Genomic DNA, 71,866 nt, shown 5'->3' with positions numbered 1-71,866 from the left:
GAACGCATCTAGCAAGCTAGAACTCTGAAGCCTCGTGAAAAAGAAAACAAGAAGTTTTACTAGGGTCAGGGCATCAAGTGATGATCCCTTTCTATCACAAAATGCATCTGAGTCAGGATGCTCCCCCAAGCTCAGTGCTGCTGTGACTGGGTAAGCCTTATGAGTCTAAGATGGGAGAAATGTGCCGTGCTCTCAGCTGAGGATGTGTTTCTCATAGTAGGCAAAGGATTTTTCTCCCTCTCCCGCTCTGTCTGCACATTGTCCCTCAGCAGTGACAAATGCAACCACCAGCCCTTCCCAAGCGAGTCCTGTGTGCCAGCACAGGGATATGTTTATTTGCCTGCAGAGTAACAAATCTGAGACTTAATCAGGCTTCTATATCTTTCATTGCCCGAGGAAACCTGCAAACCTTAAATAGCTTTTCTGGTCTCGTTCTTTATATTCTAGAGGGGATTTTTACAAATCACTAAGCATTTTGCTTTGGTGGGCAGGTTAGTTCATGCTGCAGGATTACCAGCTATTGCTGTTATGGCAAAGGATCAATAGCATTTTCCACTGTGAACGTGCCTCCCCTCTTCCTTCCCTGCCCCCTCCAGGCTTTTCGACTTCATGGACTTTGGCTGCTAGGCAAGCAGTTTCCGTCACTTTGGGAAGCTGAATCTTCTCCCACATAGAAAATTAGTTTAGCTTGGGATTTTTAGTGCAGCCTAAGATGTGTAGGTGCACAAACCCCCAAATTAGATTAATCTAAATCCCAAAGCAGCTTTGAAAAATCTCTGTCAAGGTCTCTTTTATCACTAGGGACTTAGAAGCAAACGTAAGTTGGGGATGACTTCAGATGCCTGATTCAATGTCTGGAATATTTTAGTTCCTTGGTTTTTTATGTATTTTGGTGGAGTAGATCAATGCAACAGTAATGACTGGGTTAGCCATTCAGCTGCCAAGACTGATGACAACAGAGGTCAGAGCTATGCTGGTATTCGGACAATAGTGTGATAATTTGTGGGAAATGAAGTTGATTCTAAGGACGGATTTTGAAGAAAGCAAAACTTGGAGAGCAGGCAAAGTGTATCACTTGGTTCTCTTTTGCATCACCATGTTTACAGAGGGCAGGAGATACATCAGAAACTGTCACTGTCCCTTTTCTGCTGGACACAGACATGAGTGGGTCAGACCTCTGCTGGGCTGGAGCAGAGCGGAGCATGTTTGTGGACAGCTGGCTCTGATGCAGAAATGCAAAGCATCAGATATTCTAGGCAAGGACTAAGGCATAAAAGCTTATCACGTGGGTACAGCCAGAGGCAGGTAAGAAAGAGCATTACTTTCCCTGGCAGAAGTGTTCTGACAGCTGTGGGAGCTGAGAACTGGAAAAGCAGGTAGAGCTGTGTAGGAGCTCAGGGCTGGTGCGCTGGTACCTCAGCAGTGCTGAGCCAGTCCCTGTTGTCTGTTCTGTTTCACTACCCAAAACTTCCTACCCAACTGCCTGTCCTCACCCCACATCTTCTGTCTTTTCCGTAAACACTGCACGTGAAGGGCATGGATGTGAGGGCATAATCAATAAGAGGACGTGGAGCAACAGGGGGAACAATGTGAATGGCTTTGACCAAGTAGTGTTGGCAGCATTGTGGCAGAAATGAGAAGTTTCCTACAGCCGAGTCACAAGGTGATTTGTGTTTGGGTTAATTTTCTCAGTGTGACAATAGAGGGAAGGCTAAAATTGAACATACAGCAGAAGAAATGACAAACTTTTGACATAATGTTGAGTTAGAGGAGAAGAGGAAGCCAAGGCTCAGAGTGGTAGAGAAGGGACAGTAGTATTTTCTGAAAAAAGAAAATGCGAGGAGAAGGGAAGGTTTGGGGGAAAAGATCGAGCACATACATGGTTGCATGGTGTATCGGAGGAGAGTTGTCCTGTGCTGTGACTGTGTGTCAGCCAGTGAAGTGAGCCCTGGTCTGTCTCAGGTTGAGGCACATGATGTTGTTGAGAAAAACCACCACAACCTTCACATGGAGCCCAAGGGTCAAAAGAGAGAGAGGCAAAACCAGTATTTCACCACCAAACACCTCCAAACTCAGTCACTCAAAGCAAGCTTTCCAAGTGGCTCAGAACATTATTCCCAGAGGCAATATTACCCAGGGGATGTCACAAGATACACTCACTCACTCACTGAATCCACTTGCACGTAACAGCAGTGCACAGAGTAGTGTATTTTTCTGAAAATAACTGAAAAAAGTTGAATTGTTTGAGTGGGGATCTGCATTTTTTTTCACCCATATGAACAAACCCAACAGTAGGACCTAAATCAGGGCTGTCTTGTTTTGAAAGATGGGCTCTACAACAGGAACAGGTACAACAACGAACTGGAAATCATTACATTGCAGGCTTGCATGTGTATGGCTTAAAGAAGGCGTTCAGGTCAGTCTCCACCCAGGAGAGATCCAAGCACACTCTGTACTGAGAAGGGAAAAGTCTGAGCCAACTATGTAATCATTCTCCACCTTATCATTGCCCCAACATGACTAATGAGCTAGGGACAGTCTGGAGGGAATGAGGAACGTGGAAGCAGCAGCACAAACAAAGTAGGTATTCGCAATGCCTCTTGTTCTGCACAAGCACACTTGGGCTATGCAACAATCCCTCCTGCAAAGCAGAGGAAATGGCATTAGATTATATTTTAATTTCTTCCCCAAATGAGCAGTTGTTTTTTTCTAATTGGTGGAGGGGTGTTTAAGGGTGGAGAAGTTGTTATTTTATATTTCAACTTTGGTCTGATCTTCTTGTCTTAAGACTTCATTTCAAATTTGTGTAGCAGGCCCCAGAAGTCAAAACAAAATTAGTTTTGCTGGTTATGTACATCACGTGCTTACTACACACACGTGGCCCTGTTGCTAACTGCTTTGAAGACCAGGTCTGAACTAGGTGGATTTGTGTGAGCAATCTGCACGGCAGACACATGCTGTGCCTGCCAGGCGTCAGTGCACCACTGCACCTCATCTTTCTTTTCAAGTGGTAGATCCCACAAGTCAGGGGTGAAGATGCTCCTACCCAGTTATTTACAAAGTGGCTTTTGACAGAGCTGTTAGGGGAGGGAGAAATTGGCTATATCGTCAGTGATCAGAGCAAAAAGGCCCTTGCTTTCAGGAACACTAAATTAACTGCAAAATAAATAAATAAAATGAAGAGTTCTTTCTTGTTATTGTGCTGCAGGCATCATTTATTAGATGCTGCTGTACTGCAGAGTCCTTATCTCTCCCTCCAGATAGTGTAAATCAGAACTCCTGTTGCTGACACCCCGAGAGTGTTCTCATCTGTCAGAGATTTAGCTGCTCTTTTCTTGTATGTTTTCCTAGAGAGTGATTTTTTATTTTTACTTTAACCCTCAGCGTACTCATCACTCATAGCTTACACACTCAGGAAATAAAGGGCCAAGGAGGGATGCTCCAAGGTCTTTTGTTGCTGTTGATGAACGTTTCTTTCTGTCCTTAGTGAGAGGATCTCTGTCAAAGGCAGATGCTTTAGCCATGCTAAATACACGTTGCTTTATGCTTTGTACGAGTCAGGGCTCATAGACTGGTCTCCCTGACTTCCCTATCCAACTGCAGTCATCAGACTTCACCCTCTTCGCCCCACTGTGGCTTTCAGTATTATCCTTTTAATGGGCTTAATGGTTTTTCCACTTCTGAAAGATGAATCAAATATACAAAATACTCTTGAAGGTACTCAGACAAAGCAGTGATTTCTTTTTTTTTTTTTTAAACTCCAGGAATTTCTCTCGCTGAGAATCTGTGGTCCTTCAGCTGGAGGCAGGAGAAGCAGATTCCTTGTGGAGGGGTGATCCATAGAATCATAGAATAGTTTGGGTTGGAAGGGACCTCAAAGCCCATCCAATTCCAACCCCCTGCCATGGGCAGGGACACCTCTCAGTAGATCAGGCTGCCCAAGCCCCATCCAGCCTGGCCTTGAACACCTCCGGGGATGGGGCAGGCACAGCTTCCCTGGGCATCCTTCTTGGCAGGTAGTAGATTTGGTGATTCAGTCACTGCTTCACCTTGTTAAATACACTTTCCATTCACCCTAATGACCTAGTGTGGAGATGGGGCCAAGCAATCTCTTTTTAATTAGTTAGTGGCTCTCAGACTACAGTAGGACTCTAGGAAATACTTTACCTTTTCTGGCTGGCGGATCCCTCCCGATAGTACGGGACTTTATGCAAAGAAATCCCTTACTTATAGCGCATGGACATCACGTAGTAACTCTGCTTTTTAGAAACATTATTTAAACACTAGTGTGGGGACGTACTTTGGAGCCATTTCTCATCCTTTTCCCCTTATGTCTCTCTCGTCAGTGGATCTCTTGGTCTTATTAAACTTCATGTCTTTCGCTGAAGTCACTCCAGTGCTCTTCCCTCCCTTAACTATCATGCTGATGTCATTCATAACTTATCTGTAAAAACTGTCAATAAGGAAATAGTTGAGTTTTGAGGAAAAAAAAAATGATAATGCCTTGTCTCCAGTAAGACTGTATGTTGAATTACGTATTCAGGTAAAAAAAAAAACAAACCATGTTTTGTTTGTAACAAAGATGTGATCTTAGTTGGATTCCTTCTTTCAGCAAAGGTCCTGAGTAAACCAAAATGCTCTATGTATTTTTACCTATTTTTAAGCTCTATGTGAAACAGAAATGTCCTCAGGTTCTAGTGCCCAGTCAGGAGAACAGAAAGAAACTTTATAAAGAGCTCAAACAAATTAAAATAAATGTAATATGTTGATAAAAAAAATCAGAGTTGTGGTACAGACATTTAAAAGTGTAAACTGATCATTTGTTTTTGTGTTGGTGTCAAAGACAGTGAAAAATTAAATGCCTTGCTCTATTACACGTGCTATGACAGCTAAACGACATACATGAATGCTAATAGGGGGTCTGTTTGTATGGAAGTGCATATTCTCTGTGAGTGCTATATACACTCTGGGCTGAGATATTCTGCTTCAATTTTAGTGCAAATGAACAGTGTCAAAAATCTGTTTTTCATTCTTGAATCTTTCACAGACAGATTCAAACAGCTGTTCTGTGCCCAGAAAATACGTCTCAGGAAACGGAGGGTCACCAAATCCAATTCCCTTTTATGGTGAGTTTTGATCCCGCTGTATTTAGCTCTCAGTGTTTCTTAAAAATCCAAGCAAAGCACCTTTCATTTTAGGAGAACTTCAGAAAACAGCTCTGAAGCCTCCTAGCAACAACTGCTTAATTGTCTCTGCAGGTTGGTGTTCTTGTTTTAAGCATTGGTAAAGCAATCTGTCACCAACCCAAACACTGAGTGCCATAATTCCTAGGCCAGTTTCTAGTACTCGGTAGGAGCTGACGGTTGCAACACGTTCTGCACAGAGAGTACAGTCTGACTTGAAGATCTGCAGAGCTTTGGATGAATTTCAGCCCACAGCCTACAGTAGTAGTTGACTCTGGGACAAGCCACATGCACCTCAGGAATGCTGCCAGAATTAAGTCAAGGCTGCACTGGAAGAAATACACTGGTAGGTTTTTACTGGCCCGGTAGTTCAAATGTACTACTTTTACTATCTTGAAGAACCATATGGGTCTTTTCCAACCTGGTGATCCTATGATTCTATGATTTATTACCATGCCCAAACATAACAGCAGAAAGATAGCTTATTATTTTGGGTGCTACAGGTTTATTGGGTGAACTGTGTCCAAGTCAAGGTGCTAAAAGATATTTAAATACATGAATACTGTTGATACCAGGGCAAATTAGATTCTCAGTTCTTGTTTAGGTGCCCACCTAGTCTGCCTCCACCCCTACTTGTCAAATGTTTCCTGCTGTTTCCTTGCTCATTTTTCATAGGGTGTCAAGGATAAGAGACTATGATGCACCTGCTTCAGTGGTAAAGAGCCATATATGAGATCTGTATGCTTAGGTCTAAATTGATATAGCTGGAGATCACAAAACCAGAGGTTATAAACTGGGCTGGCTTAGATCAGGATATAGCTACTTTTCCTTATAAATTTTGCCTTGTACTGTAGAGTCTGTTTTGTGGAGTTTGGTTTTTTTTTGTTTTTTTTTGTTTGTTTGTTTTTGTTTAGTTTTAAAATTATGCTTTTAATGCAATGATTAAAAGCTTACTTTCAGAATTCAGATTAATTACACACACTGCAATTGGTCTGGGTATAGCAAGAAGCTGGAAAACATCTGAGAGGGATGCTTATGGAACAGAGAATATATGTGAATATACTTACAAAAAGGTATTGGGACACCAACACTGAGGATGGTGCAACCACACTGCAACAGAAGATCTGCCTTTACTTTAAAAAACTGTATTGACACCGAAGCTCAGCAAAGGTATTTGTAAATCTGTCATCATAGTCTGGCTCATATGATTAATACTAAATATGACTGCAGTGTGTCCTGCTATCACCTCATTAAACATTGGCATTTACTGATAATTATTTATTTCCATATGTTGTTGAATTAGCTGTATTCTGCAGTTAAAAACATGGATAAAAGTGGAGGAATAATTCAGATGCAAGAAGTCAGCAGTCAGCTGTCTGTAATATAACCTGGAAACACCATACAGCTTGGAGATGGGCTTGTGTGGCCTGAAGGATATAGATAGAATCTTTTATCTCTGTCAGATATAGGCCAGAGCAGCAAACTTAAGATCTAGTTTTGGATCACTGAACTAGTTCAACGTTATCCAGCAAGAACCTGACCCCACCAGATATGCCATCTGTTTGGGGGGCTTTGGGGATCTGCTTCTCTTGCACACTTCTACCCACATTAGACCAAGTTACCAGGGTAAAGTGTAGAACTGGGTCTAGATCTACCGTGCACAGAACTAGGGGATGTAATCTAGAAAACCACAGAGAATGTGTTGGTTTAGGAAGTCGAGTTTAAACTGCAGCAATGGAAGACTCTGTTCGGTTTCTGAAACATTTAAATTAGTTATTGTATTTATTTTTATTACTAGTAGCTTTTAGGGAACCAGTGTGTTATGGGGTAGTGTACAAACACAGAGGAAGAAATGGTCTGAAGAAACCAGATCGGAGAGAAGGGGTAGAATGAGCTAAAGAGCACGTAGGATAGATGGGTAGTGTAAGGGTAAGGGAGCAATGCAGGACAGAGGTGGAGGACGCTTGGAATTCCAAACTATAGAACTGCAGCTGCTGGACTTTTCAGTTTTCTGATGTTTGGGCTTTTTTTTACCTCTCCTTTTACATAGCACAGATGCCATTTGTTTTTTAGAATTTCAATTGTAAACTCCAAATTCTCCTCCTCATCCTTCATCTTCTGTACATCCCGGAGATTCTGCAGCTCTCTGAGGGCTCTCTGCCCTGGCTTAAACTGGAGCTGCCCTGAGGATGGTTTTATATTTAGTAGCTCCTTATGAGCTGCTCTCATTTGAAGCAGCCCAGCCTGCCTCATACAACATTTACTGTGGAAGTCTCTCTCCTGCTTCTCCCTATCACAGATAAGGCTGAGCTTGAGAAGGGGCCAGTGCCTCACCCAGAGTGTGTCTGGGTAGCAAAGCCTTGCAGGCACAGTTTTTAGGCCCTTATGCCATCAGAGCAACCCACAAGACTGTGGTGAGGGATTAAATTCTGTCCCACAAAATCTGTCACCAGGACAGCACAGCTATCGGCTTGTACCATTCAGAATATACCTGTATAAAAGGCTTAACCAAGTGCAACCTCTGGTATCACCCCCTCGTGTTGTGGGATTTTTTTTTCTGCATTTACTGCAAGGTTGTCCCCTTCTTAGAGCGTCATATTGATTTGGGGGACTTAAGAGAAAGAGGTCTTCTGTAGGACCGATACAAATGCAAAATTACCTGGCTTCTCCTGGCTTTTTAACAGGGAGCTTTCAGGAATCCATTAGGATAACACAGCTAGGAGCTAGAAGCTTTAATATCCAGTATTCTGATATGGCCATTGCTCCCCATACCGAGTCCTTGTAATAGCAATAAGGTGAAGCTCTGACCTGCAGCTTTCCTCTTTCCAATGGAAAAGTCAGCAGTGAGGGTTCACGGAACTGTGGAAGACCCACAGCTCTCCTTCCAACCACTCGACTGGGCTCTAGTCTGCAGCAGACTGGCCAGTCCCTTTTACAATAGTCCCTATTTCAAGGCTGCGATGCTTTTAAGTATGACAGCGTGGGGGTGGGAATGAGTGTATCAGATGGAACACTGCCTCAGCTCTCAGCATCCTGAGCCCAAAGAATAAAGAAACGACACAATGTTGCCTCTGTGGAGAGCAGCCTTTCCTGGAACATTGGAGCGAAGAGGCGACGTGGTAACACAGACACTGGTTTCTCTAGCTCATGTTCCTGGAAAAGCCATTCAATTATTGATAAGGGTCACACTGACATTACCAAAAGACAACGAGGCTCTTGCTTGCCTTTAATAATATCTTACTCAGCAGATCTTTCACTTACAGCTCAGCAGAATTGGCATTGCAGACACATCAGCTGAAATACAATATGCATGCTGGAAGGACAGACAGGCAACTGCCCAGCTTTTTCATTTGCAAACTGGAAAGGAATATCGAGCCAGCACACCAGCTTGATTCTGCACTGCAAAATGCTGAGTGCTGTTATGGAGTTGGCACTACCAGGTCTTCTTTCCTGCTGATAATGTTTGGTCCTTGTTCATTGTTCAGAACTGCTCTTGAGTTCCTCCTCCCCCACTTATCACATATACTAGAAAGGAGGATTTCCCAATAAAGGCAAAAAGAAGGGACTAATACTAATGCTCCAGATCTAATTCAATTTAACAAGCACTACTCTAGCTCATAAAGCTGCTGCTTTTTTGTTCAAAGCATAGAGCTGACAGCTAATGCAGGGAGGAGCATTAACCCCATCTGTTCCTTGTATGAGGTTTAGTATTCCAAGAGAACATTTTTAATTAGAGAGAAAGCTTTAAGCCTAAATGTCCCTTTGAGACACAGGACTGTCTTGGGTTTGTTTCGATGAATGTGTCCTACAGAATCAGCACAAGTTGAAAGCAGGGGGAAATTCTGGAGGACCCTCATGAGATTCTGGCAATATCGAAGCTGAACCCATAGCGAGTTTAGGCCAAAGCTGAACTGCCACCTAAAATAAATGTATGGGAAGAATCTCTGTTTTAACCTGCTTTATTGCTCATAGACATTGCTGAGTCTTCTGGTGGTGGCTGCCATTCACCTAACTAATGGGATTGCTGGCTGCCCGTGAAGTCAGGAGGCTAATGATTGAGACTCATTAGAAAATGGGAGAGAGAGAGACTCCCATATCAGCAGATCTGAATGTCAGGCAGGGCTTTCCATCTGTCTGAAAATGTGAGACCTGTAACTTCCCAGACATTGCATGCAGTGCTGTGAAATCAAAACTGCACCAGTGGCACATCTAGTCATGGAGCTTCACATCAGTCCTTCCATTTTGTCTGTGGCCTCCAAAGCTGTCAAATCAACTGTTTTTCCACTTTCACAGACTTTTAACAGCAAGAGCTATGTGCGTGTTTATGGAACCTGTTTACTGTTCAAAGGTAAACAAATAGTCAGGTTCCTCTGCCACAATTACTCCTGTGTTACAGGTAGGTGCAAACATTGAGCTGCCAGCACTACTGCGTCACAGATGCAAACAATTTTCATCAGCGTGAGAGCCCGGATGATACCACCATGGCAACCAATTTTAAATAGAAACAACAGGCCAGCTCCGTTGCTGAAATAAAGGCACAGGACCCAAGGATCTGGTTCCATATTTGTAGAACATTCAATACAGTTTTGAGCATTCATGTTTTCTGTATTTTTATTGCTTCTTTCCTCAGAGCATATCAACGTGCTGTTTGCAATTTATATGCAGTAAATATTACTGAATTGAAGCTCTCTCTGTGGGGCTAGCAGCAGTCAAAAACCAGCATGGTGGATTAAGGAACTTCTTGCCAACTTCTTTGTCTTTCCAGTTACAGCATCTTTAAGTCCCATGCAGAGAACTCAGTCTGGTTTTCCCTTGAAAATCTCCAAAAAATAAACAACAAATCATTAATGTGGGAAAGATGAAGTGCTGAATCATGCCTCCCACGCTTTAGAACTTGTGTTCCACTGAGTCTAATTATTTCACACTTGCTACATAAATCTTTGAGCAGCCTTTTCCAACAATATTCATGGTGAGGGCTAAAAAAGAGAGAGTTCTGATGAACAGGCTAACATGGGGGTAGTAGTTCTGGTCAAGCTCACTGGACCTTAATGTTGACTTATCTCATAGGAATGGGATTTTATTTGGCCTCAAAATAACTTCAAGCAAACTTGAAATTGCCGTGAGGACAGTACAGTCAAGGTGCAGCTGACTGAGAATGCAGAAACAGCAAGAAAATGTTGAACATACTTTTAAGCATTTTGAAGTGTCTTTTGGTATCTAAAATGAGGTGAAAATATGTTAAAATCCCACCACATCTCTCTTTCCCTTGTTGCAGCCAGAATGCTCTTAACAGAGTCAGTGAGTATAGAAACAGCTTTTTGCTTTTGCTTGGGTATTGAGGATGGGGAGTTACTATCAGAAAAAAAAAAAAAATTACTAACCTACAGCAAATTCAGGAAGGGCATGTATCAAGGACTCTGCAGCTCTTAATTCTGAGAAGGAACTTCAGTACTCTGGCATTATTTTCCCCTGTGCCATTCTTATCTGACAGGTAGTATCAGTTGCCAGAAATGATGTGGGTTTATTCTGTACTTTGTATTCTAATATAAATGGAGCTGAATACTTGTCATAGTCCTTTGGGCAGGGCTCCTTGCTGCTGCCGAGTTTAATATTGAGATTGGCAACACTAAGTTAGCTGATGTAATCCGTTCCATTACAGATATTTACAGCACACCATATTACAATACAAAGGCAAAGGTTTAGAGACTAGAAAGATGTGACAAGCTAAAAAAGCCAACCCATTCAAAACCGAGTTTGACACTTCAGGGGTCTGTTCTCCTCACTGTACATTCACAAAAATGTCTTTGGATGCTATTGGAAGCATACGTGATGCAAAATTCAGATCAGGCATAAAGCAAAATCCACTGATGGCAAACAAAGTCACTGTTGTACACACCACATCGAACAGCAGATCTGTCTTTAACATTAGCCAGTGACTCATTATCACCAGTGCACATTGTCCAAAGTCACTCCTAGGTTTCCCCATTCTTTGGCCAAACATCACAAGCCTTGGCTTATTGTAACGCAGGGGGAAGAAGCAGCATAGAGGAGTGTTTGTTCCTCTTTCTAGCAGCCTCTTTGTACTCCTGCAGTAACCCAGGAGCTGATACAGTGATTTGTGAATTATTACAAGTCAGAAAACTACGTGTAGCTTATTTGTGCTTTCAAAGTCCTGGATGTTTCCTTCTTGAATTTCTCACTTATCTTTAAGTCACATCAAGTCTCATCAAGCAGCTCTTTCAGATTCAAGGGTAGAAGCTGAGTGACTCCCTACCTCTTCAAAAGCCCATTTGTCTCCTAGAGGATCTACAGGTCTGTTTTGCAGAATCAGCACTTTCATTAGTCCTAATGGAGCCTCTTCTTGTGGAAGACACTTGGAGAGGCTTCACAAGTGACTGAGGAACTGCTCTCACAGACTACTGAGGAGATATACACCCTGCACTGCCTGGTGCTTGTGATTTGAACTGAAAAAAGTACTGATAATGTAGTATGAATGTAGTGCTGTGCTTCTGATACAAATGGGCCCAACCCAAGAGCTTGTTTCTCTGAATTTCTTAAAATTCAAGGAAGGCTGGAGTCAAAGTCCTTAACTGAACAGTCTACTTTCATGTTTAGTTTTATTTGTCATACAAGTGGCAAAATTTGCTTTACAAAACCAGTGTAGTTTGCCCTGCCACTAAACCAGTTTCTTGCCCTTTGCAATGGCTTTCCAGTGCTGTTGGTAAAAATAATGTTACTTTTCCAGTGTATCATGTCAAGTGATTTCAGCTGGTTTTTTTTCCATTCCTGACCTCTGCAATGCTTGCATTTTAGACAATTTTATACATTTATTGATTACCTGATGTACTGTTCTAGTTTCTAGGAAGTAAGAACACAGCCCTTAAATCATCCAGACTCTTTGAAATATTTTAATTTCCTCAAGTAAATAGGGCATATTTTGCCAGGAATCTTAAATGTATGATATATGGATCTGAATCCGCCTTCATACAGGTCTTGTACAACTCCCTTCACTTCAGTGAAATTACTTCTGATTAGCATTGAGAATCAGGTCCAGAATATGGGGAGGAGAGTGGGTTAATGCTACTTTTTTCTGACACTGAGTGGTTTAAAAGCACTCTGAGATGTAACCCATTATCATTTCTCAGTAAGTGCCCTCTGAGAGGATTGGGAAGGATCGAGGAGTTTTTAACCAGTAAGTTACTTCAGGTCTTTCACAGAACAGTAGAGATTTTTCCATTTCTAGCTACTGGCTACTTGGTGATTATGTGTGGTCGGTGAGCTGGTGGTCTCAACCACCGGGGTACAAGTGTCCTACCACAGCCACTGCTGTCAAATTAGCTGCCATGCTGGCAATCTGGACAGAGGGTAAACAGAGCATGGGTCTAGTTCTCTTCCCAGGCTCTGCAAGTTTTGCTGTCAACCGGGAAGGAAAGTGGTTTATAGAAATGCTTTACAAAAGCACATTATTTGCCTCATCCAGAACTGTCATGCTCCAGTGCCTAAATACGAAGGCTGATATTCTCTAACAACCCCACCAAACTCCTACACCGTAGATGACTGCCACAAGTTATAAGCATTCCCAAAACAGGGCTGGATTTTCACCGTATTAACTGAGAGCCATAACTTTCCACCAGGGAGACTCTGTAGGCAGAAGTAGAGACAGTAGAGTAGTATCAACAGAGTCAAGGCTTTTTACCAGGATGTTATCTAATTTTATTATAGTATATATGCTATAACCCTATCAATATATAGCCTTTCTTTAGTGGATGTCTTCTGTACACAGTTATGGAGCCATCTTTTGCCAGTGTGAGAAGAACCCTAGGGTAGGTAAGAAAAAGGCTTTGTCCTTACAGCTGCCCTAAGCTCTGGCTCAGGAAAATGTTCATATTCAGAATTGTGCTTAAGCTTTACAGACATTATTGCATTATAATGGCTTCAGTAAACTGATGACTGGAAAAAAAATGTTTATGCAGGGTTTTGTTTTCCTTCAGAAGAACTGAAGATGCTATTTAGTGCTACCACTGCTACAGAAAACCTTAAACCACCAGCAGCCGCTCATTAGTTCAGCTCTGATGTAAATATCAGAATATTTAAATATATGTTAAATAACAAGAAGCTAAACAGAGCAATATTCTCAGACAATGTAAGCAAAAAATTGTTGCTCTTTTATGACTACATGGCCAGAAAGACTGAATCAAAGAACACTTACAGGTCACATTCTTATCTGATATACTGCCACCTCAGTCAAATAACTTCAGAGCCTCATTGCGGCAGTTGCTGTGAAGATCAGAACCTGCACATAGATATTCTGTCTCTGGAGTTCTAGAAGTACTATTCCATTTCAAGTCAAAGAGAAATGAGAGAACAGATAACACAGTTTATTGCTACAGATTATTTTTATGCCTGTGTACTCCATTTAAGAGAATAATCTGTAAACGACTTATTAGCAGAAAAAGTTATTTGTTTGCACTCATCAGGCCTTAAACTTGGAGGCATAATATGGAACTAATTATTTTTAACTAACTAATCAACATGTTTCATTCATAAGTTGGGATTTATCAATACAGCACATGAAAGGAGAGAACATATTATTATTTCAATTTAGATAATATGCAAAAAGCACTGTGTTTGTAATGACCTGCTTTCACTGAATATAATCAAGCTCCAAAGCTCTATTACAGGCTGGAAATAGCAGCAGCTTACTTTAATGAGATTTCTGGCTCTGGGCCCCAGCTGTTCTACGCAAGGCTCTCCCTTTGCTCTATGACCTACCAATATGTGCTGTCACCAGTAATGAGACAGGACCTATTTCCTAACATGGGGAAAAACTGGAAAGCATGAGTTCGTTCTACTCTGTCAGTGGAAACACACCCTTTTTCCCCTGCAAGGCAGAAGGAGGGGAACACTAAATATGCAACGTTCCCCCCCGTCCCTTGCCAGTCGAAACATGACATGAAACCCATAAGGTAGAGAACTGAAAGGTAAGACCAAAACTCTCTTAACTTGTCCCCTTAGCACACAGAAAACCAGTATTCATTAGGCACATACAGAACACGTCTCTCCCCTGTGAAGAACCCCAGCAGAGGACTTTACATTATCTGCAAGGCATGGGGAAGGGGGGACAGCAGCAGTCTTAAGCTGTGAATTTTATGGATTTTGTGGAATTATGCCCATCTCAGAGCCGCATTGGGAATGTGCCAGGAGCCAAAGAGCTGCACTTAATTTGCCTAAAATGGAGCAGATTACCACTGTTCTTCTTTTTTAATAAAGGAGATGCAGCCTGGAGACTACACATTCCATCAAGCAATGCTCCAAATTGAGCCAAGCAGCCCAGGTGCTGGAGATGGAGAATGGCACAGAGGGACCCAGCCCTGAGCACACTGCAGCAAGGGCTGCTGTGACTTCAGGGTAGGGAAAGACCAATCCCATTTTTGGTCACTCTGAATTGGACTCTTAGTATTGTTCTCTTTGCTTTTTTTATTGTTGTATTCCACGCTTTTCAGAAATTCTGTTCTTGAAAGTGTTTGATTAGCTAATATTTGGGATGGGAGGGGTTTGTGCTGGTTTTATCCTTAAGCTGTCACTTGGATTCATTAACACTTTGCACGTGAATCTGTTTTTTTTTTTTTTTTTTTAGGACACGAAGCCAGCGTTTTTTCCCCTGAATAGCATTGTTAAGTATTTCAGGAATCTAAAATCCACAAACTGTTTCTGTGCCCTGAATACAAACCTCATTGGAAAAATCCAATGAACATTTTAGTCTGAAAATTGGAAGGTGTGTGCTTAACGCACTTTGAAATGAAATTATTTGATGCTTTTCAATTCGTCTTTTTGCCCTTCCCAAATACCCAAAGGCACTAGCCCACTTTGTAAATGAATAGGCTATGAAATCTTATTTTGAGAAATGAAGGTGTCACTGAATTGCGGTAAAAATTATACTTAGCAACCTTACGCATCACAAGCCCTCACTAACTGGCCCTTGCAACAGCCCTAATGCACTCCTCCTTTACCAATAAGAATTAAATAACCAGTTATTTTATTTTAAAAATGAAAGGTGTCTGGGGCAGCCCATAGCATACAGTCCAGGCACTAGAGAGGCATCTCCCTTGTGCTTCCCCCATGGATGTCATGCTGTGATGCAGATGTGACCAAAATTTAGGAACTTTCAACTTCAGGAATCCTGTCTTACACAGAGATACATGAGGCTGGCTGCAAAAGGCTGTAGTGGGCAGACAGATACCCCACATGTGCTTTTTTTCCTTCTACAACTTCAAAAATGAAATTATAAAGTTAGCTTTCAAATTTGCATTTTAAAGCTCTGTATCTGTGAGGATTTTTTTTGTCCAGCTTGAGGAAGCGGTGTCCTTAAATGAAAAAAGAAAAACACATTTCCAAAGCCACGCTGCCAGACTTTGAAGTACAGTGGCAAGAACACCACCGCTGTCGCAACACTACCTATTTCCTCATCTAAATTATTTATGTATTTATTGTATTTTACATGAGCCATGGAAGCTAGAGGCATTTTTGCAGTGTCAGGTCATTCTAAAGTACATTCCATACAAAGAACAGGGCTGGAAAATACAGTTGTACGTAATATTGTTCATTAATATTACATAATTACTGCACACAAAATAGTTCTCTGGGCACTGATAAGGCTTTTTTTCATAAAGAGTAAAGACTGCAAGGCCATGTATTCCATTAGGGGGTTGCTTAACGTATGAGGGTATATCAATACGCAGTACCTTCACCCAGTTGCAGAAAAATGATGAAGCCAGCTTAGTCAAATGAAGCCATTAGCATTTTTAATCTGTTTTACATGAGTTAAGTGGTTCACCAGGTTTATAAAATCATACTTTGATACTGCAATGACCAAGCTGAGATATAATCTAGCAAACAGCAGTTGCAGCTGCATCAGCACAAAAATGAACTGTTGGATTTTCTCTGCTGCCTAGAGAACTTTTTCTGCAGTGTTTGAAAATTGCTTTGAAATAAAAAAAAAAATTCTGTATGTAGGTGAATATTAGCTACTGACAGCTTGCCTATAGTTTTTAGCTCAGTCTTCCTGGAGTAATTGTTTATGATAAAATGTTGATGCAATTGTTTATGATAAAATGTTGATGCAGCCTTTACTACCATTGAACATGAGCAAGTCCTGTGTCGTATGTGATATATTGAACATAAAGTAATGCAAAGGAACACCGAAGTGACTAATAATCTCATAAGCGACCCCTTTGAATTTTAGTATAGTCCAGTGCACCCTTCCTAAAATCTTTATGATGCAATTAAGGACTTAATATTTACTTTTAATTTGATTTGCTAAATTGTGTTAATATGCAGTAGACTGTTATGTGGACAACATACAATAACCATTATTAACGTAAAACAGGAGATCTGGACATCCTGATAAGGCTTTTGACATTCAAGATAACATTTGGCTTTGCTACAGTTTTTGATACACAACATTCAGTTGATAATTTTGGTTCTAGAAAAGAGCTGCTTATCCTCTTTCTGCGCCTCTTTTTTTGGCAGAGGATGACTTTAAATACACAGCAGTGAGACCTGAATTCTCAGTTTCCCCACCAACAGTGTTAAATGGGAGCATCAGTCTGATGTTTCTGTACTCAGCAATGTGTGCAGTGTTAGTGTTTGAAGTTCATGTGTTGAGTCACTGAGAGTTCACCTTTATTTCCAGATGACACCATGACAGCTGCAATCAGCAGATGCACGAGAGATGACAGTCCTTTGATTTTTAAAAAAGAGGGTTGCTGGCAAGGCATTTTCCGTAAGGAGTTCCTTAGACGCTCTGTAAGTCATTTCACTTCTTAGCTCAATAGACCTTGATTTGCTAACACAGGGTATATCACAAACTGCACATCTGCTCTCTCACAGGCTTCTAGGAGGAGTGGTGTGATTGATCCAGAGAGGCTTCTTCTGGGGGATTATTTTTTTTTCTTTCTTATATTATAAACTAAACTATTTGTGAGCTCATTCTAGTAAATGATCGTTGATGATTCCATGTCTTATGGTTCATGTGACCTTACTGAGGTCCACCTGACAAAATTTTTCTGGTTTGCCCCTGAAGATTTTTCCCTTTGCCATGTTTCACTGGGTGTGTAGCACTGAAAGGTTGGATGGGTGCTACACCAGATCCGAGGAAGCCACAGATCTCAAGATTTTTTCTGATGGAGTAAAAGTGAACAAACAGATTTCTCTACACCAGTCCTGCCATCCTCAGTTTTCCTTGTAACCCGAGTCACAATTGAGCACTTATTGGATGACGTGTTACGGTGAGACTGTAAGAATAAAAGCAGGCTAAGAAATCTAATCCTCAGAGCAGAACAGTATGTTCCCACTTGTGATTTAGTCTCGCAGTGAAGTGGTTGTCAAGGGGTTTACGATCCTGGAGGCTGATTCAGGGGGAGCTTGCTTAGTGCACGGTGCCATTGGCAGTCATCAGCTAAAGCTGCCTAATGATGCCTGCTCGAGTGGCCAGAGGAATCCTCTCCTGTAAGGTAGTCAGAAGAGTTAAATTGCTTCCAGAAATGAATCCATTAGGTGCTGATAGTGATTAGTGTAAGGTACCATAATGACTAAACCTACTTCAAGTGTAATTCAGTCTGAAACCCCTTTCAGGTGAAGGGGGTTAGACACATCACAACTGAGCTGCAGGTGGATGTGGCAGCAAATCTGGACACTGGATCTCATTGCTGTATGTGAACAAATGCTACTGAGAAAACTCCCCCTCCTTCCTATTAAAAATATTCTTGAATATTTATTGTGGTGGTAAAAGGAAATCTAGGATTAATTTCTAAATCAGTTAGATTCATATAATTTAAATGCCTAAGAGTTGGGGTTTTTCCTATTATTTAGATCTTAAGTTTCAAGCTGACCCAAAAGTTAGGTCATGGTATAAGCTACAGCAAAGTCAGTGTGTCACTTGGTACATGATAAATGGTTGATTTGTTTGTGCAAAGACTTGAGTTTATGGCTTAAGTGATTTAAAAATTCTTCCTTACACTGTTATCTATATGCTGAATTAGAGCAATAAAAAAGTTTTTAGGAATGCTTGTCACTTTTTTAATGTGTCTGCAATGAAAAGCAACAACAATAGTATCTTCATTCCTCCACGGAAGCTCACTTGGTTTTGCAGTGTTAGCTGGGAAAGGAGGAGTCTCTCCTGTAAAATAAGGTGGCAAATGAAATTTTATTGCTATTAAAAGTAATTAATTTACATTTTTTTTTAAGCTAAACACGTACTTGATTTGATGATTATTTTCTGCAGAACTCATGTGCTGGTTAAAAAAAAATCCTGTTGTTTTTCACACATTCCAAATAAAGCTCTGACACATTATCTGAGACTCCCTTTACGTCATCCAGTCACCAAAGCGTCAGCTTCCTCACAGCTTGTTAAATGTGCTTATTTATAGACACTACTTACTTTCTTTAGTGATTTACTCTTCTTTGCAACTAAATGTGGTGACTGCAATCCTTGTATATTGTTCAGGCATTTTTCCTCAAAGAAGTTGAATAAAATGACACAAATCCTGCTAGGCAGCTGATACCATCAAAACATCAGCCATCAGGAAGCCTCCCATGGTTTCAGCAAACCGTGTTTGTCAAGCAAAGTGATTGAAGTCAGATTGTGGAAGTTCTGCTCTCATCACTCTAGCTGATCTGCATCTACTCTAATGTATTGCAAGGGTGTGCCTCAAATTAAATTAAGGCCATCTACTCAGTCTTTCCCAAACTATTCATCTAATAGCAATCTACTGCTGGAGCCAGCTTCATAGCTTCTTGACGAAAGTGCTTGTTAACCCTGAATCTGACGACGACGATAATGATAATAATATCACTATGACATGAAAAACACAGAGGAAAAGAATATTTAATATCAGATAGGTGCACATATGTTGCAAAAAGTAAGCAAAAGGGGAAATTTTATTTCCAGTAATCACACATTCACAAACAATTACGTTTAGTCTGTTTTCACACATGGAAACAAGGTATATAGGATTGCAAAGAAAAAAGTTTATTTAACAAAATTCTTGAGAAATACTGGGTTTGGTAAAAATATCTGTACCAACCAAACTTACAGCCAGGTGACAAAAACGCTGCTGAGGTACTTTTTACAAAACCATGTAATGCTAGGACTAGGGGGAATAGCTTTAAATTGGAGAGGGGCAGATTTAGACTAGACATAAAAGAGGAAATTGTTCACAATAAGGGTGGTGAAGCACTGGCACAGGTTGCCCAGGGAAATTGTGGCTTCCCCATCCCTGGAGGTGTTCAAGGCCAGGTTGGATGGGTCTGGGGCAGCCTGATACAGTGGGATGTATCTCTGCCTGTGGCAGGGGACTGGAATTAGATTATCTTTAAGGTCCCCTCCAACTCAAACATTCTATGATTCTATGAAAGAATACTAGAAACGAGGGCCTTTGTATGGATTACTAGGACAGAATTTCTTGCTGGGGGCATCCCCAGCAAGATTCCTGCAGAGCAAGAAGGAATTCAAAGCTAAGGAGGCAGCGGCACTTGCATCTGATGACAGCTGCACCACTGAAGCTGAGAAGGAGACCCTGGAAAAGGTAAGCATCATCCAGCAGAACTTCCAAAATAACTGCAAGACGGTCACCTCCGAGCTGTTGTTGCTAGTGCCTGGCATCAGACCTGAAATCCATGTGAATTACAGCATCAACAGGTAGTAGTGGAAGAAGGTGTCAGCATACCAGAAATGCTGGTGGGCAGCGCCTGAGCTTCAGGTGGAATGTACAGGTCTCAGCCATACCCTCACTGTTTTTCTTGTAAATGTGTTATTTCAGTGAGTTGCAGGCCATCAATGTCTTATTAGAGTTCTGTTTCTCACTTAGTATGGACTCAGAGCTTATTGACACACTAAATGGCCACGTCTCAAATCTGTGCCAAGTTATTAAATATCTATCTGAGCTGGCACATCAATCACAGAATCACAGGATTGTTTAGGTTAGAAAAGACCTTTAAGATCATTGAATCCTACCATTAACTTAACACTGCCAAGCCTAGCACCAAACCCTGTCCCTCAGCTGTCATCTACCTGCCTGTTAGACCAGGGATGGGGACCCCACTGCTTCCCTGGGCAGCCCAATCCAGTGCTTGACAACCCTTTTTGTGAAGAATTTTTTCCCAATATCCAATCTAAACCTCCCTTAGTGCCTCTTAAGGCCATCCATCATTTACCTGGAATTTCCTTACACAGCAGGAGAAAAAAGAGAAAATTTCCGGGAAGTTCAGTGAAAACGCTCCCTAATTGTATCAGGTTTCCATGTTTCAAGGGCAAAAACCCGAGCAAAAGCGGGGTGTGGTGGCCCTTCTCCACAGAAGCCGAAGGTTTTATCGCGTCATTTTGCCGACTTCCCACCCTACGAGCAGGATCGCTAGGGCACGGCGGCCCAGGCCAGGGCCAGAGGGGCTCAGCCCCGGGGCGCTGGAGGGCGTCACACGCTGGCAGCGTTTCGGGTAGGGTTTGATTCGCAGAGCTCGGCTCGGCGGTGACAGCTGCTCACGGCCGTCAGCGGCCAGGGCCGAGGAGGCCGGCCTTGCCCGGCACAAAGATGGCCGCCGCCGGCGGGTACCGCGCCCCTCCGCCCAAGATGGTTGCCCGGCCGGCATCCACCTGCCCTTTCGCCCTTACCTAAGATGGCTACCGAGCTCTCCGCGGGCGACGCGCCCAAAACAAAGGTGGCCGCCGCAGGCAAGGCTGTTCCCTGCCCGTACCCAAGATGGCGTCGCGAGGCGGCGGGGCGGTGCCCGGTGGGCGGGGCGGGGGCGCGCCCGGCGCCGAACCGGAAGTGCCGCGCTGCCTCCTCCAGCTGGTTGTCATTTCGTGCGGCGGCTCGGTCCTGAGGAGACGGGGCTCGGCGGGCACCGGCTGCGGCACCGAGGCAGGAAGCGGCGGCCGCCGGGGAGGGGGGGGCGGGGGGAAAGGACGCAGAAGAAGAAACAGAGAGAAGCCCCAGGCGTCGGCGGCAGCGGAGGCTCCGCGCCGAGGACCCGTCGCGGCTACCGAAGCGCCTCCGGAGCCGGTGTCGCGGCAGCTCCACCCCATCCCCCCCCCCACCCCCGCTCTCATCGCGGAGTCTCCCGGTGCGCGGCCGGCGTACATGAGGGGGAAGGAAGCCCGCCTGGAGCCGAGCAGACGCGCAGCAGGGGAAGGACTGCTCCGAGGAGCCGCCGCGCCCCGCGCCCCGCTCAGCCCCCCGGGACCCCGTCCCGTCCCATCCGCGCCGCTCGGGAGAACCGGTTAAACGCCTTCCATGGGGGAGAGAGGAGCCCGGCCCCCCGCCGCCTGCGCCTTTCCCTCCGTGCCGGAGGCTGCTCCTCTCCTGAGGTAAAACCCACCCCTCCTGCCTTCCCCGACACCAGGACTCTTGCGAGGGAGGGGGGACGCCGCGGGGCTGCCCACAGAGAACGCGGGGCCTGGCGAGACGAGCCCGCCCCGGCCCCGCTGGATGCCGGGTCCCTGAGGAGGAAAAGCCGCACCCGAGGGCTCCTCCACCTCGTCAGCCGCGGATCTCGGTGGAAAGAGGGGAGCCCCGCACCAGAAACCACCCTCTCGGCAGCAGCAAGACAAATCTCCTTCCCCTTCCTCCTGCACATCTCGCTGTCCCCTCCCTTCCCTTTTCCCGAACGCTGCATGTCGATTTCTGAGATGCAAATATTCCTCTCCGGGCAGCCGAGACTCGTATAAAGGACACGCAAATATCGGATCCTAAATAAGAAGCAAGTCTGGCGAGCTCAGAAACCCAGCCCCAAAGGAGCAGCATCAAGAATCCACCCTTCTCCTGCACAACTCACTCCCCACCCAACGCACACAGAATACTAATTTCCTGAGATAAGATCTTACCCCTTTCAACAACCACACGCGCGCATACACACACACACAGAGTGTAAATTGTAACTAAATACAATAGGTTAAACCCAGCAGCACGAAAAAGCGTCTTCTGCAACTCGCTCCCCCCTTTCACTCTTTTGAACGCTGAGATCCTGAGGTAAATTTTTCCCTTACCCACAGCAAAGACTTTTTTTTTTTGAACAGGACACAAATATATATTAGATTATAGAGATGTATTAAATTATTCCAGATTTAAATCTATTTTTTGCTGCCAAGGGGTTGGGGGACCATACGTCATTGTATATTTTTTTTCTTCCCTCTTAACTCATTTATGGGCGAGTCAAGGCTGCTGAGGAAAGAGAAAACGGGATAGTTAGAATCTTTTTATCCTTATTCCCCAGAAGCTTTTTCTCTCATTGCTGTGCATTTCCTTTAGAAAAAGGAAACCTCTTATTTTGTGAACCAAAGATTTATTTTTCCCTTCCTCTTGGCCAAAGGAAGGAAACGGACACAAATGCACGCATTTAAATAGTTGAAGAGATCTATCTTTTGCAAAAAACCTAAGCTTCTTTATCCAAATCTGAAATACGTAGTGTGGAGGGAGAAACTGGAATATCTTGGTAAAAATAGGATACTTGCTAATCTCGCCTCAGAAAAGGACGAGGTAAACACTAAACATTGACTTGTTCTTACAGGGAGGATTCAAACCCTAAATATAATAAATGGGGGATTACGGGTTTGGAGTGTTAGTGCAAAACAACACTGGAAATAAGTCAGCTTTTCCAGTCAGATTTCATCCACATCTGCAGCCTCCGCACCATCATCAGAATGCAACCCCCAGCCCTGCTGCTTTTATAAATAATAACACAGCTGCCAATGGCAGTAGTGCTGGGTCAGCTTGGCTTTTTCCTGCTCCAGCTGCCCATAATATCCCGGATGAGATTCTGGGGTCAGAAAAATCTAAAACTCAGCAACAGGAAAAGCAAGAGTCCCTAGAAAAACAGCAGCTTTCCCCCGGCCAAAGTCAGGAAGCAGGCATGCTCTCTGAACCCGAGAAAGCTAAAAGTGACGAAAATCAGGGCGATAATTCTTCAGAGAATGGCAATGGAAAAGAGAAAATAAGAATAGAATCGCCGGTGTTAACAGGATTTGATTATCAAGAGGCTTCAGGGCTAGGTACTTCGACGCAGCCCTTGACGTCCACTGCATCTTCTCTGACTGGTTTTAGTAACTGGTCTGCAGCTATAGCTCCTTCTTCTTCTACAATAATCAATGAAGATGCAAGTTTTTTTCACCAGGGAGGGGTCCCTACTGCCTCGGCTAATAATGGTGCTCTGCTGTTTCAGAATTTTCCACATCACGTCAGCCCTGGCTTTGGTGGTAGCTTTTCCCCTCAAATTGGACCCCTCTCTCAACACCACCCTCATCACCCCCATTTTCAGCATCACCACAGTCAGCATCAGCAACAGAGGAGGTCTCCTGCAAGTCCTCATCCACCTCCATTCACACATAGAAATGCTGCTTTTAATCAGTTGCCTCATTTGGCTAATAATCTTAACAAGCCACCTTCTCCATGGAGCAGCTACCAAAGTCCATCGCCTACACCATCTTCATGGAGCCCTGGTGGCGGTGGATACGGTGGGTGGGGTGGGTCACAAGGTCGAGACCACCGTAGGGGACTGAATGGGGGAATAACGCCCCTGAACTCCATCTCGCCCTTAAAGAAGAATTTTGCAAGTAATCATATCCAGTTGCAGAAATACGCTCGACCCAGCTCAGCCTTTGCTCCGAAATCATGGATGGAAGACAGCTTGAATAGAGCTGACAACATTTTTCCTTTTCAGGTGAGCACGCTCTTATATCCATAAGAAAAATAACATTTAAGTGCATTAAATTGGCCTAAATAGGGTTGGGTGTCGGATTGTATGACTTGTGTGCTTACAGCTAACAAAAAAAAGTAACTTGAAATGTCATAGTGTGAATTACACCCGGAGCTGTGAATCATGTTTTTTTTTAATCGTAGTGGTCATATAAATATCTGTGGCCCACCAGACATCTGTATTAGCCAGCTTCCTTCAGCTTAATACTTAGATAGATCCCGAAATAGCTGATGAACAGATTTAGTGGAGTCCCAAGCATATCCACAAAAAGGAGTAGGGAAAAAAAGTGCTGTCCAATGAAGTATTCGAGAATGTACCACATCTGAGAAGTATGGAGGAGTTGTATTTTGCTTTACAGTGTCATACCTACTTGTAGTACAACATTTTTTTATAGCATTTTTTTGAAACTTTGATTTTTTTTTTTTTTTTTTTTTATGGAATCAACACAGTTTGCTTTCTTCCGTAATAGCAGCAAATTTTGGTGATGGGCCATTACATCTTCACCAGAAATAGATCTGGATGAGTTTTAATTGGTGGTCTCCTGTATGTTAATATGGCCTTATCCTGGCAGGAGGCAGGTTGTCTGGCAGTTCAACCTCTCCTTCTAGGCTGATTTTTATGAATTTGAAAAGAACTGTATAATCTTGCGCCTAATTTACAGTAAAAATTAGAATAGAAGTACTCTTCATCTGACCATTGGTCAAACCTCGCTTTTATGTGTGTGTGCCTTTTGTAAACTCCTTTAGGGTGAATCCAAAACCCCGAGAGTTCTTCTACATTTCGTGGGTTGTTTTTCAAGATCTTCAAATGAGGGCAAAAGTAAAAAATTCAAAACGATTGCAGTAATTTCTAGCTGGTGCTGTAAGATCCAGGGTGACCTACTTAAAATAATTCAAAAGATCTGTAGATAAAAACCATGCACCGTCTCTCATGTTATAAACCAACCTAATGATATATAAATGTATTTGATAATGGCTTTGTGGATTCAGATGTAGGAACTGTTCAGTTCTTCTCTGTGAACTATTCAGTTTCTGTTTGGTTAGCAGGGCCTGCCTATGCAGCCTTCTGACAACAGAGCAGCTGCTGGCGATAACTTTCCATTAGAATCCTTTTTTCTACTGCAGAGCTTCTAGCTGGTTCCATATCAGGTAGAGCCCTTGTAAATTTGGAATGCATAGTAGTAATTGATTTTAATGTAAGGATTCGTAATTAATACAGTGAACCTGTGTCCAGCATACCAAATTTATACACTGGAACCATTAGAAAAAGGGACACAGCTGGTGTCGGTCTTTTTTCAGCCTCACTGCAGCAAGGCTTGGCTCACAGTTTAATTCATTCTGTACCCCGACCTATAGCTGATGTTCAGAGTGACAGAATGAGATCAAATGTGTCCTTGCTGCTGTGTATAAGGCCCAAATATATACGCAGGGATAGAAATGTACTTGGTTTGACATCAAGGAAATTTCAGGAAATTGGCAAAGTCAGCCTTGACTTCTGGGTTATGTTCCAAACATAAAATATCAGACACACGTATTTTGATCATGGTAAAGAAATAATTGTTGTGCAACATGTTGGTATATGTTTACATAAACACTAAGATGAAGCTGTACATGTCAAGACCAGGTCTGACACTTCTTCATGCCAAGAAAAGGGAAGTGTTGGAGTGAATTTCTTTCCAGTCTGTTACTGTCGCTTCGGTGAAGAAAAGAGCAGGGCAGCAGAACAGGACTTCAGCACTGTAGACCTAGGAAGATGCTGATTAATTTTGAAGCCATCTTGGACAACAGCTTTTTATAACTTTTTTTTTGTATAAAGTCTTTAGTTCCTTTGGCCACTTAGTAAATTGTGTGTTGAAAGCATGGTGAATTTTTGAATCTCTGGAAACTAATGATGTAAAATTTGGCCTTTGTCTTTTTATTTTTTTCTGATTGTATTCCCATGTCAAAGCTGAAATAAGGAGTTTTGCTTATTGTATATTTGTGTTCATGCATATATATATATGTGAAGTATCCCTGATGATGCAGTCATGTACTGGACAAGGCTATTTTGTTACTGGAATCTTCTTAGATTCCTATTTAGGAAATAATTGAAAGCTGTCTTTGCTGCAGCAACACAATGGAGTAATTTGATACAACTATCCCTTTCATTTAATATTTATGTTTTGCTGCTTAAATCATTAACAAGTGTTGCTGCAATCTAGTGAAAATGAGTTTCTTTAGATGGCAGGAAGCAAACCAGCAATTGCAAACACTTGGGAATCATTTTTTTTTTCTCTCCTCAAAGCTTGCCTCTGCTCCAGTGCTTGGTGAAACACAGAAGTCTCTGTTTTGATGGAAATCTTAGGGTAACAAAGTGTAAGTGCTTGTTTCCTCTTTGGAGGGGACAGCATTGCATAATGTCCCTATAAGCCAGCAACATAGAATCATAGAATCATAGAATAACCAGGTTGGAAGAGACCCACCAGATCATCGAGTCCAAGCATTCCTATCAAACACTAAACCATGCCCCTCAGCACTTCGTCCACCCATCCCTTAAACACCTCCAGGGAAGGTGAATCAACCACCTCTCTGGGCAGCCTGTTACAAACTACTGCTCACTTCAAATACTGCTGCCTAGGTGATGCCAAATGGCACAGATGAAAGGAAAATATTGTGGTGTTCTGTTTGATAATCTTTCAAGATGAAAGGAAAATACTATTGTGATTTATTTGATAATCTTGCAATTGGATGATTGCTTGTTTGGTATTGAGAGCTGCACGCAAAATCTGCTTTTTATTGTGTGTTTTATTTGGAATTTTGTCTCATGATGTCTCAGAAGTAGCACGTTTGTAGGAACCTTGTTGCAGAGATGTAACTGGAAGCAAGGTCAGAGAAGACTGTTACCAGATCTGTTAATGAAATTAAGTTTTGGTATTGTACTTTAGCTGCTGAGCAGGCTTCCCCCTTCAAAGATCTTTTTGAAAAGAGAAAAGCCATTGTTCTTTGTGATTTCATTTGAAAAGGAAATGGTCTCCAAACGAAAAAACGATTCCCGAATAAAAAACAAAAAAATAAAAGGTCTTCTGGATGTAACAGCCTTCCCTGAGAATTAATAAATGAAAATGCTTTGACTGTGATTGCATCTTACAAAGTCACTTATTTTTTTTAAATAATTGTTTCTACTTCTCTCCTAGCAGCAGTGACAAGCTAAGTGTTCAGTAATTGCATTTTACTGCAGCACTTCCCTCAAGATTGTTTTGGCTTTCTTTCTGCTGTGTGCTTGCACTTCCTCATAAAAGTGGAACATCCTGCCTGTTATGCAATGTGTAAATCTTGCTTTGATAGGCATTTCCAGGTTCCCAGATCTCATCTTCAAATGCGTGACGATGTTTGTTAAATTGGTCCTTGAAGGCACAAGCAAGTTAAGCAACAGTGTTCAGCTTTCTGTAAAAATGCTTGAAATAATTTGTGTTTCTTCTTGGAATCAGGCTTGAAAATAACTGCCCGTTTCAAAGAATTTTGTACATGAGAGCAGTTCATTATATCCACTTGTTCAAAATGTTTTTTCCTTTCTTCTGCAGTGGCTGGTTTCCAGGTATATAACCCCTTCCAAATCCATTGAGTGTCTGTGCCAGAGAGACTTTCTCTTCCCCCAGGCAGATATGGAATGTTTGAGAAAACACATACGTGATTACAGAGTGTGTTTTAATTCTGAGCTATACGTCATGATTTGTTTGCCCATAGAAATGGGGTGATTTAATAAGTGCATTAAACAAATACCCTGGGAATTGTAATTAAAAAAATAATCGCTTGAATGCATTTACCAGTATTTTCCTCTTGAAGGAATTTTGCGAATAAATTTCTTTACCATGACTCTTTATTTTAAAACTTTTTCTTTGGTCTTAAGGAACCTTTTCAGAAATTATGATGGTTGCAGAAAATGAGGCTACCTGTCTGGCAGAAAGTTTTGCAGAATTTTATTTTTAATTCTAGCAACAGTAATTACTCCAAGAAATTTAAAGCTATCACTTTAAAAGGGAATAAATACTTGAAGGTGGATTTTTAAATGTCTGTTTACCCATTTTTCTATAGCTGCATCAGCTGTGTAGTAATTAGTGTTTTGTATGCTGTTCCCCACAACTACTGATCTGTGGAATGAGAAGAACTCTAATGTGGTATGACATGCACAAGTGAGGTACTGTGGAAGTTAACACTGTTCTTGTTTTATAAACTTACTGCTGACGTTAATACTTTGGCTTTGGCCCTCCTGTGTGTTTTTGACCTCAGGGTTTCTTTCTAAAGAGAGCTTTTGTTAGAAGCTATTTGAATTATGTTTGTATTTTCCTAAGATTAAAAGGAGTGCTCTTATTAAGCATTTTGCTTTGAAAATTGCATACTTAGCAGCCCAGCACAAAGACTGAGAACACAAGATATTGTGGAAGATAATTTCTAGAATATACATGAAAAACTATGTGGCTAAAATAGAATCAGACATGTTACTGGAAATTTTTGTAAAGGTCTGTAATTTCTAACACTTAAAAAAAAAGAAGGTTCAAGTTTGACTAAACCAGAAGTGCTCTCTCCCCAAAAAGTTTGGATATTATGCGTCACTTAAGTTTTCCAGCTTTTTCTTATTGTTCCCTGGTGAAGCTATAAAAGATGATCAGGGCAGCATACAGAAACATCCTTTCAGGAAAAACCTGTTTATTCAAAGCCTTTAATTCACTGGATACTGGACTGGGAGCTGGAATACAGAATTTGCAGGCTGGTGGGAAGGAGGAAGAGCTTACCCAAAAGCATAATCAAGTCCAAATTTGCTTTGTAATGAAAAGAAAAATGTGGAACTTGTAGTTAGTACCTGCAGTATTCTCTCTCTGCAAACTGTGTTTTGCCTGAGACACAAGGCTTTTTAATAGTGGGAAATATGTACAAGGTTTCAGAAAGTCTCAGGCTTCCTGTCCTATAATGAGGGTAGCAAATATGGTTGTGAGTTTTCTGATTTTCACAAGTAATCTGGTTTGGCAAAGATTTAAATAAATAAGTACCAGTTTTACAACTACGTCTATTCCATAAATACGGATTAATCACCTTCAATAAACTGCTTAATGCAATGGCATACTTTACATTATTATTCATGCCTCAGTCTTCAGAGAAATCATATTTTACAAGATTAGGCACAGCCTTATCCACCAGCAAGTGCTCATACCTTGCCAGGCTTTACAGTTTGTATAGCTTGGGTTTTTAGCACTGGGAGGCCCATTGGGGGAAGTGGTGAAGAGAAGCTCTCAGGTTCTGGAATCTAAATTCAGGTGATGATAATGCTGTGGATGCAGATTTAATATAGTGAATCTGCACCTTAATGTTTAAGATGTACGTTTTTCTGATGTGCAAGAGAATTTAGGTATGGGACTTCTAAGTGCAAAGTATGATCTTCCTGTGCATGAAAAATTCATGTTTAATTTCTTTTGCATAGGAGGATGTCCCAGTAGATAATGTACATGCTTAGTACCAAGTGACTTTCTTTTTGGAATGAAATGGTTTTGGACTTTGAAAAAATGTAATTGGATAGTAATTAGAATTTAGTGATGTCATGTTTGCAAGTGGCTCCATTTTTTACAAGACCTCTAAACATAAAGTAATCTGATTGGGTGCTAGTAGGGAGATTGCTATAGTCACCAAAGTGGTTTGCCCATACTGCACGAATCCAATGACAAAGCTGTGACATAAAAGTCCCAAATTCTACTCGCTATAATTTAACAACGAGATTGCTTTATTATGAGCACTTTACTTACTTATAAATGGTTTCTAGGCAGCAGGACAATCAGAGTAATTTTATTTTTCTGTGTCCAGAGCTGACTGATGTATATTTCAAAATGGTTGGGTTTGTTGTAGAATATTTGCAAGTCTCTCTTAAGCAGATCTTCTCACTGTCACCTCTTATATCTTATTGTAAAAACAGTACTGGTCATTCAAAATTATATTTAATGAATGTCTTTTGAAATGTTGGCTGACATTTTAAACATGATTATGTATTATGACTGACTTTCTTTTTTGTTTGTTTTTGGGTTTGGTTTTTTTTTGTGGCCTTGTGTTTGATTTGATGTCTTTCTGCCTCTGTTTTGTTTCCCAAGGATAAACGTGTGTGCCCTTTGAGCCCTCTGATAAAGCAAAATTTTAGATGCCCTAAACAAACTCGTGTAAAGCCAAGTTCTTGTGATCAGGCTATAGTTAACTTATTCTGTTACTGAAATGCATATACCCTGCTTTATTCCAGGGTAGTCATTACCCTTAGATCTTTTCTTTACGAATAAATAAATAAGTATACAGTAAGCAGTCTAGCTCCATGGAAAGCACTGTAACTTTGTGAATTAGTCCATTAAAAATGCCACCATATTGTTATTAATTCTCTCTACATGAAGTCTCTTGAAGAAAACATCCCTTTTTTTTCAAAGTACAGCATGGCTTATGTGCTTTATAACTCATAAATAGCGTGTGTCCAAGAACAGCTCACGTTTGTTTCCAGTTCATGATCAATATCTTGACTGTTACAGCTACGTGTCTCCTCACCTATCATCAGTCTTTATTTTTATGTTAGGCATGTATTCCGTATATATATATATTTCCAATGCAGTATGTGTTTCTGATAAAATGTGTTGGCCATCTTGGAGGTTAAGGCTGGCAAAATTTGTGCTACTTTTTTCAATGCAGTCTCAAATTAAAAGGCCTTTAAATTGCATAGAAGAGAAAGTAACCTATTGAAGGTGACTTCCTCCAGTAGTGTGGACCCTTCAGTATCAGAGCAAGCAGTCAACTAAATCAATGGAGTTTCTTCCTGTGCAAACCTCTGAACCGCTTGAATGTGACATTTTGGCTGGTCTTTAATTAGGGCATACATGATGGACATCTTTTCATGGGATAGATATATGCAGGTTTACTTATATATTAAGTACTTAATTACGCTCTGTTTCCAGAGAGGTGGACTTCTGCATTAATTTCAGGGATGTATCCAAATTCAGTGCAACAGTAGCATTGGCTGTTAGTGTTGTGCTTAGCACAGTCTGCCATCTTCTAATTAATAAGCAGAGACATGGAAAAGCAAATAGTTTCAATCAGCCTGGGGACAAGACTGATCTTCCTCAGAGTGTTGAGCCTGGGTAGTTCAGCACTATGAAATGACCCTGATGACTAGATGTGCTGTAAGCAGATACCTTTTCTGGAATGACAGGCAAGAAATAGATAGCAACATGCCAGAGTTTTGAGGGTGTTCTAACCTATGGCAGTGTTCTCCACTGCTATGACAAGTTACTGGAACCACTGGAGAACGTGAGGATGAATGTGGGCTGTATTTTAGCCAGTCCTGCCTTTTAGGTGATTGTTAATGGCTGCAGTTAGGAATATGACCAGGAAATCTTTGTATTGACGTGCAGGGTTGTGTTTTAAAATGTTTATGGTATGCCTAGAAGCTTACGGACCTTGTACTGCAAAATGACAGCTAGGTGGTTCACTCAGAAGGGGAATTCTAGGAACTCCTCACGACAAAAACCTTCCATTGGAGAATGTGGTGTCCCTATTGGCTAACCAGTTCAATTCTTTTTTTTTTCCCCTCAAACGTTTAAACTCTCTGTTCTCAATATTAGAAGCTTCCTATTGCAGCAACTTTCCACCCCCATTTGTTACTACAGCTCAACTCAACCCACCACAGACATTTCAGTGACAAGAGACCGGCTTTGGGTGCATGCACTCCAGCACATACACAGCACAATAAACTAGAAATTACTCTGCTTGGGTTTCTCCCTTAGGGTCTTGTCAGCCACCTGAAGTGTTAAGTGCCACAAAGACTTGGAAATACTGAGGTTCTGCACTTTGTGAAATAAGAATTTTGTAGCTTATGGGTTGTAATTTATGGATGTGTTTGTAGTTTATATATGTATTTTGTAGTTAATGGGTTGGACTTACGGTTAATTCCACACAGAGAAGCACAGTACAGTATGAAAGCCAGAATGGAAGAAGGAGCAGCTTCTGAGGGATGTCAGATTTTCAGAAAATATTCCCACTTGTGTTTTAGGGTATTTTTGTCCTGATGTGAGGACTGCTTGAAAATGCAGATTGTCTTCTAGCATCCATTCTGCAGTTACACAGCTGTTGGATCCTAGTGGGTCCAGGATGCAGACCCAAGGACTTTTACTTAGTCCTCTAAGGTATTTTAGTGTAACTAGAGATTTGAAATAGTCATGAACTAGTAATGTATAAACCAAAACAATGAACTTAATGCTACTGGAAAAGGAAGAAACCTGCAGGAGATGTGTGAATGTAAAAACTCTAGTGTACAGTGAAAACCTAGTTATAGTGTCTCTAAGTGTCTTCAATTATCTTGTAATATAAATGACCAAGGAAGCAAGTACTGTGGAGAGACAGGGCAGCTCTGTGCTTTTTATAGCAAATTTGATATTGGGCTAGACTAGTAAAGCATATGGTTCCCAACTCAGATCTTTCTAATGCTATTTGAAATGCAGCACGTGGGTAGAAACACTTCTGTTCTGTATCAGAAATAAACTGTTCTGAAGGGAGGAAAATATCAGAAAATGTCATTGAAAGCTAGTATTTTTTAGTTGTTAGGGTGTAACTTATGAACGTGGAAATGGATCAAGACTCTAGGACGTAGTGGATTTCTGCTCTTAATATTTTAGTGTATTTTAAGAGCATTGGGTGTTTAAAGTCCAAGATGACCGATTGTTGTCTGATACAAAGAACGCCTCTTGCAACACTGCAGTCAATACTGTGTTAGCACTTCCTTGCTGGAAGTAAAGGACGTTATAGCTTGAAACGCAATGACCTTTGTGCAATGCTGTCTTCACCACTGGTTTTAAAAATGATCAAAGCTGGATCTCTGTGCTTTGGAGAAATTTCAGCTTCGCAACTAGAGTTAGGAACAAAAGAAATACACATTCACTGCTGCAATAATGACAGTTGTAGAGAAACAGTTTAGAGCAAATGTCTGTCTTGCTCACATTTTGCTGTCTTATTTGAACAGATACTTTCCATGGTTGATCTCAGCTCAGAGGAGAATCTCTTAGAACATGAAGGAAATAAAATCTTTAGAAGTGATGTTAGAGGAGTTTTTGGACACAGAAAAATTGAATTCAAGATGTATTAATATAATTGTATAAAATTTTATCCAGGTGTTGCTCCAAATGTATACTTACATAGATAACATGGATAGGTGACCAATTTTGTGAATGAGAGTGATTTTTTTCCTCCAGTAGTGACCTTTTATGATACTGTAAAGATTTCAAAGTTTATATATAATTTCAGTTATCCTGAATTTGCTGATTAAAATTAAGTAGTACCGGGATATTTTATATTGTAGCATCAGGTCTGTAAGAGTGAAATTTATTGGTTTGGTTGGGAAAGTCTGACTTTGGTTAATATGAAGGAGAAATATTTGGTAAGTATACTTCAAATACCTTGAGATAATGAAACAGTGAGGGACATGACACATCTTGCCTCTTATTTCTTGAGTCCTCATTCCGTTCCAGTAATGCTTAGAATACCAAACTTGTGAATTCAGGGAATTAAAAATCAGAATTGAGTTGTCACCTAGTAAATGAGAGTACTTGGAACGCTATTGCTTGTGTGGAATACTTTGTGCAGAATTTGAACTGACTGTGCAGAACTAGATTAATTACGTTGTTGGGGTAGTTGTTTAGGTGAAGGAAATTCTATGTTTTTTCTGGGACTTAGATTGTCTTGATTTGGGCTGAACTACTGATTTTATGATTTCTTCTTGCAGTTCTGTCTTCCAGGATATGATCTTTACTTCCAGTGAAATTATTTTTAACAAAGTTTAACAGTATGCAAGGAATACAAACTGAATATTGAATTGGGATTCTTACATGATTGATTTTGATAAATATAGGTCAGATTAATTTTAGGAATATTCTGATTTTTATTATTCCTGTATCAGACTGACTTAAGTGTTGTATGTGTTTTTGCTTAACTGTAGTGTTGTAACGTGGCTTTGTTTGTATTTGTTTGCAGGATCGCACAAGGACTTTTGACATGCATTCTCTGGAAAACTCACTAATCGATATAATGAGAGCTGAAAATGATACACTGAAAGGTAAATTTAGAAAGAGTATTTCCTGCAGTAAATAATTGGGAAGGTGTTTCTTTCTTAGAATAAGAGACTTTGGTTTTGGTTAGGAAAAGTAAAGTTACATTGTGCACCTAATGCATGTCAGTCAGCTGGGGTGGGCCTCCTTTCTTTCATTTGGCTCTAGCTGAAGCTATTGCAACACATGTGCAATTGAGTGTATTTTGTCTTTATACAAAACAACGCAAAATACAAACATAAGCTGATCTTTTGTCTAAGTCCTCAGTGTTGTTTTTAATAGATACAATGTGTGCAGCCTGTAAAACTGATCAGCTTCACAAATCTTGTGCAGCTCCATGAGATAAAGCTTCCTGCTTTTCCTTCTGAAGTTATAGTTCTTTCTGCCTTGGGGAAGAATGAGGTTTACCTGTGTCATTTGCAGAAGAACGATGAGTATTTTATCACAATTTTTTTATTTTTACAACTTTACCTCTCTTTTTGTTTGTGCCCTGAATTGCAGACTTCTTTCTACCATGAGGAAAGGAAAAGGGGGTTGAACTGAATTACAGTTGGGATTTATATTTTTGGGTTTTTTTATTTTTTTGGCAGAGGTAGTCTTCCTTTGAAAATACTTCCACTTACAAAATATTCAAAGCATTGTCTACATATTTCATCTAAACAAGAATAGAAACTGCTTATGTTACACAATCCACAAATCTCTTTTCTTATTCTTGTCTTGTATAATGAATGACCTATTTAAGTTTGATGGTTACTTGTATAAGTAAAAGCAGTCAAACTCTTACTTTTTTAGCCAAAATTATCTAAGCATTCAGGTTTTTTACCAGTCATAAGACCATTAAAAAAACCCAAACCTGTCTGTGTGGTTTCTGAAAGTAAATGTCTTTCAACATCAAGGCTTATGATGTTAATGAAACCTACCTTGTTTTAATAGTGATTCTTGCTCAGAAGACCAACCCTTGATAAACTGGCAGTAACTTGCATCGTTTGCATTCATTATGGTCTGAAATGCAGCTTGTGTTTCTTCTGCACAGTACTATGCAGCAGTTCACGGTGATGAGAAGCAACAAGAAAAGCACTTACTAAAATGACAAGGAGAGCTTGATATAGCTAAAAGTAAAGCCAAATACATTAAAACCCCCAAATATATTCCCTTTTTGTGCGGTGGGGACCAGACTTTTATTAATGACAAGTAGTAATAGTTTCACATGCTGTCTGGCAACATCCTATGCTACCAGCAACGTACACTGAACCAAGAACTGTGTGTCCTTCCTTGACCGCAATGCTAGGGATTTGCCTGGAGACCTTCAGTTCAATTGTCAGGCAGCCCCAGCCCAGGTTTTAGCTGCTAACAGCTGGTAAGATAACAACCCAGGGTGATGTGGCTGAGGAACAAATACAATTTCCCTTTAAATTTGAATTTAACAAAGTCAAGTTTATATATGTTCATATGTATTCAGCGACAAAAAGGGTAGTTCTGTAAATCAGTATGATATTTAGTTTACATGCTTTGAAAAGATTCTTTGCAAATTAAATATGGTTTTGAGTGCTGACCATGTTTTCAGAGTAATGGAGTTAGTGTGTCAACAAAGAATATGTATAGTTCTGGTACACAGTAATTGCTGCTTGAGCTTGTTTGTTAATCCCCTCTGCAGAGTCATCTGAGTTTTGTGTGTGTTGTGTCAAACTGATCAGAACACAGTAATATCAATCAGGTATTGCTCTGGGAATTATTTTTAAGTTCTTTATAAATTTTTCTGTTTTCATGGCTGATGGTTACAGAACCATAAAGAAAAAGCTTCAAAACTGAAATGAAAAACTGAAGTGATCCTTTGTGAAATACTTTTTCAAGGATTTCCTCAGCAAAATCACTGTTTGCTTATAGTGAAATATGCAGTACGCTGAATTTGACTGCTGCTTATCAGGCATCGTAGACTTAACATAGTTGCTTATTTGTTGAAATATACTGAGTGATGGATCTTTATTCAAACTAGCAACTACCGAGTTGTGGTAATGCTGCACTGATCATCTCTTAAGTAGGGCAGGATTTGTAGGATTTGTACAGGAGAGGAAATACCTTTAGTTAAATGAACTGATACAGCTGGAAAAAAAAATATGTAACTTGCTGGTACAAAACATAACTCAAGTCTGAAGAAAGGCCCATGTGATCACAAGCATTTTGTGATTTTTTTATTTTCCCATCTCTCTCAGTTGCTCTATGGTTATGTCTTAACAGATTCTGTCTCTCCTTTTTCACTTTTCTCATCTTGCCTCCCGTTTATTTAAACTGAAAGGGATCTTCAAAAATGTTGGATCTAGAAATTTTAAAATTATAGTTCTCAATTCAAGTTTTGATGCCATTTCAAACACCTGCACTTACAGTTAAATAAGCAGATCTAGAAGGTTTTTTGGTTTGCATTTTAAATGGATTAATCAGTGCATTTAAACTAAACTTGGATACTCTCAGAAAGGAAAAGCTTCTGGGTTTGAGACTTTAAAAATAGCCTGGGCAAGACACAAATAAATCATACTGTAGAGAACAGTCTCAGAATGGCATGGAAATAATTTACATGATCTTACTAATAGATCTCACTGCTATCTTGTGAGTCTTTGAGAGGCTTTAATATTGACTCAACAGACGTTCAGCATGTAACACTAATACCACCCCCTTTCGTATTGTAATGGACTTAAGAGAAATGCACTATGTGAAAATATGCCTTCAAAACAACTGAAAGAGTACAGACATGCTAATAGATGCCAGTCACTGTCTGGAACCTGCTGTCTCTTGGAGATAATTTCTGTCTTTAAATGATATGTTCAGAGCAGCAGGTTTAGGATCCCATAATACAATTTTAAGTGGAATTCATCAAAATTTACCAAAATCCATGCACGGTATCTAGTTCTTGACTAAGGTGATTGGGCTATGCTAGTCTTGGATTTGTTTAGAGCAGTAGTAATTATGTTTGTTAGCTGTCTTGCTATATGAAATAGTATTTTCTGCTTAAGGTTCAATATTACCGTTAACACTTTTGATAAGCATTTTACCATTTCCCCCCCTCTTTTAAGGTATATTTTTATCCCTGCTCAAATCCTCTTCCTTCGCTGAGCAGCTGCCATTTCAATATGTTATTTTTATCCACACAAGAGAGCGTGCTGCATGCTGCACAGCCAATGACAGCCTGCTGAAGCCTTTCCCTGGAGACTAATTGCATCTTCTTTACAACGTATTCGGCCTTCGTGAGCTGAGTCTGGGATCCAGAAACTGATTTTTGAATCTGGGTCTTCCAGATGGCAATTTGAGCATTACTGTAAAAGTAGTAGATTGACTAAATATTTCCTTGTTAAATGACACTGAAATGTCTTTAAATACTTTATAACCACAGACTATTTTATTACTGAAATATCCTATGGTTCAGTTCAGAATACAAGGTTATTACCTGGAAATTATGCAAGGTGAAATGGATTAAAGCAGCAAGCCAGTACATCTCCTTCTAGCACTGCAAAGTGCTCCTGTAAAATCACGTGCGAATAGCACAGTATCTGCATGAATGCTATGAGTGTGAAATAATCTCTAAAGACTAAACACACTTATGCACAAAAAGGAAGGTTTTAGAAGTAGCATAAGGTGAGAGTATATGTGCAGACACTGGGAGAGTTGCACAGCAGATCTACGTTTTAGAGATAAGAACTGGCACCATTCTGGATTTCTCTCAGCAAGCAGATGTACCCTAACTGTATTTTTAAAGCAATCATCAGCCCCTTAATATTGATTTGAAAAACTTTCAGATGTGAAGAAAGTAGGTGAACCTTCTAAAGTGTTCTTTGATGGAAGGGGTCAAAATAGTTTTGACAGTATTTTATGAATATCAGATTAGAAATGGAACTAGTTGCTTCTTTTCCAGCTGCATGGATTATGCAACACGTTAGTATTAATTGGGCAGAATGGGCCATTTAATATCTAGACGTGCCAGAAAACTTAGAGAATCTCATGAGAATCAGGCCAAATTTTTGCCTGGGCTAAGTAACAGAGGCTGTGATTCTTTATGGGGAAGCAGTCCTTTAACTATACACAGGATAAAATCTGAGCTATTTTAAAATATGAAATAATAGATTTTGAGAATTTTCTTGAATTGTAAAACCATCTTCATTTTCATAGCAGTGAGGAATGCTTGAAGTTGGTAGCTAAGTTCAGCCTTTCTTCCGTACTTACGGTCTGTGCAAAGAGGTACATGATCTATTTACTGCGTTTTGAAAGTCACAGGCCTCTGGCAAATGCATACAACTACACTGATGCTGCAGTCATCTTTGCGCCTCTGCTGCCTCCTGTGCATGAGCGAGCTCGCACAGAACTGTGGTGGTGGAGCCCCAGACTTCTGAAAGTAGCATCAATGATTCATCTCGTTTGTGTGCCTTGTCCCAGAACAATCTTAATTAAGGATTACTCATTTGCAACTTTTTATGTAGCCAATTTAGGATAAAATGCACAAAACCTTTTGCTTCTACTGCACCAGGCTGTAGCCAATTTTTTGTCAACAATTACATTTGCTATAATTGTCTTTGGAAACTCTTGATTAATTACTGTGCTGAATGTTTCTTACTTGGGATCTTCTTGAATTTTACATCCTATGCAGTAACCAGGAAAGGCTAATGGGATTTCCAGACTTTGCATATTAATTAAGAAGAAAAGCAATTGTTTTATTATTTTGAAACATTGCTTAATTGGATCCAGTAGCAATGAACTACAACCCCAGCTGCTGGAGCTGCGACTGGGGAAATGCAGGCTGTGCAAATTTTATTTGAAATAGGCAGCTCCCATTCCTGCTGCAATCCACTGTATTCTGTTGGGTTAGAGGAGTATTATAATTTACTAACAAGTAAGGGCATACTTTCTTTCCAAATGCAGCTAATATTCATAATTTTGGAGCAATATTCAATATTTTAATTTTCTAGTGTTTTGTTTCCTCTCTTGATAATTGAAGCATTTGATTTATCCCCACTTTCCCAATATTTGGGGTTTATCAGAACCTTTATTTAGAAACAGCCACAACTGAGTAAGAAAATGAAATCCCCTGGGCAACAGGAATCAACAGAAATCATGGAATCAAATGTTCCATTAATAGTGAGATCAGACTACAGATTGGCTCAAACCTTGCACAGAAGAGGTCATGTGTGATGCTACAGTTTTGCATGGGTTTGCTTTATATAACGAACTTCCAGTGCTCACAGTTAAGTGGACGTTTGGGTTTGCGGCTTGAAGTAAACGCTCTGTACGAGAGGCTTCGTTTGGTGAAGCTGAGAAAGGCAAGACTTGATTTGGAAGAAAAAAAGTCTTGCATCCCACTTGCAGAAAGATGAGGATTTGAAGACAGATGCTCTGGAGATCAAACAACCCCGAGCGCGCAGACTGATCCGGAGTGGCTCCTGGTCTCTCCCACCGCTCTGCGGCAATGAGCGCCCTTTGGCACGAAGCTTTGGCCCCACGGGTGGCTGTGCTCTCCTGGCGGGGTTCCTTTGGGATTCCGCTCCACTGTACTCGCAGCCCAGCCGCTTCCCCCCGCTGGAAGCTGTTGTAGCCAGTCGTGGGGAGAGGACGGGGCAGCAGAGCAGCACCTGCAGTGCCAACTCTGGGAACTCCGGAGCGGGATCTTCTCTCGACTCCAGTTAAAGGTCATCGTTTATGGTGTGCCTGCTGAAGCCTGCCGCAGCCCTTGGTTTGTGTAGTACTGGTACTAAACAGTAGTGGGGACTTGTCATATGCCCATGTTCTTCTCGCTTCCCCCCTCACCCTCAGCAATCCAAGTCCTCTCCCTCTTTTCTGGGGAGACCTTAGAACAGCTTCCAGTACTGAAAGCTCCAGGAAAGCTGGGGTGGGCTCTTTATCAGGGAGTGCAGGGATAGGATGAGGGGAACGGTTTTAAGCTGACAGAGGGGAGATTTAGATTAGATATTGGGAAGAAATTTGTTACTGTGAAGGCAGTGAAGAACATGCTGTCGAGAGAAGTCGTGGCTGCCCCAGCCCTGGAGGTGTTCAAGGCAGGGTTGGATGGGGCTTTGAGCAACCTGATGCACTGGGAGGTGTCTCTGCCCATGCAGGGGGGCTAGAACTGGGTGGACTTTGAGGTCTCTTCCACCCTAAACCATTCTATGATTCTGTGATTAAAACCCGCAGCCCAAACAGCAGAGCAGTTCTGTGGCAAGAGAAGGAGATGGATGTATCCAAGGTAGTTTGGATAGTCCAGGCCGTGAAACTAGGCTGGTTGCTAAGTTGTTAAATGATTGCCTGGTTTTGTGGCACTTGATGCCATAAGAATATGGAGTCAATTTAAAAGTGTTTTTAATTTGTAGCAGTCTGGAATTGGCAGCATTTAGGTGGATGTAAATTAAATGAGAACTGCATGTTCCTTGGAAAGACGTATGTGGACTGCAACACAGGTTGCCCTGAGACAAATGTAGAATCTAATTTAGATCAAGGCTATTGAGATTTTTTCCTGATAATTTCTTGGCTTTGGCACGTTAATCTTCTGCTGTCAACTGCAAAAAGCCAAGACCCATCTATACTATCTCAGAAAGCGTTGTGCATTACCTAATAAATAATTTAAACTATCTGTATCCACGTACACTGATGCATATGATTTAAAAAAATAAAGCAGTACTTAAGTTACTACTGTTCATTTTACTGTTTGGCGCAAATTCTCTTATTACAATGAAAACTGCAAAATCCCAGGACAGGGATACAACATTTAAGATGGTATAATAAACATTTTTGCCATAATGCGTAATAATTTGGGAAATTATAGCACAATCCAAATTATGGATTGAAGTGGAGCAGTTTAGTGTTTGTTTCTAGTGATGAAAAACATCAGTTGGAATAGGTGGATTACTGTTGACATTAAATTAATTCCCTGGGATTTATTGATGATTTAAGGGTATGGGAGGTAGTTCGGAGGTTATTGTGCTGCTCAGAGTCTGGGGCATTTTTCAAAATATCGACTTTTGTTTGCCTTTGGAACTGCCTTCAGAACTTGAGTTTGGCTTATGTTAGGTATATATAATGTTAAATGTAGGTACGGAAACAGATACCGTTATTTGCTGTGCTGGTACGACTTTTAAACAAGAATTACTAAGTAGCTGAAACTTTGTGATAATACTCGTGTTTTTATAGAAATATGGGTCTTGATAAGGCAGATATCAGACAACTGGATGGTTATTCACTACTGCAGGATTTTGAGGTACGGTATTAGTTCAGCTGAGGAAGAGCAACACCCTAATTTATGCTGTCTGTCTAAAATGGAGCCGCTGAGCAATGCGCTAGAGGGTATTAATGTAACCACCCATTGAGGCCAGGAAATTCTTTCCCCTGCCACCACAGCGGAGTACAAATAACCCAGGGTTTTCTGATCCTGGTCCAGCTTTGAAATTGGTGTTAGGATTCCTGTTCACTTCACTGGTGTATGAGACCTTATTTTTTTTTTTGTCCTGTCTTGAAACATTTCTCATAGGCCCCTTGCCATGCTGCTCCATCTCCAGAATCTGTATGGAAAATTAACATTAACTGCCTTTCATACTCCTTAGGCAATATATTTCCTATGAATTTATGTGCTGCAAATGATGTGGCAGTTAGATTTTTAAAACACAAGAAGACATTGAAATACCAATAAAAATTTTCATGCCTAAATCAGTGATTTGATCTTGAAAAGTGTTACAGCCAACAAAATTTTGCTGAATTCCATGATAGCAGCCTTGCTAATCTGATTAAAACCTTTGTAATGTTTCCCTGCTTTATTTTTTTAATATTTTTTTTTGTCTTTGTTAAATTAATTCCACCCCCCCCCCTTTTTTTTTAGACGTATGTTTAATGTTCTGCCTTTTTCAATATCACTGTCTACCAAGAAGGATTTTTTTTTTCCACTTTTATGAATTCTTGCTTTGATAGTTTTGACCATCCTGGATCATCTTCAAAGCAGCCTTTAATTTGGAGCTGTATTCCATGAGTAGTGTCTGTTGCTTGAAGCTTGCCTGCTTCCCCTCCTGAGCTGCTGATACTACCTATCTTTTGTGCTCACTTTGTTCACTTTTTCCCTTGATGTTGAATTGTTAGCTCTTTTGAGTCTTTCGTTAGCCACGTTTGCACACTCTCAACCATCATGTTTATCAGACTAGAGAGGGCATGAAAGGAGCAGAACGAAAAGCCCAAAGTGCATTTCTTAACACTGGAGATAAAGAAGAAATGCGAGGTATAATGTGAATGGGGATGAGTTTTGAAAAAAAAAAAGATAAGGAGGTGACAGATGATGTAAGGGTAAACAGGAAAGTCATACAGAAACACTCTTTAGTAGTGTGCGGTCTTTGCATATATCCAAGTGACACTTCAGCAGCTTGAAATCTGACTTTTCCATCAGTTACTTAAGATATTTCAAGAACTAATTGTGATGCATGTACAGTTTTTGTATTTGGTATTGACTTATTTTAATTCAGCATTAGGTAGAATGATTAGAAGTATTGATGAGGTGAATATGAAAATACATCTTACAGTATATTTATCTGCATTGTTTGTTGTAATGCAGATTGGTTAGCTGTGATGGTAGTTCTTTAGGTTCATTTGAAGTTTTTTCACTGTAATGTTGATAAGTTGCACTATCAGGTGAGTGGAGCAGTCGCATATTGTCTCTAGATGGGCACTTGTCAAGTGTCTTTAGAGGCGCAGGGAGTGTTATTGTTTCAACTTTACTTAGAAATCCTATTAACAAGAATCCCAGCTCAACAATCATATTGGATAAGTCTGAGGAAAGGATAGATTTTGTGTATGAAATGTGGCATAATTATGTTAAATCAAATATATAAACCAATTTATAATACATTAATAAATTCCTAGTAATTTATAGTAGTACTATGTCCAAATCTTTGTACTGGTTTTGGCATTAGTGCACAAATGATGAGGGAGATGGGGTAGCTTGCTGAAGGCATTCTAAAGAATGTCTTTATTGTTCATGTGTCATTTTATATTGTTATAATTAGTGTTGGTGTCTGGTCTTGTAAGCCGTTTAGAATCTAGGCAGAGGAAATGAAGTGCTGGTTCTTTTAAAGTACAGTTTTCTTTTTCTCTTCACATTTGGATTGGGTGTGGGGAGGTGTATAGTACAGTTTTTTCATGGATATTACGGAAAAAATAGTGTCTCATCTATTCTGGTTACTGTAAAAATGAAAAATGGGGAGATGGTATGCTGCAGAGACTTGAGTGTGCTTGGTGTTTACTTGCTTATGTTACTATTTCCTTATAGTTTGGGACTGAAGTAAGAGGATGCTTAGAAGAGGAACAGAGCACTCATGTTGCATTCCAGGCTGTCTTGTGATCATTCCTTCCACAGACAAAAATAAGTTGCTTTGAACCTGTTATTGTACTTAAGGAACTCTGGTTTTAAATCTTGCAGCATGGAATTATATGCCAGGATAAATCCAGCTCTTGCAAGTTGCATGCGGGAACTGCATTTCAGGTTATTCATTAAAGCATGGGCAGAACTCAGGCTTTTCCTTTACGTTCATTTTTAGGCTGATGGTATAGGGAGAGCAGTTTGTCTTGAGGTGGAACACTGTGTATAAAGAATCCAGGAACAGAGTACATGTGAACCATGGCTGTGAATGGGAGGTTTGTGAAGTTTTTGCACCCTTTCCATATATTTTCACAAGTTGTTCAATGAATTCTGTAATAAATTTATTAAGTTATTCTTGTCACTTAAGAAGTAAATTTTGTCTAGCAGTTTCTAGCATATGACATCCCATTCTTTCCTTTCCTCGTGTCAGAAAGTCCATTCATTACTAAGTATTTTGGAAGTTACTGAAGTTAGCACCTTTGAAGTAGTTCTGTGGCTGAGAATCTGATTTGCTCTTTGCTAGCAAATCTGTGTAATGCTTTTCATTTTCTCAGTTGCAAACTCTGCCTTTCATTTTTTATTTTGAAAGCAAGTACAGTGATAGTGTAAATGTTTAAAAGATAAATGCTGCCAACTATTCCATATCATGAACTGGAAGATGTATTGAGGGAAAAGACGGGATGTTTTTATAACTTCTTGTTTATTCTTTAGAAGTTTTGCATTAATAGAAAATAAAGCTTAGTGCCACCAGTGGTAGGGTGGCTGCTTTTCTGAAAAACACGTGTAATTCCAGCTAACATCCAGTCCCCAGCAGTGGGTTGTGCTCCATGATTTGCTTTTTCTGCTTTTAATTTCTTATCTCTGACCCTGTGGAGGTTCCTAGAGAGGACGGAAGAGCGATATTCTAATATGCAAGATATTTAAGAGTTCCACTTATGCTGGGTTACTGGAGATCAGTTTAAGGTAATTGGAATAGAAAAATTATTCCTGCCTTGTAGACAAAGCTGTAGCTATGTTCAGGATTTAAAGCAGGTTTGTTTAGAAGATTTCTTTGTATTCTTCTGCTTAACAGTAGAGAAAGCTTCAAAGTTAGCTTTGAAGCTTCTGTATTTTTGAGAGGAATGAGACTGGGTTTGCTTTATCGCCTTTCATGAGTAGTTAAATGGTTGTTGAAGTGTATAAAAGATCATCTCTTGAGGTTCAGTCCATGTGACCCTGTGTTAGTCTGGCAGACCACCTGAGAGCATCAACAGCAAAGGAATAATAATGGTGGTGGGTGAGTTTTAAAGCTCTTGCACAAACTCAGCTGCAGTGTGTTCACAGGTAACGCTTTTTTATTTCCATTTCCCCTTCAGACTTATGCTTGACTAGCATGCTGGAAGCATGTCTGGGACTTTCTGTCCCAGTCGTCCAGCCTGGGTATTAGCTTGAAGGTCTCAGAAAGGTGAGAAAGGTGCATTTGAACCAATGCTGGGCTGGACTGGCTGAGCTGGAAGTGCTCGTGCCTTTCTGCTCTGGGTTGTGCCATGGTGGTGTCTCTGGGTACCATACAGCAGGGTTTGTGCAGTGCATGGGAGAGAGAGCCATTAGTCCTCCCGCCCCATCCCCAAAGATTATTCTTTTCTGACTATAACTGCACAATCGCTTCAGTGAGGCAGTTTTGCCTTAGGTGGATTAAAGCTCCCTTCCCCTCCCACCCCGTTATTTGATGTATAACATTATCAACAATCAGACTACTAGAAGTTATTATGCTGATTGTCTACTTTGTGCCATACAGTCAGGTTCTACCTATTTACTGTGTAAATCCAAGTAATTCAGCATCATCACCAGCAAACCAGTGTTGTGATCAGGAGAGCCAGCACTAAAAAACTTCTGTAGGTGGATTCTCTTCGGGGTTTCAGAAGAAAAGAAACCTCTTTGCTTTTTGTATGTCAGTTGTGTTTTGTGACAGTGACCTGGAATTTAAAGTGAAAGATTCTAGTCGGACCTGTACTCGAATGATACGGAATACCAGAAACTTCATTTTGTTTGTGTTCTTGACAGAAGGAATGGGTAAATACTTGTCTCCAAGCATCTGGTTTTACTTGAAATAACGCATAATACTTGCATCTACAATAGCACTTGAGCATTTATTTGGATATTTTGGACATAAACTAGAGCTTTATTTACCATCACATGCCTTCTTTTTCTTCTTTTTTTTTTGTTTTCATTTTTTTTACATGGTGTTCCTTTAAAAATAAATTTGGAGGAAAATATGCAAGTTTTGGCATTTCTGCTGCTTAATTTTGCAGAGTCAGTGCTTCCAAAGGTGTTAATCCGTGATTTTACTGTGCAGCCAAATGCAGTCTACTTTTCTGGTTTCATGCTGACATTGCTAAAAGTGTGACAAATGTACATTCTCCAGATGCACATATAGAGGTGTTTAATTTCTGTCAGATCGTCTTAGATTAAGAAAATACTATTTGAACATTTTTCATTCTTTGAAGTTTGGTGGTGTTTGAAATCCACATAATAGGGACTCTCTCAGATTCCTTTTTAGTAGCTTGCTTTTTGACATCAAGTTTTATAACAGGGATTTCCTTTGACAATATTATAAAGGTGGCTGTGACTGTAAGATACAAAGTTCTGACGTGGAATTAAGTTCACTGTCAGTGTAGATTTATTAAATCTTTGAACAGTTTATTCTATATTGACAGAATGTATCCTGGATCAGGTATCAGGTGGCCGTGCCACTCCTTACCTTGCATTAGCTGTTGTCCCACAGTCGATTGAGCACGTGCTTCGGATAATTTGACAGAAATGAGATTATGTGCTTGAACTGGGCAAAATTTTTGCACACATGCACCTCATATGTTAATAGGGAACTGTGGCCTAATCCTTTTGTCCTTAATATTTTAGAACTAAAACAAAGGAATGTGTAAAAAGCAGTACTATTTTGCCTGCCATGCAACACTTTATGACACTTTATGCTGTCCTTTTGAAAAGGTCACCTGAAACTTACGTTGTAAGACATTTTTAGATATACCTTTGTGTGTAATACGTATAGGTAGATGTGATTTTTATGTTCTAATTTAAGAAAGTGTATATACCTCTCTGGCAATACCTGCTTTGATCTATGAATTGCTGCTCCATACGCAGAGATAATTTAGTCAAAAGTAGATTAAATATAGATGTTCCTTATAATTTTAATTCTTCTGCTTTTGGTTTGGCTAAGGATACGATTAGATTATTTGGTGAAATGGGGCTTGAGATGACCTTACAGAACTTCTTGTGAGATGTAGTGTTACCTGTAGTAGAAACATGTGATCGATGAATTATGTGAGAAATGCTTTGAGAAGTTTAAGGTGATGATAAAATCTAACTCTTGTGTTATCAACCCTATCTGCCCTCAGGGAGTAGTAGGGGCAAAAAGGTAATAAAATACTGTAGTACATATTTAAATGCCTTTGCACTCAGCATTGTCAATCCTGCTACAATTACAAATATAATTTAGTGTAGAATAATTTAGAAATAAAGTTTTGCTCTTGGAGTGGCAAAATGAGATTACACTTCAGCTATTTTTCTATAATTTAAAAGACATGAAAGCACAAATATTTTCTAGAATAGATTCAAGGGTATCTAGGTGACATTTAGAAACTTTGATACTCCTGTTTCTCTAAAATTTAAGTCCCAAGTGAAACAGAAGACAAACCGGCACCGAATTACCTTCCTGTCTTCTGTCTAGGGGAAGAAGATTTTTGTGAAAGATCATTGACTTTCTGTAGGGCTTTATTTCTACATAGAAGGAGGGCTGAGGCAAGAAAATAAGTGAAGCAGTTGCCAATAGCATTTTATCGGAAAAGTGTCTGTGCACGGGATATTAATAAGCAGTTGAACTGGCTGCGTAAACGCTTTATATTTTCTAGGTTTTGTAACATAGTTGTTGCTCAAATGTCTTGTGAGATTAGTAAATCTGTCTGAGGCCCTTTATGCAAATTATCTGAAATATTGAAGAAATGAGGAAAGGAAAAATAGATTGGAGAAATCCAAACCGATGTAGTTGTCTTGTTTATCAGCAGGGCAGAGGCAAGCAAACTTCTCTTCAGAATTATATCTTTTTCTCTGGTTGGTAACAGTTACTTTAAGACTTAATTTATGTTTTAGCTTAACTAGGGTAACCCCTTAGCAAAGATTTCTTTTAATATGAAATTCTAAAAGCCAGAGGCAGAATTGGTAATTCACAGTTCACTGTCTTCCTGGCCTGCCAAAAGAACATTCTTTAGTTTCAGCGTTATGTATTACATTGTGTGGGATTAATGGCGTGTGATGAGCTCTCGATTCAGTGAGCAGAGAAAGTTTGTATCTCTGCATCACTGCGGTAGTTTATAAACTGTGGTTCCTGAGAGATGTTTTGAAATGTCAAACGCTGGTATTTTGCGGGTTAGATAAAGCAAGTGCAGAAAAGTAAGAAGTAAGTTAGGAAGAAAAAAAATCTTAGTGTTTGGTTCTCAAACCCTCTTCAGTAGTATTTGGTACTGGCAATAATTCCTGGCTGGTGCCTGAGCTTTTTCTGTTGCTTTCTGTACTAGTCACAGAGAACGATCCTCTTGCCTTGAGTGACACAGGTGGCAAAGCAGTGAGGAGCCTGCTGACCTACATTGTGGTCACAGATCTGCAGTGGGAATCGTATCTGTGCTGCATGCTTTGCTGCCAAGCATGGGTGTACTAAGTGAAGGAGTTTGTGTGGTTTTGTTAGTAATCTAGAAACCACAAGCAAGTTTTTTATGGCTTTATGGGCAGAGCTGCTTTTGTTAAGTGCTTGATGTTTCCTAAAATGTCCAAAGGCTTCTGACCTTAGTCAGAAATGCAGTAAGATTGTTGATTGCTTTCCATGAAGGAAACTTAAAACTCTATGCTTTGAGGACTATATGAGCATCTTGGATATATATATTCAGAATTACTATGGAAAAACTATACTTGTGAAGGCCCTCTGCCTTTAAGATGCTCCCGTAAAGCCAGTACCTGTATGAAAGCTTGAGAGTCTGCTCCAGTCTGAAGACTAGACCTTCATTATTTTGCATTCTTGGTGTTCATTGTGAGTATCTCTTATCAGCAAAAGATCAGAGAAGTAAAATGATCTTACAGTTGTAAAGTAATCACGAAGTAAATTGGATTGATATGATTTTTGTTTTGAAAGAGGAAACAAATCCTGTTGTGGTTTAAAAATATTTAAACGCTTAAACTAATTGTCAGCCTCAATTTTGAATGAGGAAGCAAAATAAAATTTAAATGTGCTCAGAGTTTCTCATAGTACTTGCCAGGAGAAATCAAGTTTTGAAAACAGTTGGCCTGCTTTCAGACATGGATTTTAATGAGATTAAAAGAGAAAGAATGTGCAAGTTTGATTAGAAAGTTTGGCCTTATTCTAACAATGGGTCCTGGAAGCCAGACAGAAGAATCTTGTATTTTTTAGTGGTAGAACTGATTTGTTTTGGAAAATGAAAAGTAGGAGGCAGTGGGTGGCTGTCAGATAATTACAGCGAAGTGTACTATGTACGAGAGTATCTGTACAGTTGTACACAGGCTGCAGGATTTTTTTCTTTTAAGTTTTTCAGCTGGTTATTTGGCCGTAATAATTTAACAAAGGATTTTGTAGGCTATGCAAAGCTTTTATAGCAACCTAATTTGAAAAAATAAATTAACCCACTAGTCCTCCATTTTCCTTGCGTTAGGGCTTTTCCTACAGTACAGCTGAAGATCTGTGTTACAGTGTGTTTGAGCCTAGCGAGGCAGAGCGCGTGGTGTGCTGCAGAATGTGTCCTGAGATGCAGTGCGTGAGAAAAGAGCCATTATAGGCATGCACCCAGCAGAGGATTAAGGAACAGATTTGAAAACAATTGTGCAAATTAAGAATGAAAACTGCTTTCAAAAACTCTGTTTGAGTATACATATGTACCTTGTCAGCCTTGTATCAACATGTTTTATCAATAGTAACAGCGAGGGTGCAAGGAAGGCACGGTATTGTGGGTGGTGGGGAGGTCAGCTCGTGAACACCATTTTAAATGACTTGGAGTATGAAGAGGCTCGAGAATCATTCAGTTAGTATAAAGGCGATAAAACAAGGTTTTTGGTCCTTATAACAATGTTTGAAAGGCTGTTTTCTTTCTCATTTAACATGCAGCAAGGACATATGGGAGAAGGCGAGGTAACAATATTCCTATTTAATTTTCTAATGTTGACAATGTCTCATGGGAGAAATAACATTAAGTTGTTACTAGAGGGCAAACTCCAAAATTTAAGATTATAAAGCATCAGTTTCACATAAGTTTACATAGTATGCATGCCATAATAAACATTTTAACTGAATTAGGTAGTACTCTACAGGAGTACTATTGTGGCTGAAATGTTCACAAGCCCTTACAGTGGACATCATCTACATGGTGTGTTACACTGGAGGGCTATGTTGCTGTGTTTGTGTGTATGTTATGAATGCCAATGCTGAAGAAGTTTATTTTAGTTTATTTTGGTCCTTTTGGGTGCTGATGGGTTTCATGACGCAGCATAGACTACAGTGAATGTAAGTCCTGGCCTGCTAGGTTAAAGAACCAGATCCTGCAAGCATGCTTGCTGAATTCTGTAACAGCAGGTAATGCTGATGGGCCTGAAAAGGCTGTTTGGGCATGGAGGATCGCTCCCTTCCACCACTACCTGCAGGACTGGGGTCTTAAGAGATGAAACAAGAGACATGTGCATCAGTTCACTAGGGGAAAACAAGTTAACGTTTAAGTCTGTATTGCAATATTTTTATTATAGTAGGAACCAGGTTTGCCTGCCTACAGAAATAGGCCTGATTATAGTTGATTTTAATTCAAAGTGTACAAAGGTTCTTGAAATTTCAAATAAAGCAAGCTGACCCAGCCTTCCATTTTTTTTTTTTGTATAAATTCTGTAGACTGCAGATTTTATTGTACTTTTTTTTTCTTTCAACTTCTTAGATGTTTGATTTTTGCATGGAAAATGTCTCTATGTTGCAACTGGTCAAATACTCAGTTTTCAAGATGTTTTCTTTTTAGAAATAAATTTAGTTCAAAGGAGGGAAGCAAGAGCATGATAAGTTAACCTTATGAATACGTTGCTGGGGTAGATTGTAATGAATTCTGAGAAGCAGACATAGTATATCACATCATAGGCAAAAGAAAATGGGTCTTAAAACTTTTAGCACACCTCATTTATTTGTTTATTTTCCCCATGTATATTTATTTATCCCTAAAGTGCTCCTTAGATGAGTAGAAGTTGACTCAGTTTGTTGTCTAGATATTGAATACTGTAACTAAAGGGTGAATTGATGGAAGAGATCAGCTTGTGTGCTCTACTTATGATATTATACAGTTGCATTTATAAATCAAAATAATCTTATTTAAAAGTAATAAATATTACTAAAGGAATCTATGATAAAGGATTATCATAGTAGAATATTGGCTTGTGAGGAGAAGCATGCTTACAACATTTTCGCTTAGAGTGAGTCCGTTAGTGAAACTCTGTTGTAACGACTAAGTAGACTTACTTCTAAGAGTGGCACAGTATTGCCTAGTTTTCAGTCTTCATTTGCAGTAGATTACAGTGGGTCTTACTGCTTTTATCGGGTTACTTTTGTTATGTACAGGTGGGTGGTTTACGATTTGTTTGGATATCAGTAATTTAAATGTGAAATGTATTTAACTATATTTAGGTAGAATTCTTGTTTTCCCATCTGCACTGTGAAATTGTATCTACGCACTGTAAGAAGCTGTTCGCTGGAAAATTATATACATGGCTTAGGTTTTAGTGATGTCTGCTATTGGGAGGGGCCCAGAAAAAAAACAGGCTTATGTTCTCTTCTGTCTTTACACCTTTTTAATAGAAATCTATCCAGAAACACAAAATATTATGGAAAGTGGTCAACTTGAGCATCCATTACAAATACTGTTCTGTTTCAAATCTTCATTAGTTGTAGTGCAGTTAAGAAAAAGGTGGCAACCTTTTCTTCGAACTCATGCATTTGAGTTACTGAACGATATTAGTAACTGTAAGGGTGACATGAAATTGAGAACATAATGCTCATTAAAAGGGAAGATTGCAAACAGTTGTATTGCTAATGCAGCAACTAGTGTTTTGGTTTTGTTTTTTTTTAATGATTTCAGCAGTGTATGCACTGTTCTGTTAGTATGTCTTTTTTCCTTCTTTTTTTTTAACCCCTTCTTCAGGTCAGTCTTCACTGTTTCCAATGGAAGATGGGTTCTTGGATGACGGACGTGGGGATCAGACTCTTCACAGTGGTTTAGGATCACCTCACTGCTTCTCCCACCAGAATGGAGAAAGAGTGGAACGATATTCCCGTAAAGTCTTTGTCGGCGGATTGCCACCAGATATTGATGAAGGTATACCCAGAAAATCTTATGCTAAAAAAGCTCCTTCTGGCTTAGAGACAAAACTGTGGTGTGAAACCTTTTGTCTGTTAGCTAATGAAAGATTGTTTTCCAAACCATATGGAAAGGCTTTGATATGCATGTGGGTCTTTGCATATTATAACTTTCAGTCCATGTCAAATGTGAGATAGTTCAGACTAGCGCAGGCTGCAGTGTTGTTCTGCTATTGAAGAACAAAATCATATTTTATCGTACATTTAACTGACTTTCACAGTGTAAAAATTATAAAAACGGGATAAAAGTAAACAAGTAACTATCACCTACTGAAACTCATAAATACATTGCAATAATTTTATAGACACCAGAAGCAGTAGAAGTATTGCTAGTAGTGTTGTAAAGTTTGTATAGAATTGGAAGTCATAGCTCACTGTTTGGATGCTTCTGTGTGGTTCTCAGAGGCTGCTTTCAGCGATTAACTGTGTCCTGTGATAGCTTCTAATGTGTGCATGGTGAGGACTCTGTGCAGAGGCACTTGCATACAGTGAAGAACCAGGTCCATTATACAGGCAAAGGTGACAGAATTCTGCAGTTATTTTAAAAAAAATTAAATACATACATAATGCACAAGTTTTGTAAAACTTCATTTTGCCACGTCAAACATAAGACCTACTTGATTAAGGTCAATGTAACATGGTGTTTGAAGAGGAAAAATTATCTTACAGTCTCTCGTTCTTTGTTGTTGGGGTTTTGTTTGCTTTTCAACTTTGTCACCTTTGTTGTTTTAAAAGCAGATGAGCACATGAATAGTTTGGTCTCTATGGACCCCAGTTACTGAAGAGTAGGACTTTTCCTAAAGCTGTGCTAGGAGGGTAGCTTCAGTTTTTCAGAGTTGCTTCTGTCATTGCTCTTCCTGTTAAATGCACAAGTGTGAATTAGAATAAGGAATGTACAATTTAAAATCCACATCATAGCTGAATTTTTGAGATTTTTCTGATCCTGTTTCTAGAAAGCATTTTATTTATGTGCTTTAACATTAAATTTGTCCTTAGTGGTGTTCTGAACTGAGACCTATTTTAGGAATAGGTGTCTAGTAAGTATTGTTCACCTTGGTTTAGATCTTCATCAGTGTGTAACCTTGACAACCTGCCATTGCTGTAAATGTTCCTGATGATCTGTCAAGCACAGAGAAGCTGTCAGTGCAGAGGATTGTCAGTTGCTCTTTCATTAGCAGTGTCATCAGAGAGTGTAAACAAACTGAAAGAGGCATAATTAATAACACCTTTTCAGATTTCTGACCAAATTTGAGTATGGAGAGAATCCTGTAAATTGTATATCAGGAACCCCCAGCAGTGTGCTAGTATGGAAAGCCCTGTAACACTGTAAAGAAATGACATCTGAGCAGCTGCCTGTTTGAATGACACTCAGCAATGTGAAGTTTGTTATTTTTGTTTCAGTTTTTAATGAGAAATTCTTGTCCAAAGAGCTGTAACTAGTAATGGTTTGAGTGTGTTTGTGGAGAAGGGAAAGGGAATAATCACTCAATTCCAAGAAGACCAGAATTGCTGCTAGGAGTGTTCTACTAGATGAGCATATGCAAATTTATACCAGTGATTTGAGGTCAAAGGCAGAATTGAAATGGATGCAAGAATTGCTTCTTGATATAGTGATATGTTCTTGCAGTCTCTCATATAAAATTAGACGTCAGTGTCCTGCAAGTTTATTTTGTATAAGTTTTAGGTCAGGCTCAATTAGCATTTGCACATGTGGCGCTTGCATGTGATATGAGCAGGCATGGTAGGGGCTTGTGTTAGTCTCTTGGCTTTCTCCAGTGTTTCTGCAATTATAAGTCATTCAGAGAGCTGATTGCTTGCCAGTAAGTCAGCAAATTGTCTCTAAACCCTTTGTGATAGAATAGTTCAAGCTGAGTTATGATAGCTGTATAGTTAGAGTGCTGCTGGTATTTTTGAATTAGTGGGTTACAAACTTTTATTTATAATCATCAGTAGAAAGAAAAGCTTGATCTTTGACCTATCTTGTTCTCTTAATGTGTGTTCTGCCTTGTCATAAAGATTCCCCATACTCTAGTAAGCATTGCTATGAGCTGCTGAACCTTTAGGGTCACAGAATGTTCATTTATAGAATAAAGCTACCTGAAATCAGTGTTTTTCAGATTTGTCTTCCATTCCATTTATTTCTATTTCAATTTAAATTTGTGCCATTTCCTTTCTGTCTTTACAGATGAGATCACTGCTAGTTTTCGTCGCTTTGGACCTTTAATTGTAGACTGGCCACACAAGGCTGAGAGCAAATCTTATTTTCCTCCTAAAGGTATATCTGATAACCACAACATATTGGCATTTTAGAATAATTTTTCTTCATAAGACTCTGTTTTAGGCATAATTTTTGTGACAGTGACCCATTGTTTAGGGGGAGAAAAAGTTGAATCCTTGGGACTGTTATAAACTGATGGAATTTAGAACGTGGCTTTGCAGTTATTCTGCACTAAAGGAATTCTTCCTTAACTTCTTGTTTTTACATAATTCCATTTTCCTTTTTCTCCCCGTTCCTCATTTTTGTGATAATAGTCAAGACTAGTCCTCTTTAAAGGGACTAAATGTCCTCCGTAGAAGCAGGGAGGAGTTTGTGTCTTATATGAACAACCATCCTTGCAGGTTTGCCTCTGCAGCCGTGGCTTTTGTTCAGTACATATTGCTGGTTTTTCCTTTTCAGAGGAAACGGGGAGAGTGTGCTGATCAGCAAGCTCCCTGCTTTCCTTCATGCCTCTGCAGAGGGCTTGGAGGAGGCTGGGTTGGAATTGTGTGAGAGCATGCTGAAGTTTCACCCTTATAGTATGATGACACGGTGCCAAGCATAATTCTGGATTGAATTATTATCCTACAGGCAAATAGACAAATTATATGTTTGCTTTCCCTTTTTGTAGGTTATGCGTTTTTGCTATTCCAAGATGAAAGCTCCGTACAGGCACTGATTGACGCATGTATTGAAGAAGATGGAAAGCTCTATCTTTGTGTTTCCAGCCCCACTATCAAAGACAAACCAGTAGGTAGAATTGTCAGGGCCTGCACAATTCCTGTATGATTTGCTTCAGATGCCATTTTTCTGTCTTCAGAGTGCTAATGTTTAAATTTTTTAAGGTGTCAAATTAAGTTCTCAAAGAGAAGACCAACTTACTTATTTTTAAACCAGACATTATGAAGTATTTTAGTCTAAATATAATTCATATTTTTGTTAGGAAAAAGTTTGCTAAACATTACCTTTGCTGATGTAGTAAATAGACAGGTATTTTATGCTTATTATTGATTAAAATCTAGAGTACGAATGATTTTGGGGCTGATGTGAATCTATTAATAGTTGGAGAGACTTCTGCTATATTCCTGTACTTCAAATTTCTCCAACTGTAGGCAAATAGAAAGCAGCTAGTTTTACATAGTAAATACACAGCTTTGCGTGCTGGAGCCTGTTGCTTTAAGATAACGCTAGTCTGGTGCTTACGCTTGGCTAGAACAACACGAATAGCCTAGATATGTATGCATTGGTGCGGCTCACGCAGCACAGTTCAGTCATGATTAAGTAAATGTGAAAGTAGCGGGTGAGTTTTTTTCCCAGAAATTTGGGTAACAAGGAAGTGGTGAAATTTAGTACGATGAAGTTGTCTGTCTTAACAGAGCTTTTATCATTTCATTTTGAGAAATGATTGGTGAATGTGTAGAAAATGAGTTTAGAAAGTAGAGCTATTTAAGAGGTTTTCTTCTTTGTAGGATACTGTTTTCATCTATATTACTGAGCTACTTTGAATTGTGAATGGTTAAAAAAAAAAGGCTTTTTGTCCATAGGTTCAGATCCGGCCTTGGAACCTTAGTGATAGTGATTTTGTTATGGATGGTTCACAGCCTCTTGATCCACGAAAAACCATTTTTGTTGGTGGTGTTCCTCGGCCTTTACGAGCAGGTACACTGCGTTTTCTGCAGTCTGATTTGGGGAGCAATGGGGGAAACAAGTTATTTCAGTGAGGGAAGTATTAAATGTTCTCAACACTTATAGTGGGGGACATGAATACAAATGGACTGTTTCACTGGATGCTTTTAGAAAAAAAATACAAGTCTACACCACTGTTTCGTTTTCCTTTCTGGTTTAGTGGAACTTGCCATGATAATGGATCGACTGTATGGAGGGGTGTGCTATGCTGGAATTGACACAGACCCTGAGCTGAAGTACCCAAAAGGAGCTGGGCGGGTTGCATTTTCTAATCAACAGAGTTACATAGCTGCTATCAGCGCTCGCTTTGTTCAGCTGCAGCATGGAGAGATAGATAAACGGGTAAGGTCTTCAAGCATATTCTATTTTTGTACAGTGCTTTCGCTAGAAATGCTTTTCCATGGAAATGTGTGTCATTGTGAAGACTGTAAATGTTACATCAGATTAATTGCATATTTAGGGCTAGATTTTGCCACTTAGATACAACACAGAATAAAAATGAAGGAATGGTATAGAGCTGTTGTTCCTGGAACGTGGGAGGCAACTGTGAAGCAGACTTTCTCAAATTGCTTAGCATATTGGGAAGCATGTCAGCTGCCTTGCCCTTTTATAAGAGATTGCACTCGTCATATACTCCCACTGCAAGTATTTGCACTTGTAGTGTTTGTATAATGCCAGGGAGTAAGGTATCTGCCAAGGATGGAGCTGTTCTTGCTCCTATTCTGCATCTTTTGAGAGAGTGGGCAGAATATGGCCCTAGTGTTACACACTGTGTGCTAGGTGCTCCTAAAGAGCATCATGGTAGTTCACTGTAAACTCGTTAGTGTGCATTACAGCTTCCCAGTCATCCTCTACAGCTTAAATAAAGGCTGTGTCCAGTTATTTTATTCTGTTATTATTGTAAATAAAAGGAACATGCTACATGGATCTGCAGTTTGCTTGCAGAAAATGTGACTTTGCCAGTTGCTGTGATCTTTGGGCCACAGTTTTGAGAAGCTCAGATAATTTCATCTACAGTTCTGTCCAGTTCATGTTCTCTGGATTTTTCTTACATAACTGTCATTACGGATCATAATTTTATCATTACTACAGAGGCAAACCCCCAGACATGGCTGATTAGCTGATTATCATTTCACTTCTACTTTGGCTATAAAGCTCAGGTAGAAGAATTGTAGCAATTTCACAGTGGGCCTGTGAATTGGAATGTCTTTGTTCTAATCTTGGCTCTGAAATAAGTTCTGTACGGCTTTGAGCAAATAATTTGGGCTGTCCTTCTGCAACTTCTGCTTGCATAACCAGACACTTGGGTGAATAGGTCCATTGAAGCTGGTGGGACTGCAAATTGAAGTAAGTACTTGTGAACGCTAGCAAAGATTGTGCAATCTATTTCCTCTTCCTTCTCTCCTCCCACTCCTCCTTATTTCCTCATTTTGTGTGTAGTTCAGAAGAAATGTGGGGACGATATTGCTCAGAGGGTTCATTATTAGAGAGGTTGGGTGCATGAGAGATATAAAAGTGCAACAATGGCACTACTACTTTTATTAATAAGATACTATTTTTTAGTATTTTTTTTCTAATAAAGTTTTTCCTGTAAAAATAAAATTAGTAACAAAAAGGGATTTCCTGTAAAATTAGGCAAGGAGGTGCTGCTGAAGGGTGTGCCCTTCAAAGAGAACACAAATGAAATGCTCAGTGGCCTCTGACACCTACTACTGCAGAGCTGCTCCCAAGTGCTGACACCCTAAGTATGCCTGATGAAGTTACTCTATTTTAAGCTATTTCTCTGTAGTTGGGAAACCACGGTATCCCTAGCACAGGTAACAATTGCAGATCATACTTGATGCGTGCAATGCAGCGCACACTGAATAAATGTGCTGAGGACTTTGAACAGTATCTGTGGGTGGTACACTTACAGAAGAACCAGTGCTGGAGTAACAGGCTAAAACAAGCAGAGGTGTAAATACCTGAGCTGTAGTATGGCCTCTGAATATGTCTGGGTAGACCTAGTAGAGCAGCAGAATTGCTGTGTTAAGGAGTCCTGCATAGCATATTTGTAGGTTCTCCTTTTAGCATTTGTGGAAAATACTCATCAATGAATACCCAACCTCAAACTACATAACAATCTTGAAGATAAAGGGAGAATATAATGTTAGGAATGTATGTCTGCCTCTGCTCTTCTACGCATTCGTTCTTCTGAGATGGCATGGAGGGGAAAAAAATGAGGAAATGAGGAAAAAGAAAAAAAAAAAAAAGCTGCTGTACTGTCTCCATGTAGGCATCAAATGACCACAGTGCCCTGTCTGCACTGTGATGAAATTGGGTAAGTTTAAAAACACACTAACTTTTGAATGCCCTTGTTGGAATGAGCTGCTACCTCTGAGGTTTACGAGATAGAGAAAGGAGTAGCACGGAGCCAGCTGCAGGGATAAAGCTGTGCTCTAGCCAGCGTGGATACTGCAAGCAGCCATCTTTCCGTTGCTGTCACAGAGAAAGTGCTATGGAGTTCTGTGCGCAGGGTTTTGTAGCCCACAGTGCAGCAGGCTTGGTTTTGGTATGTAAATACCTAGATTAAAAGCTAGAAGCCTGCAGATGTTGCAGTGTGGATGTATCCTTGGAGCACCAGCTGGTAAGTTCCTGTGAGTCATTATCAGTTAAGAACTTCAAGAAATTTTTCTTCGTTTTTGTCTACTGAATTACTGCTTGTCACCTGCCTCTTGATGCCGGCAGCATAGGTGGTCATCAGTCCCAATTTAAGTTTCTCATTTGATCCCAACCAGATTAGGTAGAGTTCCTTTTTCTGAGACTGAGCCACAGAAAAAGAAAACAGAAATATGCCATTTATTACTGTAGTTAGTGTTGTGTAGGCAGTTTACATTCCTGCCTGAGAGTGTAGGAGTTTAATTGTACATCACCAAACCATAAAAATATCATGCACCCCCCCCAAATTCCCCAGGGTTTTGATGTGAATCTGTGTATCAGTTCTGTAACAATATAGGTTGATTGGTCATTCCTGTAAATCAGTGATAGCATGTATGAGACTGATGGTCAGCATTGGTTTCTGGTTTAAGGATGAAGGAAGACAGTGGGAGCAGGATTGTTCTCAAGTGGCTGTGGTTTTGGGTGTTTAATGACAATGATCATGTGTAATGAGGGAGAAAATTCTTGAGTGTGATGTTCTTACTACAGAGCTGTGATCACAATCCTGCTAGAACACAGACGGTAAGTAGTGTGGAATAGTCATTATCTATGTTGTTATTAAGAATTGTAAACTTTCTTCTCGTTTTCTGAATACAGGTGGAAGTTAAGCCATATGTCTTGGATGATCAGCTTTGTGATGAATGTCAGGGGGCCCGTTGCGGTGGAAAATTTGCTCCATTTTTCTGTGCTAATGTTACCTGTCTGCAGTATTACTGTGAATATTGCTGGGCTGCTATCCATTCACGTGCTGGCAGGGAATTCCACAAGCCCCTGGTGAAGGAGGGAGGAGATCGCCCAAGACATATTTCATTCCGCTGGAACTAAATGATCACTGCAGTGCTCATATGCAGGCCTCAAATTAAGTGCACTCTTCTGTTATCCTGATTGTCCCTATCCCACCTGACCCTTTCTCTTATTCAAGATAGCATGTCCTTTTGTAGTAGTCTGTAATTTAACAATAGTATAATGAAAGAATGACCTATAATATGGGTATTTTGTAGAATCTTGTCATTGAAAACTGTATTAGGAACTCCTTTTCGTATCGATAACGTTGCAAGCGAGTTGCATTCTCTTGTCTTTACTACCGAGAGAACACTTAATTTCATGCAACATTTTCTTAGAGGAGAGAAAAATATTAAGAAAAGATAATTGAAACAATAGAGTATTTTGGTTTTTTAATTAAATTATTGTTAATAAAGAACATAAGAATACTTTTATTAAAATAACTGTGTAACAACAACACTATAAGTCTGTTCTGACACTTTTCCCCCAGGGAAGCCTGTTTTTACCTCTCTTTTTGTTTTGACTTCGGGTTTTTCCAGCAACAGATGAAGTTAGCATTTACCTACCAACAGGAAAGAGCATGTTTAAAGCAACAGAAATGCATGAGCAAAGTTGAAGCAGCATTATAGTAGTGACCTTTTAAAAATATCTCTTAAGGGTTTTGAGGCTGAAATTTTAGCTCAGTAGCTATCTGACCGTGCCTCTGACTACCACCCACATCCAAGTTACTAATGAGATAGGCAGAGCTTACTATATTTTCATCAAAATGATTACATTTTAAGAATTCCTGAATGTAAAAGTTGAGTAAAGTTACTACTGAGGGGGGAGTGCACTTTTTGGTTTTTTCTTTAAGAGAACTCAATTGTCTGGTTACAGCCCTAGAAATCCTACCAAAGCTAGAGTAATGACAACTAGTTAACCGGCATTTCCTCTCCTGAAGGATAAATATATAGATTTTATTTTTGATGGCTATATATAACTCTATATCCTAATATACTAACATTCATCAGGGGCCAGCCTTTGCTCTCCATTTTGACATGAAAAAGTAGAAAACCTAAAGATACCTCAAGGATATCGCTGATTTTTACTGAAGTTTTGATATGCCATTGTGTCACACAAACTAAAATTGGCTGCTTATTTGCTTCCCATCTTGGATGTCAAGTTAGTTTTGAATACCCTCTAACTTAATTGTAACAGAAGACATGAACCTAAGTAGTTTCTAAGTCTTGTTTTGCACTGTTTTCTGAATTTGTGCATGAAATGGTGCAAGCGTGCATATGCCTTTCTTACTCTTCCTGTAGAAAGAATCCCAACTAAGATTCCACCTCTTCAGAACTTGATATGGGGAAGTAAAGAAACACAGGTATTAAAGTGCCAACATTGCTAAGTTAATGCCCGCTTTATTATAAATAAGTTCTACCTTGAGAAGCATTAACACAGTACATGTTAACTGAATGATAAAGAGTGGGTGCAGGGATTTAGTTTGAAATAGTTGAATGAAGGAGTAGTTCTGAAAATTATTTTTATTACTTTTGAACTAGTGCCCTGGCCAACTTCTCCAATGATTATTTAGCAGTGTGCAAACAAACAAATTTAGTGGCAATCTTGTGAACTGCCCGAGCGGCACGGTAACATCCTAGATTCTCTCAAACCAAAGACTTGCCTCAGCACTGCTTGGAAAATGTCTGCTCCAATAAAAGCCTTTGTCGGCCCCCCTCGTCCCAGCCCAGATTATCTTTATGAGAAGCAGTTTTTATTTTCAATGCAGGCTTTAATGAACTATACCTTACCAAGTTCCAAAGGTCAAAATGGAGACATTTGCTGTCTACTAGTCAAGTATAGAAAGGGAGCTGCTTTTAATAAAATCCCTGAAAATATTGACAACAGTAATGCAAATGCAGAGTGCTCTTGTGTAGATTGTCAGGGACTTTTTTTTCTCTGAAGTACATAATTATAGTTGGAATGTTCCTTTAATTTTTTTAATGCTTGTAGGTGGCTTGGGGTGTGCTATTGTGCCGATCCTACCCAGTAAACAGGTGAGATGGGTTACCATTACAAGAAATAACACTGTTTGAGAACTAGCTTTGAATAATAATTTTCCCTTTGTACATGACCTGCTGAATTTCGGTACAGTGTTTTTGTAGCTAACTTATTTTGTCATGCACATAATGTATATTTGTTATGCACTACTTTTGTATATCTTGTTTTTCCAACAGTGAGCATTTTTAGGCACACTTTTCACTGACGGGATATCTCTTTATGCAATACCTCAATTTTTCATATTGCAAAGAGTAGCTTTTTGTACTTTTATTACTGAGAGATCTTCATATACTTCATTTTTTAATATAAATAATTTTAATAAATTTTATTTTCTTATATTCTGCTTTTTATACATTTCAGTGCTCTGCATACATTTTGAATTATGGATGTTGTGCACTGGCAATGCTATTTTAGAATCTGCAGAGAAAAGAAAGCATGTTGCTTAAACATCTTAGCCCAGCACCAGGTATTTGGTGTACATATAATTTAAGAAATAGTATATGTAAAGTTGAGAATTAAAGAAGAAAAGCATGAAAGTGACAAATGAAACTGTCTTTAGACCCATGAAATTTAAATGCATAAATATAGTGTAGAAATTTAAAAGTAAAGAAACATCAAAATTGTCTACCGCTTCTTACTAAGTTTTTAAAAATTATACACAAATGCAGACGTTTTTGGTGAATGTTTAGCCATTTTTAATATTAATAAAAAATTGATGTTAGGTGTTTGATGCAGAAACGTGTCTGCTCTTTTAAATTATATTTAAAGAATAAAAGAGAGCCTGCAAGGAGGCAGGCGTGTAATGTTAGTATGCATGACTAATGTAAGAAATTGTTATTCTACTAATATTCACTTGTGATTGTGTGACAAGCGTGTTTACAGATTATTTGGTTACACTTCGATTTACAGGGCATAAACAATTATATACATTACTCTGTACTTAAATAGTGATTACACGTCCTTCTGATTACATGGGATTTGTAGTTGGGGTTACCACGTAGCTCCAAACATAATTAACATGTAATTAGGTTACCAGTCTTAGGGTATCACTTCAATTTGCAAAGGGGTTAATACGCATGTAGTTTTCTCACACTAGCATGGCACTGGCCATGTATTTACAATGTAGTTACAGAGTAATTACATGGTTATTTTTGCAATGTAAAATAAAGTGTTTCTGATTATTTTATATGTAAAGGACCCCCACTGCCCTGTGCTTTTGGTATAGTATCTACTTCTCCATACACAGACCTCTGCAGAATGCAAATTTAAAACTTGCAGTGAATGATTTTAGCATTTTATAAGGATGCTGTTGGAAAGACTTGATAATTCACCCCTTTTGTTTTTGAAGAGTTAAAACCTTCTGTTAAAAGGTGATTTAAAACTTGAATGTGATGAATTGTGGCAAGTTAACTTCAAGTTATGTGCAATACCTATTTCAGACTTCTGGAAGATCTTTGCAGTGTAATTCTTTGTTTTTAATTGCAGACATTTAAAAATGTCATTTTCTACTGTTCTAGAAAATCCTCTTTCTTGCTGGTGTTTCTAAAGAAAAGAATCAGAAATCAATCTTTCTACTAATGTAAATTTGAGATTATTTTTAAAAAAATGGAATAAAAGGTTTTGGTCATTTGCTTTATTTTATTATCTTATTTTAAAGCTACTGTGATAGCATTGTAAGAATTGGGACAATATTGTATTCAACTGTTTTATTTTTTATATTTTTAAATTTTAAAGTATAATTAGTTTTTATAATTTTCATCAGATTTTTTTGTTATATTTTTTGGAAGTGAAACTTTTAGCAAGTGGGTGTCTAGTTTTTACTAATCCCTAATATGTTTTTCCCCCAATGTATTGCTCATATTATCAGAAGGAAAAGTTATTTAAGTATGTCAGTTAATTGTACTACTTGGCTGAATTTCCATATAGTTTTTACTGTGTATGGGGAGGTTGTAGTATTTATTATAGCATTTTAAATAAGGGTAATTCATTTTTTATTAAAGTCATTTTCACGTTTAAGTTCATATTTTTGTATGTTCTACTCTAAGTTATATAACACAAGTTACTTTTTTTAAAGAGTTCATTTGTTGAAGTGCTAGTGAAAATTAATGTTATTAAATAGTTTGCAAATGACTATTTATACCAGTATGCATATAATTTTTAAATATTTGTAATGTGAGATGTTGAATGAATAAAACTTTTAACTCTGTTTCTTCTTAATCTTTTTATTTTAAGATTCCTGTAGAAACATGCTCCTTTGTGGCTAAGGCTCGTGGGGTTTGGTGGAGTGATTTTGCTGAAGTGAGCAGCACATGTCTGGCTGTGTGATGTGTGAAGTGCTTCATGCTACATTCTGCAGTCCTGTTCTGGTCAAAACGTGGAGCTTGGCTTTGTAGGGGGTTGTGAGGGAGAGCATAACCACTTGAGAGATACTGAGTACCCTGAGCACTGCATTAAATTGGTACAAAATCAATGTGCAATGTTGCAGAAATGAAAAGGGCGATGTCTAAAGGCCCACAGAACTGTTTTCTGTTGAATTTGCCTGCAAGAAGAACCCTTCTTGCCGCTTGTGTCCAGATGTTGTTTTTAGGGAATGTTGCATGCAAACTACTAAATTTTGTGAATTTGCCGCATGCTGAGTATTCATTAGAAATCATGGGTAGCTTTGGAAAAGCCTTTCAGCAGCTTCAGTGCTGCTGTCTCTCTCTTTTTTTTTTTTTTTTTGCACAGCCTTAAGTGTATCAACCTTGCCAAGGAATTGCTTGATCACTTGCTTCTACTTAGTGCTTTCTGCTGCTGATTCATAGGGACAAAGATAAAAACCAGTACACGGCTGGGAAATCAAGCCAGCTGGGCAGGTGACAAACTAAATGAGAAGAATACCTCTGAGGCACATGCATCACGTAAGTCACTGTGTGGCTGGGACAAAAAGATAACCAGACTAGGGCCAGAGTAAAGCCAAGCAAGGCATGAGCAGACAATGATTCTTTTTTTAACTGTCTCATGGTTGGGATCTGATACTAACAGAAGGAAAAAAGTCTGGCATTTTAAATAGCTTGCTAGTAGCAGCCTTTTATTTAAAATATCTAAACTTGAAATGTCTAAAAAAAAATCTTGTGAAGGGTTGCAACCTTACGTGGCTGCCCTTCGAGGACTATTCAAGGTAAACCGTGCATCAAGGATTTAAGAGTTTTGCATCCTGAGTAAGTAGGAATTGCCTGAATTTTGTTGGTTTTCTTGCTCTGATACAAACAGTTAAGCTTCAGTGAAGTATAATTCTGATTGGTGTGGAAGTAGCTCTGCAAAGTGGGACTGTGAGTATGCACATGTACCTTGTGAGGAAAAAATGCTGCTCAAAATACAGCACTGCAGCAGGACGCAAACTGCAGTGAGCAGCGCTTTGTTGTGGGCGTCTGAGCCACTCATCATTTCTTCCATCATCTAAGGAACAGCGTTGTAAATGTTAAATAGTTGTTGACTATGGTTCTTTTCTGTGGATGCTTCAGGAAATGCAGATCATACAGAATTGAGCTATAATAGGATTAGTTCTGCAAGATGGTAATAGCTTCAATTCCCACTGGCTTCAGATGATGCAAAGTTAGAAGCTAATGCCTTTAGAAACTAGTTTTTAACAAGGATTTTAATAAGTTTTGCTTGTGATGCCGTGTGGATACTTCCAGTCTTTTATAATGGCTATTTAAAAATAAATGGGGAATGCTGGTATGCTTTAGATCAACGATACAGAGGCTAGAGATGGGTTATCTGGCCAGTGAAATAATGAATTCCTCAGGGCTGTATTTTGTGCCAGCCAAACAGCACCAGACAGTATTGACCAGTTTTAGCATGTGACTTGGCTGGTAACAGAACTGTTATCTCTTTGTTCTTTGGCATTGTTAGGAAATAGTCATAGTTCAGGCTCTCCCAATTTGATAACAAAATCTGGACATGGTTTTCAAGTGTAAATGGTCTTTCAGAAACCATGTGCCTATCATTGGTTTGTCTGTTTTTTTTAAAAGTACGATAGACGAAATTTGGTCCTTGAATAAGGAAAGCTTGAAGTCCTTTGATGCCATGGTAGTGGAATTGGCGATATCCTTCAGAAACAAGGCACTCCTTGACTTCTTTCAATTCAAAATGCTATAAACTTAGAGGTATTTATCAGGATATAGCATCTGATCTACACCTGGGGATGTATATATTCATTCTAAAGTTTTCTTGTATGAAGACTGCAAAATGCTTTGTGAGTGTTTAATAAATGACATTTTCTTGCATAGGCAGAGTCTTAAAAAATTGAGCACGATAAGGCGAAGTGCCAAAAGTCTGGACCATTCAAAACTGAAAATAATCACTGTAGTGATGGCCTTGGCTGATTCTCAATTGCCAAGAAGTAACTTTCTAGGAAAGATGATATAACAAATCCCTTTTAGGTTTCATTTTGCCCAGAAACAATAAATAAATGCTACAGGCAGGCTCCAAAAAATGCAGGTATGCCTGCTGGGTGGAATTTCAGAATTTCCACAGTACATGAATCTCAGCTATTCTCTTTCAGCACAAACTGCTCGTCAAGCACAGTCAGCCACCAGCTTTCTCTGGGGTGCTGCTTTCACCAAATGAGCTGCTACATTCCACATGAGTGAAGAAAACACAGCTTGGGTGGAGACAGATATAACCCATCTAGTACTGATTTAAAGGCCAAGGTATATTTTAAAGAGTCTCTTAGCCATCAAGTTGTTGTTGGACAGTTTCTACTGTTTGTCATGATTCTCCAGCTGCTGTTTATTCAGTGCTGTGAAAGCCCGCTCTGCCACAGTCCAAAATGCACGTTGCTTGCCTACAGGAAATCTAAGACAAATAATAGCCTCAGAAAGGACAGATGAGGGGAAAAACACTGACATCTCTTCCTGTGTGTAAAATAAGCTGATTCAGTCTGTCAGTATGAAAAACAGCCTCTGGGATAAGAATATACTTGCAGCTGTCTTTGCAGTCATAGAAATTGAAGGAGGCAGAGGGGTTGAATCAGCACTCTAAATGCATTATAGAACTCCCCAATTAAGATGGGGAGAAAGTCTTTCTGAAGCTTGCTGCTCTGATTAATGCTATCAGATATCACCTGCTTTCATGACACTTGACCTGTAATTTTGCTGACTTTTTCTAGGGCTTGTCAGAGAGACAATTTGATACTAAATGTTAAATTATTTGGAGGTATCTATGGCTAAGGGAAACTTGCTCAGTCACCTTACTTGTGGAGCTTGGGAGACCATAGCGTGGTACAATTCTGTCAAGGTTCCTTCACAAAGTTCTTCACAAAGGTCAAAAGTCCTAAGTCCTCCTTGTGTGTATAAAACGTGGAAACATGTAAAGTTTGTGTTCGATTGTGTTTTTCATTGAGATTTAATTTTGGTGAGTCATGAAAGCTGAGATTAAATCCTCTGAACACAATGCAGGTAAAAGGTAACAGTGAGGACACGTTTTTGGGTTTGCATGAATCTTAACATTTAAAATGGACTAAGTTTTATCACTCTCAGCTATGTTGCATTTTTGTTATTCCAAACTGTATAGCTAGGTGAGTTGCCTTGCTTTTCATTTGAGTGAAGAACATTGATTTTAATTAAATGGTAGCCTGATAACATAGATGCAGTTGACATGTGTTGTGTGCTTCAGTAGCTCTTAACATAGTTTTTTTACCTGTGGCAGGGTAGCAATTCTCACATAGAGCGCTTTTTTTTTAAAAAAAAAAGTCTCCACCAACCTTTTCTAACCCAACATTTGAGGTGATGTTTGCTCAATCTAAGCCACCATCTCACAGTGCTGCTGACTCGTGAACCAGATCAGTTGGCTTACTGATTGTCTATGCCTCACTATGCATGTGAAAGCATTAAGTTGTCAATTTAGCGAAGTGTCATTTTTCAAGACTGTGCTTGTCGCTTTAAGCACGTGCCCAGTGCTGGTTTTTGTATGGAGTATATTCCTGACAAGTGTTTCTGAATTTTCTTTCAGTGAGTTAAATGTAATTTTTTTTTAGGTTTTTGAGGAACATTCTCATGGTAAGCAGCAAACAGAAGCCCCCAGCTTTGCTTCAGCAGGCCAGCTGTTCCCAGGCAGATGTTGCTCTGTACACACTGGCAGAATCAACTCAGCTCTTCAGTCAGTGGCAAGAAAATTTGCTCAAGGGTTGCTTTTACAGGGGGATGTCTTTGAAGAAACGTGATGGCAGAACAAAGCAGTGACTGCTTCAATTTTCTATGCAGAGCTAGCAATCCTTGGAGACAGAAGGCCTGCTCTGTTCCTTTTCTGGCAGCACCCTTATGTCTCTGGGGGAAGGGAGGGAGTGAACTATCAGTATCTGGAACAGTTCTGTGAAGTCCCTAGTACCATTACGAAGTGGACTTACTGCTGAGGAATGAATATGTCCAGTGGTATTCATGCTGCAGTTAAACAGGACTGTCTCATATGTGCAGACAGATGTATTGGTGATTACGTTAGCCTGCAGGCACACTTTGGCCTCAGATCATGCTAGATTTCAGAAGAGGCTAAGGATACGTGAGTAGCTTTCTGTACTTGGACAGATGGTCTTGAAAGACCTATATTAGCGCTGAATCTGAGGATGATTTAGTGATTTTTGCTTTTCATATCCTGCATCGAGCCAATATTCTTTCAGAATGAGAGAGAACAAGATCTGGAGGTTTATCAAAGGTAAACTAAAGTTCCTCATCTGTGTGTTCATGTAGGGTCTAACTGCACATTCCCCAGAAAAACAGTGGTATCATTTAATAATGTAGTCCCTGCAGCCTAAAATTTGCTGAAGTTTTACCGTCTCTGATTTGGAAACAAAGGATGTCATCACTAAATGTCAATAATTTGCACATTTTGTGTGGCAAAATGCAATCTAACTGAAGTCCTTACCCGCCTTTTGCTGTATCACTTGACTACAAGTCATTCCTGAAATAAGGCTGTTGAATTCTGATGTTCTCTTTAGTGATCATTTTGCCTTTTTGAGTCCCCCCGTAGTTTTATTTTGGATTGGGAATCTTTATTTAAATACTGTAACACAATGTTGTTCTGAGCCAAGGGTTTCAGACTTGTGTTTTGATTATAAGTCTGGATCTTCTTGGTGATTTGAAAATCCCTCAAGGGGAGTCTCAGGCTTTTATGTAACAAACTTAGTTTATAGTCTGCTAAATATTTTTATGTGCTGCATGGAGAAAAGGCAAAATCTGCCTCTCCTTATGGCTGGTGTGGATGAAGCAATTCCCACATGTATCGTTTGTAAAGCAATCTGAGATATGCAGGTTCATTAATATGAAATGCAGGTGCGTTACAATGGCAGCTGGCCATTTTATCTCTGCTGCACTGTGTTGTTGCTTACATAATTAACTGTGAGATGCATTGTAAATTATGAAATTTTACAAGTAAGCAAAAGCTGAAGGCATAATGCATTGCTTCGATTTACCAGAAGTGGTGAGTTTTGTTTTTATAATGATTTCTAGTTATATTAATAAATGGTCCTCAGTGTATTCTGTAAAGTAACCACATTCTAATAAAATACCTCACTCCAGCGACTCTTATTAAATTTTCTGTGAAAATGAGGGAGATACAGGAATTGTTTGTGCTGTTGCTGAGAGTATAATTAACAAGGTTAGACTGTAGCTGTTGTCAGAATTAGCATACTTTCCACGTAAAAATCCCTGTTAATAGTGTTAAGATTCGTATTTCAGATGTACTCACAATTTGCAGTTGATCAAGATAATGTAATACTTAATAAGCAATCTGCCTTGCTTGAATTATGTTAAATCATTTGAGTACTTTATTTAACTCCATTGCAAAGAATTCTTATAGAAAAACAATTCTCCAGCAGCAGGAGTTTCCTTTTTGCAGGGAATCACCAGGGAATCAATAAATGTGCATGCAGCAATGCCCCAACGGCTCTTTCCTTCCTTCCTTCTCCTTGGCATAAGCTGTAGGCTTGCTACCACCCAAACCTACCTTATTTTAAAATGATATTGAAGGATAATGGAAGATGATGGATGCTTTGCTGAAGTAAAGCAATAGAATTCAGGAAACAATGCTAGTTCTGAGCTGGAGAAGCTGCCATTTGAATACAAAACAAATGACATGATGAGGTACAGACAGAAAGCCGGCATCTCGTCTATTTTTAACCAGACATTTGAAGATATGGTGAAAAACTGAGATGTTTGTTCAAAGTGACAGATGCAGAGATAGTGTCTAGCTGGCAGTCAATTCACACGTGAGGAAAGGAGGATGAAGAACAGTGTGCAGCTAAAATAGCTGAATTTTCCAGTTCTGCAGATCCCTCATAGATTTTTAGGTGGCATTGATTTTTGTCAGTAGTAATAGATCCTAAAAAGGATCTGAGCTGAATTTGCATTTTAAATCTAAGCCCTGGAAATGTGCCGTTCGGAAAAGTGGACAAAATGTATGAGCGGGATGGAAGCATATTCCATGAATACAAATGCTGAGAAGACCACTGATTTGGCAGCCCTGATGCTCTGATGGGGCCGTAGGAAGGAAGCAGCTGGCCAGCTGGCAAAGGGAACTCCTGGCCAGGAAGATACAGCAGCAAGAATCCATGCACAGTGCAAAGACAGTCATGGAATGGAAATGATTGCTGTTGGGGCTTATGGGGGAGCATTCAGGGTTATCTGGTGGCGTGATCTGAGTCTTATGTATTTCAGCAAAGGGAATGCTTTTTTTTTTTTTGTTAATTTTTTAACCAGGGCTTTATGATTATTGGCCACGACAAAGTTTGCACTCCAGGATCAGTTTTTAATGAAGCTCTTTGGTTTCCTCTCTCTGGGTTTAATACCCCCCGAGCTGAACTCACTGACCCATTTGTTAGTGCAAGGCTTTGCAGAGGAGGAGGGAGATCACACTATTGGGGATTTTGGGGATCTCAAGGCTAATGACTCGCATCACATCTATCACATCCTTTTTAACCCTCATGCTTTGGAGCCTGCAGATGACCTTTATTTTTGGGAGCTAACGCTGTTACTTTGGCAAACTCAGGCTGCACCTCTGGAAGTCTTTCTCCTCTTTCTTTTCAACTGCATACACAAAAGGCCTTTTTTTTTTTTTTTTTCTTTTCCCTGCCAGCGTGTCCAGCAGCTGGAAATCCTGGGAGCCTGGGCAGCAGGTGAGCTCCCCCCCTCCTCGGGCTGGGCCGTTCGGTGGGCGCTGCTGCCACCTGGCGGCGCCCCCGCCCCGGGGCTCCTCGGGCTGGGGAGAGCCTGCATCTACCCGGCTTCTTCTTGCATCCATTCCCGACAGATTGTCAGCGCAGGGGCTGCTAAAACAATTAGAAAAAGGTCTTTTTATTTTTATTTTTTCCCTTTTTTTTTGGCAGAAGTTTTTTTTTTTTCTCATTTCTAATTCTCTCCCTGCTCTGAGCAGCTAAGTGTGCCGAAGCTCTGGGAAAATAACACGGAGCAGTGGTTCAGAGCCAAAGGAAAAAAAAAATAAATCAATGGCACTTGCTCTCCTAAGTGGCTGGAGAAATCCCACTTGTCACCGGCCGTGTCTCATAAGCCCGCAGCTGCAGCAGGGTGTATCTCTGCGGAGCTCCTTCCCGGGAAAGCCCTCCCACCTGCGATGGGCATCCGCCTGCTGTGCCTTTGAGGACAACATGACAACAGGTATTTAAACTAACATCTTATAAATGCTGTTTGCCAGGTGGCTGGAGCCACCCACCCACACCCTAGCAGGTGAGCCGAGTACAGCCGGTGAGAAAAGCCGTTCTGTCTTTGCTGAGCAGCTGCTTGTTTGGTGTCTGTAAAGCATGGCAGAGACAGACAACCCCACTGCCCTCAGCACAGGGTCCTCTGCATCACTGTGTCAATAACTTGCCTGAAATATATCAATATATTACTTCAGGCAGCATCATTTGTGCTGAACCCAAACTTATAACAGAATCATAGAATAGTTTGGGTTGGAAGGGACCTTAAAGATCATCCAGTTCCAACCCCTCTGCCATGGACAGGGACACATCCGACTAGATCAGGCTGCCCAAGGTCCCCATCCAACCTGGCCTTGAACACCCCCAGGGATGGGGCAGCCACAACTTCCCTGGGCAACCGGTTTCAGGGCCTCACCACTCTCATTGTGAAGAAATTCCTCCTTATGTCTAGTCTAAATCTGCCCCCTCCAGTTTATACCCATTGTCCCTCATCCTATCACTACAAGCCTTTGTAAACAGTCCCTCCCCAGCTTTCTTGTAGTCCCTTCAGGTACTGGAAGGTCACCATGATGTCTCCTCGGAGCCTTCTCTTCTGCAGGCTGAACAACCCAAACTCTCTCAGCCTGTCCTCGTATGGGAGGTGCTCCAGCCCTCTGATCATCTTTGTAGCCTCCTCTGGGACCCATTCCAGCAGCTCCATATCCTTTTGTTGAGGCTTCCAGAACTGGACACAACACTCCAGATAAGGTCTCACAAGAGCGGAATAGAGGGGCTGAAGCACCTCCCTCGACCTGCTGGCCAGCTCCCTCGACCTGGCCAAAAGCAACCTCGTGGAGCTGGTTATTACTGAGAGAGAGAGGGAGAGACTGGGGTGGTACAGAGCCCGCTCCT

The 71,866-nt window shown here is 39.9% G+C and overlaps 2 protein-coding genes and 1 long non-coding RNA gene across 5 annotated transcripts in view; all 3 read left to right on the top strand.

The window, feature by feature from the left end:
- Positions 1 to 13,412: 13,412 nt before the first annotated feature.
- On the top strand, positions 13,413 to 17,161 carry LOC138726957 (uncharacterized). Of its 2 annotated transcripts, XR_011338503.1 has the most exons (3): positions 13,413 to 14,164; positions 16,876 to 16,988; positions 17,073 to 17,161. It is a non-coding gene; the product is annotated as an uncharacterized lncRNA (long non-coding RNA). The 2 variants fall into 2 exon arrangements; XR_011338502.1 differs by having other exon boundaries at positions 16,876 to 17,161.
- A 3,892-nt stretch (positions 17,162 to 21,053) lies between these two features.
- On the top strand, positions 21,054 to 63,493 carry CPEB4 (cytoplasmic polyadenylation element binding protein 4). 2 transcript variants are annotated; one of them, XM_069868907.1, is made up of 9 exons: positions 21,054 to 23,894; positions 33,947 to 34,028; positions 49,548 to 49,571; positions 51,610 to 51,783; positions 54,010 to 54,099; positions 54,713 to 54,831; positions 55,626 to 55,740; positions 55,928 to 56,109; positions 59,062 to 63,493. In XM_069868907.1, the coding sequence occupies exons 1-9, from the start codon at positions 22,773 to 22,775 to the stop codon at positions 59,287 to 59,289; spliced, it is 2,136 nt and encodes a 711-aa protein (XP_069725008.1). In that variant the 5' UTR covers positions 21,054 to 22,772; the 3' UTR covers positions 59,290 to 63,493. The 2 variants fall into 2 exon arrangements, with proteins under 2 accessions (XP_069725008.1, XP_069725009.1); XM_069868908.1 differs by lacking the exon at positions 49,548 to 49,571.
- Positions 63,494 to 70,886: 7,393 nt separating this feature from the next.
- The window catches only part of C15H5orf47 (chromosome 15 C5orf47 homolog), a 9,759-nt gene continuing 8,779 nt past the window's right edge, over positions 70,887 to 71,866 (top strand). The window contains exon 1 of the mRNA XM_069868921.1: positions 70,887 to 70,934. Coding sequence (XP_069725022.1) covers positions 70,925 to 70,934 — 10 coding nt within the window. The 5' untranslated portion in view covers positions 70,887 to 70,924. The remainder of the gene's footprint in view (positions 70,935 to 71,866) is intronic.

Source organism: Phaenicophaeus curvirostris, chromosome 15 (assembly GCF_032191515.1).
Source record: "Phaenicophaeus curvirostris isolate KB17595 chromosome 15, BPBGC_Pcur_1.0, whole genome shotgun sequence".
In the NCBI taxonomy this organism is placed as follows: domain Eukaryota; kingdom Metazoa; phylum Chordata; class Aves; order Cuculiformes; family Cuculidae; genus Phaenicophaeus; species Phaenicophaeus curvirostris.
This window is presented reverse-complemented; position numbering and strand designations above follow the sequence as displayed.

Bases quoted from the DNA above. Each gene is read 5' to 3' on its own strand.
- CPEB4 (XM_069868907.1), top strand. From the start codon at position 22,773: ATGGGGGATTACGGGTTTGGAGTGTTAGTGCAAAACAACACTGGAAAT. The intron at 54,100-54,712 runs GTATATCTGATA...CCCTTTTTGTAG, and splicing joins ATCTTATTTTCCTCCTAAAG to GTTATGCGTTTTTGCTATTC. The intron at 54,832-55,625 runs GTAGGTAGAATT...TTTTGTCCATAG, and splicing joins CCACTATCAAAGACAAACCA to GTTCAGATCCGGCCTTGGAA.